We start from the raw sequence: 70,075 nt of genomic DNA on the forward strand, positions 1-70,075 counted from the left end.
CCGGCCTTTCCGGGCGGGTCGGGCTTCCCCCCGCGCAGATGGTACGGTCCAGGTTTAAAAGGCCCGGGCCGGTCGGGCGGGCGCAGTGTGTGGGCGGCGGCGGCGGCGGCGGCGTCGGCGGCGGCGCGGGTGGCGCGGGCGGCGCGGGCGGCGCGGGCGGCGCGGGAGGGGGACTCCGGCGGCCCGGTACCCCCGGACTGGCCTTCGAAGGCCGGCCCCTGGCCGCCTGAGCTACCGCGGGGAGCCTGGGCCGGGGGGGGGCCGCCGCCGCTAGGGCACGCCCCCCTCCCCCGCCGCCCGCGCCCCCCCCTACGGGCCTAGCTCGCGCCCGGGGGCCCCCTCCCCCCGCCTATTGTGGGCCTCGGTACTTGGGGGGGGCCCGGGGTGCCGCCTCCAGCTCCAGGTAGGTGACTCACCCCCGCAGACGGGGATCCCCTGCCCTGGGGGGGGGGGCCGGGCCTCCACCGCACTGTCCCCAGTCACCTGTCTACCTCCTGCGGGGGGGGGTGGGGAGCGAGAGGTGGGTGCGGCCCCAGTTTGCGCCCCACTGCATGAGATGTTCTTTGAGGGCTGAGCAGTTGGGACCCGGGCACCCCGAGAGGGCAGGGAGGGGGAGCAGAGACCCCCAGAGTAGGCCCCAGGGCCTTGGGGGGGGACAAAAAAGCTGGACTGTTGGGGGCCTGGGGCTCTTTATGTGGGGAGGGGCTGAGTTGGGGAGTTGCTCTCTGCTGGGGGGGGCCGGGCCAGGTGGAACTGAGCTCCCCCTCCCCTGGAGAGGGGAGCTGTCAGATGAGAAAAGTGAAGGGAGCCCCCCCCAAGAGCTCAGCCTCCCCAAGAACCCCCCCAACTTTCTCTTCAGCTTGAACTCTGGCCTCCTCTGTCTCCTCCTCCTCCTCTTCATTTTCATCCTCTGCATCTTCTTTTCCTTCTTTCTTCCTCCTCCTCCTTCCTCTTCACCATCTTCTTCATCATCTTCCTTCTCCTCCTCCTCCTCCTTTTCTCCTTCCACCTCTTCTTGGGCCTCCTTGGCACTTCCCTCCCTTGCCCTTTGCCCACCTGGACCACAGAGGGGATGAGCAAACCAGCTCAATGCTTCTTCCTCTCTGGTCACTGCTTCTGGCACTGTTTTCTCCATCATTGGGCCTCATGGAGTGGGTGTGGTCTAGAAGGAGGGGACCCTATGGATTGTGGGGCGCTCACAGCCATGGTTCAAGCTTTGCCCCAGCTCTGTGCCCACCCAGACTCTCCCAAACATAATGACCCAATGAGCAGCCTGCCAGCTCTCCCCATGGTCAGCCCACTCAATGGTCATGATGGCCACCCAGGGTAAGAGAGGAGGGTGCCCACTCCCACTCATTAGGGATAAGGAGCTTGAGATTTTAGGGAGGGGGGGAGCACCCTACCTCCCTGGCTCCTTCCCATTACACACAGCTTGGGGGGTAATTTAAAGTGATTTATGTCTTAGTACCCCCTAAATCAGGGCTGCTGGGCCTCCCTTCCTACAACCCTCCAATCTGGAGGTAGGGGCTCAAGGTATCCATGTTCCTGCTGCCCATCTGTCTTGCTGACTGTCCAGGAGGCTGTGTGTTGGCATGGCTCAGTCATCCTAGCTGCTTGTGTCTCTAGCTAGCACCAGAGTTGGGTAGATCTTGGGAGGTGGGTATCTCTGTGTGTGTGTGTCTGTGGGTATCTCTGTGTGTGTATGTATATCTCTATGTGTCTGTGGGTATCTGTCTCCATGTGTGTGTATGTCTCAGTATGTGTATGTATCTGTATGTCTTTGTATGTGGGTGTCTGTCTCTGTGTGTCTGTATGTCTGTATGTGGGTGTCTGTATGTGTCTGTGTGTCTATGTCTTAGTATGTGTGTCTGTGGGTGTATGTCTCAGTATGTGTGTTTGTGTGTGTGTGTCCGTGTGCGTGTGTGTGAGATTTACTGACCCGCTGCGCTGTGGCTCAAGGAAGGCAGGTCCCCCTCCCCCCTCTGCTTCGTATTTGCCTGTGAAGGCTGCAGGTGGGGAGATGGTCAAGTGGGGCTGCAGCCTCCAGGGAGCAGGGGACCTCGGCTGGCTCGGCGAGCCATCCCAGCAACCTCATTGGGGACATGAAGCCTGGGGTAGAAAAGGGGGCTTACGAGCTGGAGGCTGATGGCTCCATCTTGGCTCCACCCTCCAGGAGCTGAATATGAAGGAGGGCCAGGGGCTTGAGCTCTACTCCAAGCCAGCTCCCCCCCACCCCCACCCCACAGGAGCTGGCCAGCCCCAGAAGCAGCAAAAGAGGAAGGGAGCACAGTAGCTCAGGGGACATGGTGCCCAATGGCTCCATCCTCCCCACCTGATGCATCCCAGGCAGGGCTGGAGCTGGGGAGGCCAGGCTGGCATGGCACTCGTCCCACCTGGGACTGGCTGGGGCCAGCAGGGCTCTGTAGACAGATGGGGACCCCTTGGGTGTGGCCTTCCTCTCCTCGATCTTCCCTCCCCTGGGGCCTGCTGTGGTAATGAGCTACCTCACCAGCCTATTCCCGGGGAGCCCGAGGGTGATTCACAGCTCCTCCGGCCAGTCGCCTGACTGGCTGGCTGGCTGGCTGGCTGGTCAGCACTCCCGCTTTCTCCACAGCCAGCTCTGTGGCCAGAAGCCTGCTCAGCCCACTCCCCCACTCAGTGACTGGGCTGCCTCCATCCTCTCTGAGTATCATTGCCTTTGTTCTCTCCCTCCCTCTAATTTGGCATGTGGCACAGGACCGAGCGTGTGACGGGTAGGGACCTGCGGAGGGAGGCCCCTCCAGTGGCCGGAGGTCCAGCCATGTGACATCCAACAGGGTGACGCCCCCGCCCCCCTCCCCTTCCCTCTCCTCTCTCCCCTAGCCTCAAAGCTCACCTGGGACCCAGCCATGGCCTCCGGGGGCCCCGCAGGGCCGTGGCCGAAGACTTCACCTCCCTTCCTGCCACTGCTGCTGTCGCTGCTGCTCTTGCCCTTTCCCCGGGAGACCCTCTCGGCCGGGAGCCCTTTCCACACCTTCTCTGCACCCGACACCACCTTGACCCACTTGGCTGTGCACCGGGGAACAGGGGAAGTGTTTGTGGGGGCCGTGAACCGGGTCTTCAAGTTGTCTCCCAACCTCACAGAGCTCCGGGCCCACGTCACTGGCCCCATCGAAGACAATGCCCGCTGCTATCCCCCTCCGAGCATGCGAGTTTGCACCCACCACTTGGTCCCCACCGACAATATCAACAAACTGCTGCTCATCGACTATGCCAGTCGGCGCCTGGTGGCCTGTGGCAGCATCTGGCAGGGTATTTGCCAGTTTCTCCGCCTTGATGACCTCTTCAAACTGGGTGAGCCACATCACCGCAAGGAACACTATCTTTCGGGGGCCCAGGAGCCAGACACCATGGCCGGGGTCATTGTGGAGCAGGGATCAGAGCCCAGCAAACTGTTCATCGGCACAGCCATTGATGGCAAGTCAGAATACTTCCCCACCCTCAGCTCCCGAAAGCTCATCCGAGACGAGGACAGCGCCGACATGTTCAGCCTGGTGGGTGGCATTGTGGTGGGGGACAATGGGGTGGTGGTTGAGGCGGACCTCCCTGCCCTCAGTGGGGATGGGTGAGGGGTAACTGCTGGTGATCAGAAGTTGCGGGGAAGCGAAGCTAGAGAATCTTCTGGCTCTCTCCCGGGGGCTAAGAGGCCAAGATCAGGAAAGGGTCCAGGGCCAAGGTGGTCAGGACAGACTGGGCTCTGCTGAGACTGGGTGGGGACTCCTTCCCCAACTCCCTGTACCGTGAATGTGCCCCCATGTATGGAATCATAGACTGGGTTGAACGAGGGACCCAGAGTCAAGGGTGGACCCCCACCCCAGTAGGCGACCAAGTGGTCGGGAACTGGAGTCCGAGATCAGATTGAACCTCGGGCACCAGCTGGCTGACCCTGGGCAAGGCACTTAACCCCTGCCTGCATCACCCTGAAGAAGGAATGGCAAGTCCTTCCAGCCAGTCCCTTTGCCAAGAACCCCTTCCCCCCCAGACAGTTGGTCCACAGGAACTCAGCAACAGCAGCAACGCTACATCGAGCATCCCCCACCAAGTCAGCCAAGGCTTGGCCTGTTTCCTTTCTGCTTGGATGGGCATCAGGCTGAGCAAAGTGCTCAGCCTCGTGGGTGGCTGTCGGACATGCATGGCATCTGCCCAGCATGAGGCCTTCAGATTTACCCTTTGGCCTCTTCTAACCCCTGTCCCCTCGGGGCATCCATTCTTTCAAGGCTGGGGAGTGCTCCCCGTTCAGTATCTCTCCCTGTCCTTGGCTCCCAATTTGGCAAGGTGACCGTCTTGGATCCTGATTCCGAAAGCCCCCTTTCATCCCCCTGGGTCCTCTCTCGGCAGTCTCCCTCTGAAATATTTATTTCCTTAACAGCCCCAACTTTTCCAAAAGGTGAGTTGCCTGTGACCCTGGGAGTCAGAGGCTTGGGTTCTCCTCCCTGTTGGGCCATTTGCTGGGCAAGTCCCCGGGCCTCGGTTTCTTTGTTGAACAGGAGGCCCTTTCACCTCTCGGGTGGCATGAGGCTGGAGCAGGCCCTCCCCCATCTTCCCCCTTCTCCTCATTTCCCTTCTCTCCTTTCTTTCCCTTTACCACCTCAGGTGTACCAGGATGAATTTGTATCCTCCCAGATCAAGATCCCCTCCGACACCCTGTCGCTGTATCCAGCCTTCGACATTTACTATGTGTACGGCTTTGGGAGCGAGTCATTTGTTTATTTCCTGACCCTGCAACTTGATACCCAGCAGACTCTCTTGGACGCGGCTGGCGAGAAGTTTTTTACCTCCAAGATCGTGCGTATGTGTGCCGGGGATTCAGAGTTCTACTCCTACGTGGAGTTTCCCATCGGCTGTTCCAGAGAGGGCGTGGAGTTCCGTCTGGTCCAGAGTGCCCACCTGGCTAAGCCCGGCCCCCAACTAGCTCAGACCCTGGGACTGTCGGAGGATGAGGACGTGCTCTTTACCATCTTCTCTCAGGGCCAGAAGAACCGGGCCAGCCCACCCCGCCAGACACTCCTCTGCCTCTTCACGCTCAGAGATATCAATAGTCACATCCGCCGGCGCATCCAGTCCTGCTACCGTGGAGAAGGCAAGCTCTCTCTGCCCTGGCTGCTGAATAAGGAACTTCCCTGCATCAATACAGTGAGTACCAGGCCTGTTTCCCTCAACCCCCCCACCCCTGTTGCAGCCCAGAATGCACAGGAGGCAGTCATGGGCTGGCAGTGGAGAGTGGCGCCTCACTTCATCCTGGCCAGGGTCCACAGGAAGGCCAACTTCCTGGCTCCTTCCCCCCCCCAGCCCATGCAGATAAATGGGAACTTCTGCGGCCTAGTCCTGAACCAGCCCTTGGGCGGACTGCAGGTGATAGAAGGGCTGCCCCTGCTCGAGGACCGCTCAGACGGGATGGCCAGTGTGGCTGCTTACACCTACCGCCAGCATTCAGTCGTCTTCATTGGTACCCGCAACGGCAACCTCAAGAAGGTGGGGCTTGAGGGCTCCCTTCTGCTTTAGGCCCACTGGTTGGGGGGGGGTGGGGAACAGGGAGAACTATCTGAGATTGGGCTTGAAATGCCCTAGCTTTAGTGGCCAAAGAGACGAGCCCCAACGTGAGATCAGAGAGTGGGGTCCCAGGAGCACCAGGAATGGGCCAGCCCCAAAGATAGGGAAGGCTTGGGAGAAAAATGAACAGAGAGGCTAAGCAGTAGGGGAAGGCCTCTCGAACCCCAGTGAAGAGTGGAGTTTTTATCTTGTAGCCAATGGGGAGCCAGGGAAGGATCCGGAGTGAGGGAGGAGTGTGGTGGCAGTAGCTGGGAGCCAGAGGGTGACTGTGAAGTTGCTGGGAGGAAAGAGAGAGTCAGGGAGTAAGGAGACCAAGGGGAGACTCCATACAGGCCCGGAGCTGGTAGCGACACTCTGTGTGTGCCCTTGATCTGTTCTTTGCCCCCCCCCCCCAACTTGGCTTCCAGCAGGTTCAGGTGGGAAGCTGACTGGGGAAGCCTCTTAGGAGAGGGTTTGGGGGGGGGTGGTTCACCCTCTCCTTGCCCAAGGCTCCTTCCCTCTATTCCCTCTCCCAACCTGCTTCTGGCTCCTGGGGATGGATGGGAGGTAGCCAAAAGACGGGCTAGTTGACTGCTCTGGTCCCTGACTTAGCCTTCCCCCCCCCCCCCCATCACTTTTGGGCCTTCTTGGCCTTACTTGGCTCTCTGTTCCTTCCTCTCTGTACCAGTTCCACATCCCCTTTTCAAAGTGGGGACTTCTAGGACTTGGAAGGTTTCATTGCATGGGGCGGGGGGGTGAATGGAGGAATCCTGGGAGATTCAGCTCCAGGCTTATGGGAAGAAGCAGGAGACCTCAGTCAGCCCTTCCCTGAGCCCCCTAAACCCCTCCCCTTCCACCAAGCTGGGCCCTTTTGCCTCCCCACCCCCACCCTGGGCCAGTGGGACACCTTTGTCTTTTTCTTCTCCTCCTAAGGATTCTGGGATGTCTTTGAGTATTTCTTGTCCCAGGGCCATTGCCGGGGAGGGGTGGGGAGGGAGCGGCGGAAAGTCTCCCCAGCACTGGCTCTGTGGCTTAGTCAATGGGCTTGGGCAGCACCCGGGCCTGGCATGGCCTGCCTGCCTCACCTTTGCTGACTGTCCTAGCCCCCAGAGGCTTCTTTCTTCTACCCCCCTACCATGTGGAGTGTGATGGGGAGGGGAGAGGGGGTCAGCAAGGGCAACAAGCTGAGCAGAGCCCATGGGGGCAGAGAGCCACAGGCCCTTCAGCCAAGGCCCGTCCCTTGCTTGCCTGGCCTAGGTTCGTGTGGATGGCATCCACGATGCCCATCTCTACGAGACAGTTCCTGTGGCAGAGGGCAGGCCCATTCTCCGAGATCTCCTCTTCAGCCCGGACCATCAGTACATCTACCTCCTGAGTGACAAGCAGGTGCCCAGTGGGGAAGGGGCCGGTGGCCAGGGCCTGGCACAACCTGGGGCCGGCACGACTGACACCCCCCTCTCTGCTCCCTAGGTGAGCCAGGTCCCCGTGGAGACGTGTGAGCAGTATCGTCACTGTGGGGCATGCCTGGGCTCTGGGGATCCCCACTGTGGCTGGTGTGTTCTTCACAACAAGTAAGCTGGCAAAGGATGGCCAGGCGGGGTTGTTGGGACAGGGCCTGCTTCCCCCCCATTCCTCTGGAGCGTCTGGGCTCCTCCTTGGGCTCTGGGGGCCAGAAAGGTGGTGAGAACAGAGGAAGCCAGGCAGGGGCAGGGGGTCCTCTCTCCCCTGGCCCTGAAGTGCCCGGCACTGGCTGGCAGGGTTGGCTTTGCTGTCTGCCTCCCTCTGATATTAAGTGAATGGCCCATCCTCTTCCAAGGAAGTCGCCCGGGGTCCTTCTTGGAAGTAGGGCAGACACAGCTGGGGTCTGCTCCTGGGGAGCTTTGCAGGGGACTCCCTCAGGGATGGCGGCCGGGGGCTGTTCTTGCCCTCTTGCCTGGGGCCCAGGTATTCCCAAAGATATCCCATTTCTGTCTTTCCACATCCAATGGTGGTGTATGCCCTCTTGGGATCTAAAGACAAAGTGGATTCCTCTCCCCCCTCTCCCCGCTCCCCCCCAGGCTGAGCAGGGCTGGCTGGGAGATCAGCCCCCTAAGAAAGTAGAGGAAGAACCAGGGGGGTGACGTAGCCGGGGTGACAAGGGACCCTACCCATCCATCCATGCCCGTGCTGATGGGCACCTTTCTGGAGGGAGGCCTGGGCCTGAGTGGGGAGTGAAGTCTCAGATAAGCAGCATGAGCAGGAAATAAGGAACCCCCTCACCTGGTGCCCCCTCACCCCATCACTTGGGGGACCTCTGTTGAGCAACTTAGAAATTTCAGCTCATCTGAACCTGGGATGAACTCATTTGGGCAGTTGAGGAAACTGAGGTCAATAGATCCAGGGTCCTGCTGCCAGTAGATTGACCTTCTGGCCTCCTGCCTCCCCCCCCCACCACATTTGGCTCATTTTTCATCATGCTTCCTCCACGCCACCTCCGAGATCAGGTTGCCTGTAGCCTGGGGCACGTGACAGGAGAGGGAGGCCAGCCCTGAAAAGTTGGCAATGTTTCAGGGAGCCTGTGCTTTGCCCCCTCTCCCCCCCTCCCTGGTGGCTTGCCTTTTTATCTCTCCCTCCAGACCCTAGGACAGGCCTGGCTTCTCCTCCTATCCCCAGGCCTCCACTCCACCTAAGGAGCGGAAACTCCCATCCCCTGATGACGCTTGTGTGCTCCTCTGGCCTCTGGGGGAGTGGTGGTTGCTGGGGCCACTCTCGCTCCACCTCTTCCCTCCCCAGGCTGCCCAGGGCAGAGTCTGGTTCGTTTTCTTTGGTGGTCTGCCCCCCACCCCACCCCCAGCCAGTATACGGCCCAGGCTGGGGCACACCACCGAGAGGTCTCAGAGGGCCCCGGCCGGGCCTGGGTGTCTGAGGCCGTGTTCACCCCCAACCCCCGCACACCCTCAGATGCTGTCGGGAAGGGGAGTGCCCTAGGGCCTGGGAGCCACACCGGTTCACCGTGGTGCTCAGCGAGTGTGTCCGGGTGTCCATCCAGCCCGGCAATCTGTCTGTCACTGTGCCTGAGGTGCAGGTGAGGGAGAGGATGGTGGTGGGAGGGCCTAGGGGCTGGCCCCTAGGGCTTCCCTGAGTCTCCCATCTCTCCCCCTCCACCCCACCCCCTCCAGGTGACTCTATGGGTCCAGAATGTTCCTGATCTGACAGGGGGAGTGAGCTGTTCCTTTGAGGCCATGGCTGAGAATGAGGCATCCCTGTTGGCCCCGGGGCAGCTACAATGCCTCTCCCCCTCTTTGCGGGACATCCCCGCCATCACCCGTGGGCGTGGTAAGTGGGCACAGGCGGGGGCCGTGGCCAGAGCCTCATGGGTGGCTTGCCCAGCTTACCGGCTGCCCCGCCCCTGCCCACAGGCGCCACCTCCACTGTTCAGCTCTATCTCCACTCCAAGGAGACTGGCTTGAGGTTCGCCCAGGCCGATTTTGTCTTCTACAACTGCAGCACCTTCCAGTCGTGAGTCCTTCTGCCCCCACACCTCCCCTCCCCCCCACTGGAGGTTGAGCTGCATGGTGCCCCCAACTTGGCCAGCCCAGGGCCTTAGCAAAGAGAGAAAGGGACTGATCCAAGGTCTCTGCCTCTCACATACACAGAGACACATATATGATCTTAGATCTAGGGCTGGAAGAGGCCTCAGAAGCCACTATGTAGAAGACTCTGAGGGTCAGGGTTGGGGGAGAGATAGGATGGCTGTAGGATGGGTTGGGGACTCACATGGTTGCAGGGGAAGTTGAGGCAAGTTCACCTCTCAAGTTAGTTCTCCTTAGGGGCTTTTGCTTTGGAACCAGGAGGGACCTGCCATCTGACTGGCTTCCTGGGCCAGCCCATGTCCGTCCCAGGGTCCTGAAATGGGAGTCTTGGGTTTTGGTTTTTTTCTGATGACTTGTAGAGATAGTTGGCACCATTTGTTAAGAGTCATTGACTTGGGGCTTCCAGGTGGTACAGTGGATAGAGTCCTGGTCCTGGAGTCGGGAAGATCTGACTTCAAATCTGGCCTCAGACACTTCATAATTACCTGGCTGTGTGACCTTGGGCAAGTCATTTAACCCCATTGGCTTGCAAAAAAAAAAAGTTGTTGACTTGCCTTCCCCCTTCCCATCTTCACCGAGGTAATCCTGCTTGGGGGCCTAGCCTCAGCTCCCTCCAGGTGTCTGAAGAACTGGCAGAACTCCCGAGGTGAAGGGGACAGCCCTTCTCCGGCTTCTTTGGGCCTCACTTGGCCCATCTGTAAAGTGAAGGGACTCGACTGGTCAGTTCTGCCAAGCGCTTTTGCATTGGGCCTGCAGGTGGGAAGACCCAAGGTGGACTCCAGCTCGTCCTCAGTTTCCTCCCCTCTTATGGGGATGCTCATAGCCTCTGCCTTCCCCCTGAGCTTTTGGGAGGATCTGCTAGGGATGTCATAGTTTAGGTTTCTTTCTGGCTCGGTTTGGAATTGGAAGGTCATTGAGATCCTGCAACTCCTGGGTGGCAAGTCCCAGGCATACATAGTAGGCCCACATAAGCAGGACTCCCTCCCTGGGCCCCTAAGCCTTGCCTCCTGCCCTCCAGGACTGTTCTTTTAGGGCAGTGCTTTCAGGTGACTCCTGACACCCCCCCCCCCGGCTCCTTGAACCTCACCACTGCTGTCTGATGTAAGGGTTGGGGCAGCTTGGGATCCAGTGCTGCCTCATGGCCCCTCTTGGTGCCTCCCCCCCCAACCTCCTCATTTCCTTGCTCAGGTGCTTGTCATGTGTCAGTAGCCCCTACCCCTGTCACTGGTGCAAGTATCGCCACATGTGTACAGACAACGCGAAGGAGTGCTCTTTTCAGGAGGGCCGGGTCAACACTACCGAGGTGAGAGGTGCAATGCCAGCCACCCCTCTCCCTGCCCTGTGCCTGGCTGTGCCTCAAGGCCAGTCAGGCTAGAGCTTCTCCCACAAGTAGCTCTGTGTCTGGATTCTCTCAGAGCTTCTGGCTGCCCTTGGGGGGGGGGTTTGCTCTGAGCATCCTCTGCCACCCCGTGAGACAAGCCCAGCTGTGGTCTGGGCCTGGCCTTGTGATCTGACGTCATTCCCGTGGGCATGTGACTTCAAACCCCAGTGGGGTGGGTCTTCTAGGCCCTGAGAGGTGGACTGTCCTTCGTCATCTCATCCTGGCTCAGTAATCCTGTCCTCTAGGATAGATATGACCCTAGCCTGGGGGGGAGCAAACTGGGCCCCTGCCCAAGTGTGGGTCCATGTGCTCACCCATGTGTCTCTGCGCACACGCGGCAGAGGAAGCAGCTGGGAGGGAGCACCCAGAGGGAGTAGGGGGTATTTGGTCAGAGCCACCGCCCAAATCTTGTCTTTTTTTTCTCTCTGGGATGGGAGTGATTTCAGGCTGGTATGGAAACCAGCTGAGCTCCTTAGGATGAGGCCCTGGGGACCCTCAACTTCCTCCATTGCTTTGGCCCACTGCCCTCCCAGGGATCCATGAGGCCAGCTGGGCCTCTACCCTAGGGCTCCGCCCCCTTCCACTGCTACACATTAGCCTCCATGGGGTGGCTGCTGCTTCTGGGTGGTGGGGAAGGAGGGACTAAGCTACTGTTGTATGTATGTGTCCTCCTCCTCCTCCTCTTCCTTAGGGCTGTCCAGAGATTCTACCCAGCGGGGAGATCTTGATCCCAGTAGGTGTGGTCCAGCCTCTCACACTCCGGGCCAAGAACCTGCCTCAACCCCAGTCAGGCCAGAAGAACTATGAGTGTGTGTTTCGCATCCAGGGAAGGCAGCAGAGGGTGCCTGCCATCCGCTTCAACAGCAGCAGTGTCCAGTGCCAGAACACCTCAGTGAGTGGGGCAGAGGAGGCCTGGGTGGAAATGCATTCCCTGCCGTGGGCCAGGAGCAGCATAGATCCAGGGGGAAGGGGGTCACTAGATGGCCTGCTTCGATGTATATGTGACACAAAGAGGGAGAGGGAGATGGCATGGCGAGTGTGTGTCTGTGTCTGTGTAAGTGTGTAGTTAAGTCAAACAGCCAGGAGGAATGGGAGGTGGGACAGGATTGCTCAGGAAGAAGACTCATGCTAGGCTTCTGTTGCCATGGAAATCCTGAGAGCTTCTCTCTGGGTAGACAAACCTCGAGAGGCCCAGCCATGCCACTTAACCTCTTAACCCTGTGGAGCTGTGGAGGAGGGGAGTGCTCAGGGGTTGGGGCTCCCTCCCCCTCTCTTTCCCAGTGAGCTAGGATCCCCGTCCCTTTGATAACCCTGTCCCGTCTCCATGGTAACTCTTCTCAGTATGCCTATGAAGGCGACACTCAGGGAGCCGTGGCGTTAGATTTTTCGGTGGTCTGGGACGGTGACTTCTATATTGACAAGCCAGACAACTTCAAAGGTGAGAACAGTTCTTTGTCTTTCTTTGAGATCTTGCTCTGAGCCCCTGGAAAGGCCTCCTTCTTTCAGCTGGACTCACAGCCTCCTCTCGGCCCCAAACTTGTCCGGGATCCTCTGGCAGGACCACTCAGAGCCTCACTGGCTGTTTCCCTGCAGGCTTGCTCTACAAGTGTTGGGCACAGAGGGAGAGCTGTGGTTTGTGTCTGAAGGCTGATCCCCGCTTCGATTGTGGCTGGTGCATCTCGGAGAAGAAGTGCCAATTGCGGGCACACTGTCCCGCACCAAAGGGCAACTGGATGCACCCGAGCAAGAGAAACCCACGCTGCAGCCATCCCCGTGTCACCAAGGTCAGCCTGCATCCTCGGCCTCCCTTCTCTCTCGGGCTGGCGGAGCTCACACACACCTTGCTTTGCCTCTGTGTCCCACAGATCTACCCTTTGAAGGGCCCCAAGGAAGGGGGGACGCAGGTGACCGTGCTGGGAGAGAATCTAGGCCTGACGTACCATGAAGTTGGTGTCCGAGTAGCTGGTGTTCGCTGCAACTCCATCCCTGCTGCATATATCAGTGCCGAGCGGTAAGCGCTTCCCCAGGGTCAGCCCCCAGCCCAGCACCCTCTCTGTTCCTGATCTGGACACAGATACAGGCACCTTCCCTTCTGCTTTGCTCCCCCCCCCCCACAAAGGCAGCCCAGTCCCTGGTGTCTTCAGTGTGTGCACCCACCCACCCATCCACTCACTTGCAGTCACTGACTGCCCTGTCTTGTTTGTCAGGATAGTGTGTGAGATGGAGGAGTCTCTGGTGCCCAGCCCGCTGCCAGGCCCTGTGGAGCTGTGTGTGGGTGACTGCTCTGCTGACTACCGGACCCAGTCAGAGCAGCTGTACACCTTTGTGGTATGCCCCTGCTTTGGTCTCCCCAGAATGAAACCTTTCCTGGCCCCTGCCTTCTCCCCTTTAAGGCAGCTACTTCTTGGGCCTCTAGGCAAGTTTACATCTAGCCTCAGAAACTTAAATTCACTTCACCACTGCTTGCCTCAGTTTCTTTTTTCCCCAAATGGGGAAGATAAAAGGACTTAACTTCCCAAATTGCTCGGCAGGCTCGTATGAGATAAACGTATTTTTTAAAATAGTGATTTATTCATTTTTCCAACTACATACAAGATAGATTTTGGCATTCATTTTTTTTTTTTCAGATTTTCAGTTCCCTGTTTTTCTTTCTCCCCTTGCTAGGGAGTAATCTGATATAGATAATACATGTATAAGTGTGTTAGACCTCCTTCTATGTGAGTCTTATTATAAAAGGGGAAAAAAAATAGGAAAAAGAAGAAAACCCCCTAAAGTGTAAAACAGAGGGTCACAATGGAAGCTAGCCTGCTTTGGTCTGCATTCTGATTCCAGTTCTTTCCATCCCAAACCCTTTAGAATTGTCTTTGTTGCACTGCTGAAATGAACGAGGTCAACCTGGGTGCTCATTGTTACAGTGTTCTTCTAGCTCAGCTCACCTCACTTGATGTCTGTTCAGGCCAGTCTTTCTTGGATTTTCTGATGTTCCGAGTCTTTCACGATTACCCACAGAACCTGTGTTTTATCACATTCATGGTTTTTTTCGGCCATTCCCCAATGCATGGGCATCCCTTCAATTTCCAATTCTTTACCACCACGTAAAGAGCCACGAGAAATGCTTTTGTACACATGGGTCTTTTCCCCTTTTTTAAAAAATGATCCATATGGAGTAGTTTGCCATTTCTTTCTCTAGATCATTTTACAGATAAAGAAACTGAGTCAAACAGGGTGAGGTAGCAGATAGAGCACTGGCCTTAGGGTCAGGAGGATAGGAGTTTGAATCTAGCCTCTGACACTTACTACCTGTGTGACCTTGGGTAAATCACTTAACCCTGACTGCCTGGCATCCAGGGCCATCTCCAGTCTACCTGATTCCTTTCTGGCCACTGGACCCAGAAAAGAACTAACCATATTGCCTGGCACACTATCAGTACCTCACAAATCCTTCCTTCCATCCATCCTTCCCTCCCTCCCTTCTTTTCTCTCTTCCTCAAAGAGTGGGGGTGCTGAATGCTTTGGGGGGGTGAGCTTGGCTGGAAGGGAGAGACCTTTTTCCTTCTCAGGACCTCTCCTTCCACTTCAGACCCCAACTTTTGACCAAGTGAGCCCCAGCCAGGGACCAGCTTCTGGGGGCACCCATCTCACCATCTCCGGCAGCCATTTGGATGCAGGCAGCAGCGTGGCTGTGGCTGTGAGGAACAGAGAATGCCAGTTTGTGAGGTGGGCATGGGGGAGGGAGCCGGGCCAGACCGTGAGCCAAGTACCGGGCCCTGAAGAAAAGGAGACACACTTCTTCCCTCTGGGAGTTTACACCCTTTACTGGGCAACAACATGCACACAGAGCAATAAATGCAACAGGGCAGGCCATTAGGGTCAAAGAGGGCTTCCTGTATCTGAGCCAAACAGGGAGAAATTGGAAAATTCTAAAGAGGTGGGTGGAAGGACAGAGAGGTGTGTCAGACCTGAGGGTCAGCTTGGGTGATGGTGGCCTGGAATGGTGGCCACGGGAGTGGGAGCAAGAGCAGCCTGGGAAGGCAGATGGCAAACATGAGGTTATAGTTGATTCTAGGAGACAGTTACTGTAAGGGGAAAGGGGAAAGGGGAAGTGGGGGGTGGGGGGTTGAGTCATTGAAATCAATCAAGGCCTATCCTGGGGCCATGGTTCTGAGAACAGAGAAGGGCAAGGCAGCTCCAAATGTGTCAGTTAAACACTTGACCATAAGGATGAACGTGAGAGGGCAGCAATAAGGAACCTGGGAATAGGCCAGAGTGAATGCATGGAGTTTGGAAGCTGGTGGGATATCACATAGGCAGGGGAGACACAGACATGTGGGACTCTTCAGCACAGGGAAGAGGGATTGTTGGGGAGAGTCTGACTTTCCCTGAGCCTACCCCATTCCCTCTCTCCCTAGGAGAAGCGCCAAGGAGATTCTGTGCATCTCCCCCAGCTCCAGCCTGGGCCCTGGTCAAACCTCCATCACCGTCCGCATTGACCGGGCCAACATCTCCAACCCGGCTGTGCTCTACACCTACACCCAGGATCCTACCATCACCCTCCTAGAGCCAGCCTGGAGCATCTTTAAGTGAGCAGCCATTTTCTTCCCAACTCATGACCTGTGGGAACCTTCCTGTGTCCTCCACCTAAAAGCCCCAGGGAAGACTTGGCCTGGGAAGGCCAGGTGGTGGCCTCAGCTCTCTTCCTTCCCTTCCTATCCGCTACAGCGGTAGTACCACCATCACTGTAACTGGAACCCACCTGCTGACAGTCCAGGAGCCCCGAGTTCGAGCCAAGTACCGTGGCATTGAGACAATTAATGTGAGTTGGATGGGCCCGCCTCTGCCTTCTCCTGATCTCCATCCCCTCCCCTTCCCCATTCACCTTTTCCTCCCCCATCCCCCACAGACCTGCCGAGTGCTCAACGACACTGTGATGCTCTGCAAGGCGCCTGGCATCTACTATGGACATCCTCACCCGCCCTCAGAAGGAGAGCATCCAGATGAGTTTGGCTTCCTGCTGGATCATGTACAGGCCACTCGGACCCTGGGACGCTCAGCCTTCACCTACTATCCCAACCCCAGCTTTGAGTCCCTGGGCCCCACTGGCATCTTGGACATCAAGCCAGGCTCCCATATCATTCTCAAGGTGGTGGGATCATGGCAAGAGCTAGGGAGCCAGGGCGCTGGGCTGCCATGGGCCCAACCAGGGCACCCAAGCGTGACTCTGGCCTGTCTCTGTCTCCCCTTGCTGTCCATAGGGCAAGAACCTCATCCCCGTGGCGTCGGGCAGCTCCCGGCTCAACTACACCGTGCTGATTGGGGGCCAGCCATGTGCACTCACCGTTTCTGACACTCAGCTTCTCTGCGATTCGCCAACCCAGACTGGCAAGCAGCCTGTCATGGTGGGGGCAGGGGGCAGGGGGGCAGGGGAGGGGGGTGGGGGGAAGGAAGAAGCCAAATCTTGATCAAGCATGAAGGAAGGGCCCTGGAATCCAGCCAGGCCCCATATGCCCTGCTTTTCTCGGGCAGATCCTGGTCGGGGGCCTGGAGTTCTGGCCAGGGACTCTGCACATCTATGCAGATCGGGCGCTGACCCTCCCAGCCATGGCTGGCCTGGGAGCAGGTGGTGGGCTTCTGCTTCTTGCCATCGGGGCCGTCCTCATCGCCTACAAGCGCAAGACTCGGGATGCTGACCGTACCCTCAAGCGACTACAGTTACAGATGGACAACCTGGAGTCACGGGTGGCCTTGGAGTGCAAGGAAGGTAACCACCCTAGGCCCCTGTGGGAAAGGCTGGTACTGTGGGGAAGGAGGGAGTGATATCACTGGACCCAGCCTCAGCCATTGTCTTGTCTCCTCTTCTCCTCCTCATTGGTTGGATCTCTTTGGACCCTTTCCCATTTCTGTCTTCTTTTACCCTAGCCTTTGCTGAGCTTCAGACAGATATCAATGAACTGACCAATAATATGGATGGAGTCAAGATCCCCTTTCTTGATTATAAAACCTACGCCATGCGAGTCTTATTCCCTGGAATTGAAGAGCACCCTGTGCTCAAAGAGTTGGATGTGAGTCAGCCCTGGGGCAAATCACTGAGATCCTATCTGCCCCCCCCCCCAATCCTACCCTTTGGTTCCCTTCTGTGCCCTCCATTCCAGTCCAGCCCTTTGGTCCCCTTCTCTCGCCCTCTACTCCAGTCCTGCCCTTTGGTTCCCTTCTCTCCCCTTCCTCCATCCTTTTTTTGTTTCCTTTTGTCTCTCCCACTACAATTCTGCCCACCCCCCACTCCCATTCTGTTTCCCTGCCATTTTTCTCAGACCCCTCCCAACATGGAGAAAGCACTCCACCTATTTGGGCAGCTGCTGCACAGCCGTGCCTTTGTGCTGACCTTCATCCACACCCTGGAGGCCCAGAGGAGCTTCTCCATGCGTGACCGAGGCAACGTGGCCTCCCTCACCATGGTAGCGCTGCAGGGTCGAATGGACTATGCCACTGGCCTGCTCAAGCAACTGCTTGCTGACCTCATTGAGAAGAACCTGGAGAGCAAGAATCACCCCAAACTGCTGCTGCGGAGGTAAGCGCCCCCTCCACCTGCCCCCCACCTCCCTCACCTTTCCACCTGTGTGTCTTCAGCTCAGCGCATGAATGGCTGGGTGGTTCCCTTCGCCCCTATCTGGAGGTCTCTTGCAGACGCTTCGTTTGTGGGTGGGATTCCCGGCTGCCCTGGTCTCGGACCCTGTCCACAAGTGAGTGCTCCTTTCTCTTTGCCTCCTGGTGTTCTTCTAGGACAGAGTCGGTGGCAGAAAAGATGCTGACCAACTGGTTCACCTTCCTGCTGCACCGCTTCCTGAAGGTGAGTGTCACTCTGAGGGCCTGGGGCTCTGGGGGAAGGGAGCTGCTCGGACTTTTGTCCATGGCATTCACTGAGCCTTCTCCTGGCCCAGGAGTGTGCGGGGGAGCCTCTCTTCATGCTCTTCTGTGCCATCAAGCAGCAAATGGAGAAGGGTCCCATCGATGCCATCACAGGGGAAGCCCGCTACTCCCTGAGTGAGGACAAGCTCATCCGCCAGCAGATTGACTACAAGATGCTGGTGAGGGGGGAAACCTGGGTGGCATAGTGGACAGAGCACCGGTCCTGGAGTCAGGAGGATCTGAGTTCAAATTCCATCTCAGACACTTCATAATTACCTAGCTATGTGACCTTGGGCAAGTCATTTAGCCCCATTGCCTTCAATAAATCAAATTTTTTAAAAAAAGATGCTGGAGAGGGCCAGAGCCATTGGGGGGTGGGGATGGGGGGGGAGGCATGGAGAGGAAAGGGGCAATCATGGGCAGCTTCCAGAAGGCTGAGCCCCCTCCTGCCACCTTCCTCCTTCCTCCCCAGACACTGCATTGTGTATGTCCTGAGAGTGAGGGCAACGTCGAGGTCCCCGTGAAAGTCCTGAACTGTGACACCATCACTCAGGCCAAGGACAAGCTGCTGGACACCGTGTACAAGGGCATCCCCTACTCCCAGCGCCCCAAGGCAGATGACATGGACTTAGGTAGCTACTGTCCTTGACCCAGCCCTCTGCCCCTCCACCCCCTGCCCCTCCCAGGGCTGTGCTGAGAATCCAGTAGCATAGTATTTGGAGAGTGCTTGGTACAGTGGCCATCACAAAAAAGAGAATCCAGATCACTCCCCTTGTGGCCTCAGTTTCCTCATCTGTCATCCAGCTGATCTCGCAGATTTGGGAGGCTGGGGAGGGGCTCTGGTATGCCCCGAGGTCGTAGGCTGAGCTCTCCTCAGTCTCCTCCATTCCTCTGTGTCCCTCATCCCCCTAGAGTGGCGTCAGGGGCGGGTGACCCGAATCATTCTGCAGGATGAGGATGTTACTACCAAGATTGAGTGTGACTGGAAGAGACTCAACTCCTTGGCACATTACCAGGTGTGGACTGTTTCTTGCTGCCCGGCTTTGTGCCCCTTTGCTTTCCTACATCCATCCTGACTCCTTCCTTTATGAACCCAGGCTCCTCTTTCCCTCTGCTAGCGTTCAAGGGTCAAAGGATATGGCTTCAGACCCTCCTTCCCCTGACTGCTTGTATGTGACCTTGGGCAAGTCACTTCCCTTCCCTGGTCTCAGTTCTCTCATGTAAAAGGAGGGGGTGGCACTGGCCTTCCTCCAAGGGGCCCCTCTAGCTCTGGGTCTCTGATCCTCCTTGTGCTCCTTTCCCAGGTGACAGATGGCTCCTCGGTGGCGCTGGTGCCCAAGCAAGTGTCTGCCTACAACATTGCCAACTCCTTCACCTTCACTCGTTCTCTCAGCCGTTATGGTGAGCAGGGCCTTCTCTGTCAAATGTCCCTCTCCCCAGGCAGCTGTCAAGTGACAGAGCTGGCCTTTGGCCTCTGAGGCCTCGATTGGGGGAAGATGGGAAGGAGAGGAAGAGTGGGGGACAGATGGAGGGAGAAGGAGACGGTCAGGGAAGGGAGGGAGAGAGACAGAGAGAGGAAGAGATGGATTGTACACGGCAGACAAATGGAGCAGGAAGAGATCTGTGGGACCTGAGCCTTCCGAGTTCACCATTCAAACCTAGTGTTGGAGAAAGTGCCTGACTCGATTTCCCTTCCTTTCTAAGATAAAGGCCTGGCCACTGGAGGGGACTGAGGCCTGGTTGACCCCTCGAGGGGACTGTGGCCTGACCACAGGTATTTTCAGATTTGATTTGGCTTTTTTGAGAGAGAACAAAAGTAGATGGCATGTTCCCCAAGCTTTAAGAGCTAAAAAGAGACCAGATTTGGAGCAGAAGGTGATGTCAAGCCCAAAGATGTCTCTATGGGCACAGGCATGTTTTCCTAGGAAGACGGGGTGACCCTAAGGCCCACTCTGAAGGCCTCACTGCTGCCCCACTCCCCTACAGAAAGCCTACTCCGCACCTCCAGTAGTCCAGACAGTCTCCGCTCTAGGGCACCCATGATCACCCCTGACCAGGAGACAGGAACAAAGCTGTGGCATCTGGTCAAAAACCATGACCATGCTGACCACAGGGAGGGCGACCGGGGCAGCAAGATGGTATCTGAGATCTACCTAACTCGGCTGCTGGCAACTAAGGTGAGGCCCCACTGCCTGGAGGTAGGGTGGGCACCAGACAGGTGCTATGAGGTCCACCTGGGGCTGCCCTCATTCCACTGGCTGGGATTTGATCCACTTCAGATTCCTTCCCTTTGTCCTGCCGATGGTCCTCATTGATGACTTATGTTTCCTCAGTTGCCATAGTATGTCTTTGTACTGATGTTCTTCTTTGGGCCTAAGATTGAAGCTGTCCCCCCTCCGGTCAAATTTTCAAAGCTGTAGCCCCCCAAACAATCCCTTCCAAGGGTCACCAGCCTCCCCAGAGGCATCCAAAAGAGGTCATCCCTGTGTATCCGAGGGGATCAAGGGCAGGCGGAATAGTACTGGAAATGAGCTGTTGTTTCTTCTCAGCATGGCTTGGATTTTCTCATCCAAGGCCCCGGGCCTCGAAGAGGAGCTGCTTCCAGCCCATCTTTGGCTCCATAGTGGATGTCTGTGGGCATGTCACTTGAGCATATTGCTGTCTGGAGCCTCCCTTTTCAAGAATACTGTGCAAAAATAGTGCTAGTGGTAGGGTAGCGAGGGCCCAATCTCTGACTTCTGTTTGACCCCAGACAAGCCCCTGCCTCTGTCTGGGCCTTTGGATGAGGTCAACTTAAGGTCTTTGCTGGGGCCCCTGCTCCCTGGGGGCCTTCCCTTGTGGGCATATGTCATGTGCTGTTCTCCCTAGGGTACCCTGCAGAAGTTTGTAGATGACCTCTTTGAGACAGTGTTCAGCACTGCCCACCGGGGCTCTGCCCTGCCTCTCGCCATCAAGTACATGTTCGACTTCCTGGATGAGCAGGCTGACCGGCAGCAGATCGCTGACCCCGATGTGCGACACACTTGGAAAAGCAATTGGTACCTGCCTGTCCTGCAGCCCCTGGCTTCCAATCCTCCCTGGGGGTGGTTGGGAGAGGGGACAGATGTGAGCCAAGTCCCACATGGTACTCTTTGCCTGCTCGCTGCTCCTGCTCTTCCAGGAGATGGCAGAGCTCCTGGGGTTCAGGATGCTCAGGGTCCTTGGGGCAGCCTGATGGCTTATATCCTTGGTGGGTTCCCAACACTGGGTTTGCATCTAGATTGAAATTGAATGGACATGGCAGTTCTTAGCAGCATTCCATGACTTAGCCCTGAAGGTTTTTCAGAGGAGATGAGAGTGGGGAATTGGTACAGGCAAAGGCTTGGAGGCAGGAAATAAGCCTAGTCTGCATAAGGGCTAGAGAGAAGGTTGCCTTGGCCAGAGCTGAAGGAAGGGCTTTAAGGTCCATTTTGAAATCAACCTCATAGTGTTGATTCGAATTCTCCTGCCCTCCTCCTACACTTGAAACAACTGAAACCCTTAATCCCTCTCCCCAAAAGCCCAGCATCTGCGCTAAGGCTTGAAGAGGTGAGTCGGGAGGTGGTCAACCTGGAGAGCCAACTGGGAGCCACATGGCTGCTGGGGGCAGGGAAGGGGGAGAATTGGGGAGGCACTGCCCTCACTGGAATCCTTGGAAACTCCCCATCAGCCTCCCGCTTCGCTTCTGGGTGAACGTCCTCAAGAACCCACAGTTTGTGTTCGACATTCACAAGAACAGTATCACAGATGCCTGCCTCTCGGTGGTGGCACAGACGTTCATGGACTCGTGCTCCACCTCAGAGCACCGGCTGGGCAAGGATTCGCCCTCCAACAAGCTCCTCTATGCCAAGGATATCCCCAACTACAAGACCTGGGTGGAGAGGTGGGCACTGGTGTAGACTACACATTGGGGCAGTGGGGACCCAGGGAAGGAGGTGCTCATGTTGCTTTAGCTTCCTCTCCCCCCCCACCCCCCCAGCCTCTAGGGGAAGGAAGAATGGCATAGGGAGGGAAACAATTCCAGTTTATTGAGCACCTCTTGTTTGCACTCCTGGCCTTGCTTGGGGAATCTCTTGTCTGGTGGAGATCAAATGGAAACCTAACATTGCAAAGCAACATCTCCCATCATTCATTGAGGGGCAGAGACTGTAGAGAGAGGAGCGAGGCCTGTTGTGAGCCTCGAAATCCAGGCAAGATTGGAACAGAGAGAACTGTGTGAACAACACTATGTGGAGGCTGATGTAGGCCCACTAGGAGGGTTTGGAGGAGGGTGTTCTGCTTTGTAACAGAGGGGCCCTTGAGAGCAGACAGAAGGATGGTAGGGGCTTACACATGGGAAGGGATTTGGAGGACTGCCCCAGGAAAGTCCCCCTTTCCCTCCCTTCATGACCTCCACCCTGACAGGTACTATAGAGATATCTCAAAGATGGCAGCAATCAGCGACCAAGATATGGATGCCTACCTCGTGGAACAGTCCCGTCTCCACGCCAATGACTTCAACACCCTCAGTGCCCTCAGTGAACTCTATTTCTACATCAACAAATATAGGGAAGAGGTGGGATACTCTTCACTGCCCTTGCCCACCTCCCCGCACCATCTCCCATTGTTTACTTCTTGAGCTCTGTCTTCTCATAGTTGAGAACTCAATGAGTTTTTTAAATTTTTGCCAGGCAATGGAGTTAAATGACTTGTCCAAGGTCACACAGCTAGGTGATTATTAAGTGTCTGAGACCAGATTTGAGCTTAGGTCCTCCTGATTCCAGGGCCGGTGCTCTGTCTACTGAGCTATCTAACTGCTCCCCACATTTTCATTGTGACCTGCTCATCTTGGATCTCCTGAGCCTAAGCTGCATTATAGGGTGATGATTGGCGTATGTGTTTCTGAGCTAGGCCTTGGTAGAGGGATGGCAGAAGCTGGAGGGACTTGGTTGTATACCAGGCTTGGTGCCTGGGTCAGGACAGGGAGACCCAAGCTACCGAGTCTTCTTCACCCCCACCCCCACCCCAAGCCATCTCCCTCACACTGCCGATGTGGGCAGGCAGGCGTTCGTGTGGGAGGCTCCTCAGCCCTGATGGCTTGAAGGCCAGAGGAGGAGGATATGGGAAGAAGGTGTGTTCATTAGGAAGATTTTGAGTCCTGGCTCAGGAGGCATATAGTGATGGTGAGTGGGAGGGGCTCGCAGGAACAAGGGCACCTAGGAGAAGACCAGGGAGGTGGTAGAGTTCAGAAGGCCTGGAATGGAGGAGAAGGAAAGGTAAATGGCAAAACCCTCCAGGCCATCCCTCACCCAACCCACTCTGGCCCACAGATCCTCACCGCCCTGGACCGAGATGTCGGCTGCCGGAAGCAGAAGCTTCGCCTCAAGTTGGAGCAGGTCATCAGCCTGGTGTCCAGTAACAGCTGAGGACCGAGGAGCTGGGAGGAGCACCCAGCAGCCCAGCAGCCCAGCCTCTCCTCTCTGTTTCCTCCCCTCCAAGCCCATCCTCCTTATCCCCTCCCCACCCCCCCAACTCATCCCCCCTTCTCTGCCTCCCCCCAGGGGTGAGGGGAGCCTTTATCTCCACCTACCACCAGGAGAAAAATACAGATTGATGGGCTTCCCCACACCCCCCCATAGAGGTAGAAAAGGGAGCCAAGCTGGGTCTCCCCCAAGAGAAACCAAGAGGGGAGGGGCTCATGGAGGGGAGGGTCTTTATTTAGTGCCTTTCTTTTGTGAGGGGGGGTGGGGGCCAATACTATTAAGTCAGGCCCCCCCCCATGGCCAACAGCATCAATACCCCCAGGATGGACCCCTAATTTTCCCACTTCCCTCTAAGCTCTGCTCTCTGCCCTGCCCCCTCTGTGTGTGCTGATGGTAGGTGTTGAATCTTTCCTCGATCTGTATTTATAACTCCCCCCCTCCCCCAAGCCCTGACTTGGCCTATTTATTTCATTTTTACCCCTGTAAATATTCTTCCTGCTCGAGGATGGCTAGTTCTGTGCCAGGGGCCATGGCCCCCAGTCCTCCCCTTTCCCTAGGCCTGTCACCTGGGGATCCCCTATTTGTAAGGTGGGCATGGGGCCTCTTAACAGTCTGGAAGGCGGTAACAAGGGCCCTGACTTCAAGCTTTCCACTGCCGTCTGGGCTTCAGTGGAAGGAGCCCTGGAATGGGAGGGCCTCAGTTTCCTCATCTGTAAAATCAAGGAATTGAGATTGCCAGATGCTGGTTCTGGGCCTTCCTCCACATCCCAATCCATGCCAGGCAGCCCTCCTCCTCTCTGCACCCTGCAAAGCAATAACAAAGGTTTACCTGGTGCCACCTCCCCATCCCTAGAAGTGGGTCCTGGGTTGGTGCCACCCGGGCTTGAGTAGAAGCAGAGGGGAAAGAGAGGAGGCCTGGCCGCCTGGGCCAGGAAAAAGGCTTGTCATCTTCTAGAGGCCGTGCCTTATTCTGGAATCGATTCTGTACACTGCCCCAAAGTATAGACATTTTCTGTACAAAGCCAAGCCACTGGCCTGCCCTGTAAATATGTGGCGTCTGATTGTCCTTCGTGTCTCTTCCTCCCCCTCCCCCCCGGCCGCATGAGCTTTTTGATTTCTTCCTTTTGTAATTATTTTCTTTTGCTAATTAAAATGCCTGGAAAAGAAGTGGCTTGTAGCCCTGCTTTGCCCCTTTCATCCATGCCCCCTGGGCACCTCTGGGGGCAGCTTTGGGGCTTTATAGAGACCCTCAGCCAGATGTTCTGGGGGCTCTCAGGAGGACTAGATTAGTAACTGAGGGAGCCAGAGAAAGCAGCACCAGGCTGTCTGGACCAGGGCCGAGGCTATTCACACAGTAGGGTGCTGCTAGAAGCAAAGGAAGAGAAAAAACAGTTCATTGAGGCTGGGGAGGAACTGGCTTGGAGAATTCTGCAAAGCCATTGACAGCCTCTTTCCAGTCCTTCATCCTTTGCAGTGGAAGGGACCATGATGCTGAAAGACCCCTGACTCCATCATCCCTGCCTGCATACATAAATATTTATTTTTAGTAATCGAGTCCTGCCGGGATGAAGGCTTGTTTTCTTGCTACTAGGGCCCTCCTCTTTTGTTTTTTTGTTTTGTTTTGAGGTTTTTGCAAGGCAAACGGGGTTAAGTGGCTCGCCCAAGGCTACACAGCTAGGCAATTATTAAGTGTCTGAGACCGGATTTGAACCCAGGTACTCCTGACTCCAGGGCCGGTGCTTTATCCACTACTACCCCACCTAGCCGCCCCGGGCCCTCCTCTTAGCAGGAGAGGTTCCTGTGGAGGCCAGACCCCTTTCAGTCCTACCTGGGGAAGCTTCCAGATGGAAGCATCTTGGCCAACCTAGACCATCTGTCTGTCACCCCCAGAATTTCAAGGAGCAGCCAATGGGGTCCAGTGCTTTCTGTAATAAGATAATAGGCAGCAATGAGCCTAGCAGGATGTAGCAAAAGGGAGAAAGTTAATATTATGACCCACTATGTGCCAGGCTCCAAGAATTTACAAAAAGGTGAAGGCCCCACTCTCCAAGGATGACACTCCGTGAAAACTAATGTACAAAACGAGGTTTAGACGATATCAATTGGAGCTATCAGCACAGGGAAGGACCCAGAATTAGAGGATGGGGAAATGTTTCCTATGGTATTTTAGCTGGGACTTGAAGGAACCCAGGAGGCAAATATGAAGGAAAGCCAGGAAAAATTCCTGGAGTCTGGAGGTTGAATGTCTTTCTTAAATGAATTTTTTCCTTTTTTTTTTTTTTAGATTTTTTTGTAAGACAATGGAGTTAAGTGACTTGTCCAAGGCTACACAGCTAGGTAATTAATTATTAAGTGTCTGAGGACATTTGAACTCAGGTTCTCCTGACTCCAGGGCCAATTCCCTATCCACTGCGCCACCTAGCTGCCCCCTTAAATTAATTTTTTCAAAGTTATTAATTTTTTAAAATTTTATTTTAGTTTTAGTTTTAAATTCTCTACCCTCTTCCCCCACCTATTGAGAAGGCAGGAAAAGCAACCTGATACAAATATGGAACATCATTCAAAAAACAAATTACTATAGTAGCCATGTCCAAAAAAAAAGTATGCTTCAGTTTGTCCTCACACCATCATGTCTCATCTGGAGACAGGTGACATGTTTCATCATGTGTCTTTTCAAATTGTGCTTGATCATGTCAATCAGAATTACCTAGTCTATTTTTTTGTTTAATTGTTGCATTTGACATTTTATGATTCCATTTGGGGTTTTCTTGGCAAAGATACTGGAGTATCAAATTCGATTGCCATTTCCTTCTCTAGGTCATTTTATAAACCAGGAAACTGAGTCAAACAGTGACTTGCCCAGGGCCACGCAGCTAGTAAGGGTCTGAAACCAAATTTGAACTCAGGTAGATGAGTCTGTCTTACTCCAGGCCCTTCATTCTATCCACTATGGCCCCACCTAGCCATCCTACTTAGTCTTTACAATATTGTTATTTTGTATAAATCATTCTGGTTCTGACCACTTCATTTTGTGTCAGGTCATAAAAGTCTTCCCAGGATTTTCTGAAACCATCCCCCCTGCCCCCCCCATTTCTTATAGCACAGGAGCATTCCATCATTGCCTATATGTGCCATAATTTGTTCAACTATTCTCCAAATGACAGGCTTCACTTTTCAATTCTTTGGCACCATGAAAAGCGATAATATAAATTGGGATTTTTTTTTTTGTACAAACAGGTGTGTTTCCTTTTTCTTTGGCATAGACTGGGGTGATATTATTGGATTAAAGCGTAGGCACAATTTAATAGATTTTTTTTTAAAGCATAGCTCCCAATTGCTTTCCAGAACAGTCAGATTAGACACAGCTCTACCAACAGTACACTAAAGAATCTGTTGTCCCAAAGCCTTTCTGGAAGTTGTCATTTTCCTTTTTTTTGCCAAGATAGCCAATCTGGTGGGAGCAGGTGATACCTCATAGTTGCTTTAATGTGCATTTTTCCAATCAATAATGATTTCATAGCATTCAATGAAGTTAAGTGACTGGTCCAAGGTCACACAGCTAATTATTAAGTATCTGAGACCAGATTTGAATTCAGCTCCTCCTGATTCCAGGGCCAGTGCTCTATCCATGGTGCCACCTAACTTCCCCTGAGCATTCTTTTTTTAAATTTTTCTAAATTTTTATTTAAGGCAATGGAGTCAAGTGACTTGCCCAACGTCACACAGCTAGGTAATTGTTAAGTGTCTGAGGCTGGATTTGAACTTGGGGCCTCCTGACTCCAGGGCTGGTGCTCTATCCATGGTGCCACCTAGCTGCCCCTGAGCATTATTTTTTAAAAAATGTTGATGTCTTCTGTTTCATATACCGTCACAGTTCTCCCCAATACCTCTCATGTCAGTATCAATCCCAGGTTGGTTCTCTTTATTTACTTATTCAGATATTTTCTTATTTGTTCTTAACATTAAAAAAAACTTTTGCTCTGAATTCTCTCCCTTCCATCCTTTCCCCATGCATTGTGAAGGCAAGAAATGGGATATCACTTAGATAGGGAAAATATTTCTATATTAGCCATGTTGCCAAAAAATGCTGTTTCAGTCTGCACTCACACTCCATTCTCTGGAAGTGGATCATAAGTCCTTCAGAATTGCCTTGGATCATCATACTGATCAGAATAACCAAGTCATTCAATTAATAATTTTAATATATTAATGTTAACTGTAAATTGTTCTGGTTCTGCTCACTTCCCTTGCATCAGTTCATGTCTTTCCAGGTTTTTCTGAAACTATCCCCTTCATTCGTTATAGCACAATAGTATTCTATCACAATCATATTTTACATCTTGTTCAGCCATTCCCCAATGGATGGACACACCCTCAGTTTCCAATTTACAAAAAAAAACTGTTAGGAAAAATTTTTTTGTATATACGTCTTTATTTTTCTTCGATCCCTTTGAGATACAGTTCCAGTAGTGATATAATTTGAACTTCTCATTTCACACTCAATTCAAGATAACTTTAAAACCCTTACTCTATTTTTCCCAATTACATGTAAAGATCGTTTTCAACATTCATTTTTGTGAAATATTGAGTTCCAAACGTTTCTCCCTCCCCTCCCCTAAGACAGCAAGCAATTTGATGTAGTTCATACATGCACAGTCATATTAAACACATTTCCATATAATGAAAGAAGAATCAGAACAAAAGGGAAAAATCATGAGAAAGAAAAAACAAGAAGAAAAGTTTTAACAAGTGAAAAATAGTCTGCTTTGATCTGCATTCAGACTCCATAGTTCTTTCTCTGGATGTGGATGGCATTTTCTATCACAAGTCTCTTAGAATTGTCTGATCACTCTATTGCTGAGAAGAGCTGTTTCTATGTAACTGCTCACCTCACTCCTGGTTCTGCTCACTTCACTCAGCATCGATTCACGTAGGTCTTTCTAGGTAATTTTTCCAAGATAATTTTCCCCATTTTTACTTTCCCTTCCCCTCTCGCTTAGTGTGTTCCTCAACCATTCTATTCTTCATTTGAACCCATCAAAACATATCAGTCATTCCCAGACCCTCCATCTAATTAGACTTCGTGATCCCTAATGATGCCTTATAAAGGGCCACGTGTTTCATATAAAAATGTGAACAATTTAATCTTATTTGGTCCCATACGATTGCTCCCTTATGTTTACCTTTTTATGCTCCTCTTGATTCCTGTGTTTGTATGTCAGATTTTCTCTTTAATTCTGGTCTTTTTGTCAGGAATGCTTGGAAGTCCCCTTTTGTTAAAGATTTAATTTTCCCAAACAGGAGAATACTCTGTTTTGCTGACTAGATTGTAGATTTCTTGGTTGTAATCCTAGATCTCTTGCATTCTGCAATATCTTATTCTAAGTTTGCCGATTCTTTAGGGTGGTGGTTTGTAAATCTTTTGTGATTCTAACCATGTATTTTAATGATGACTGACTGCTTGCCATATTTTTTTGTTGACCTGGGAGTTCTGGATCTTGACTAGTATATAATATAGTATTCCTTGGAGTTTCTCATTTTAGTGTTTCTATGAGGATGTGACTGGCGAATTTTTTTTTTAATTTCTACTTTGCTCCATGGTTTCTAAGATACCTGAGTAGCTATCTGTTGTGATCTTTATGATATCCAGGCTCTTTTTTGGGGTCCACAGTTGTTCATCATAATTTTCTTAGTCTAAAAATAAAATCAGTTTATCCATGAAGTTTTATCTTCTAAGATCTTAACCTAGAAAACCATAGGTGGAAGACATCATTAAAGCTATTCACCAAGAGCTTAATGGGGAAATAGTATTTATAGAAATTTCACAGAGGATTGTAAAATTTTGGCGACAAACCAATCTGGTCCCACTTTAGTGCATAAAAGTGTCACTGATTACTTGATTCTCTAATCCATCCATAAGGTCTGCTCTATATCAAAACCGAGAAAGAGCCATTTAGCAGCAGGATTACTGTCTCCTACTTGGGAGGTGTTGCCATGACAAACATGCCTCAACTTCCTTGCAGTGTCATCTGGGTTCAGTGGCCAGATATGAATCAGCAGGACTGGAGATGGTTCTGGATGGGAGGAAGTCAGGGTTAAATGACTTGCCCAAGGTCCCACAGCTAGTGTCAAGTGTCTGAGGTTGGATTTGAACTCCCATCCTCCTGACTCCCAGGTCAGTGCTCTATCTACTGTGCCACCTAGTCATATATCATAGACATAAAACATTGGGATTTCTCCCCTTTCCAAAATGTCATAAATATAAGAATTTATTCAGTCTCTTATAAGAGATAACCAGATCAGTTTCATGTCTTCTCAGGATGGTCTTTACACCTATGAAAGCCAAACTTGCAGATGCATTTAGAAGAGGAGCAGATTGTTTCACACAGTCAGAGCCTGCCTTCAGATTTTTAGTTGGAGAGACACAGACCTTAGGGGAGGCAGAGGCTAACATTCAGACTTACAAACCTCAGAGACTGAAAAACCAGTTTTTGATCAGAAATATAGAATTAAATAAAATAAATCTTAGACATTCCCCCATTTTGATCTAAGGTGACACTTGCAATGTCAATTAAATAAAGATTTAGGGAGACAATGGGCATATTGGAGTGAAAATGACATAGTTTTGGGAACTAGGTTTGCCAGGTGATATGGGCGTGTAACGCAAGGTCTATAATAGTACATAAAAGTGGGTGATACAATTATAATGTCAAAGGAGGCAGTCCCCTTTGATTATATAGACAGTATGATAAACATCAAACAGCAAAGGAAAATTCAGGTCCATATCTTCTGCAGTCTTTTGATACAGTTCTATGGTTTCAGATGTTCATGAGGTTGTTTTCAATCCAGGTTACTTGTAGAGATCTAGTAAAAGAATTTCTTAACACAATTTTTTTTTTCAAATTAAAATTAATGTTTAAAATGAAATTCTGGGAACTCTTAGATCACGATGATTTACAATTTGATTTGCCCAATTGCCATGTTGATATACACAGAAAATTTGGTTACAAATAGAAATTAGTAGGTATTTTTTTTATTTCTCCATTTGGAGGATGCTAGTCTACTTGAGAAAATAAACTTCCATAAAGATTCAACTACAAAAGTGAATTCATTAGAGTGCCAAATTAGCCTGAGCTCGTAACGTATAACTTTGATAATCATGTTAGAAGCAAGTATCTAGTAAGTGGTTTACAAATAAAGCAATTTTAACCTTTTGCTGTTTAAAAATAAATTAAAAATCCTTAACCGAAAATTAATTTCTCTTTCAAATAATTTTAAAATAGACCAGAGCATCCTTCTTTTGTTATACTTAGTTGATTAACATTCTTTTCCTTAAAAACAGAACTTGAGACCATTTAATCAAGAATCATTTCTTGATGTCACAAAATTTTCTTATTGTTTCTTAAACATCCCCTTAGCATTGTAAAAAAAAATTAAAAGATTTTACTTCTTATAGAAGCATATAGCTGACAACAGATGCCAAGACAATATACTAGCCTACCTAGCTATTAGAATTTCAGCCAAATGACTGAAAATTTCTACACCTGATCTTAATATTATTGACCTGACATGGTTACAGCAATGTACCATAAAGACCTGGAACACAAGAAAGGCAAAGTTCCCTTATTTATTTACATATCCATTTTCAGGTAAGGCTATGTGAGTGACAAATGCCTTGAGCTAGATTTTATAACTGCCTGGTAAGACATTTTTCAACTGTCATGTTTGGGGAACCAAGCCTAAGAACTAGTTAAAAATTGTCTTCATGGCCTTTCATACCAAGCCTGTCACCTGCAGAATCCATATTCAAAACCCCTTAGGGGTACTGACATCAATAGAACTTTTTCCCAACAGCATTTCTTTTGATGATCATATTTGGTGTCACAGAATAATATCAATCAAACTCTTGGGTCAACAAAAGAATATGGCAAATTAAATGTTAAATAGAAAATTTCCCATAATCTAAACTTTAGGTAAGTTCGGTTTACAAAGATCAAATATTACTTATATAAGAGATTATCACAGAAAAATAAGAAATTATCCATGTTGCATATATACATTTACTTCAAAGCAAATAAGAAAAGATTTGGGATGGGTAAATACAATTATTCAAACTTGCATATAAAAATAGATTCTCTAGAAACAATTTTGTGTATTAATATGTTTAGTCATTATTCATTTTCAAATAGACAGCAAATCAGTGCTTCCAGAATGCTTTAAAATAATTGGAACAACTTTAGATGACTTTTAAATAGTTTGCATACACACACACACACACACACACACACACACATATATATATATATATATATATATATATATATATATTTTTTTTTTTTTTTACAAGGCAAATGGGATTAAGTGGCTTGCCCAAGGCCACACAGCTAAGGTAATTATTAAGTGTCTGAGACCGGATTTGAATACAGGTACTCCTGACTCCAAGGCCGGTGTTTTATCTACTGCGCCACCTAGCCACCCCAGGTTTGCATATATTTTAACAGGTTGTTCTTGTACCAATTGTAACAAACATAAGATTCATTAGATTCCAAATGAGATAGCCTATGAATTATTACTCTTCGTTAAATATAATGTTTCCACATTGAAATCTTATTTCTTAGAACAAAGTAAAGCAATAAAGAGGTTTCTTAAGTAAAGTAAAAATTAACCTTATAACTTAATGGGTTTTATATTTTGTTTCATAAATTTATTCACTTCTACCCAAGTATATTCATATCATTCTCAAAAAAGAAAACGAGAGTCTTCAGGAATTTTATTTTACGACATTTACATGTCATAAGTTCAAAACACTAATGGAACTCACTTATGCCATGTAATGGCATCAAATTTCGATCAAACAGTAAGGTCTTTCTATTTGCAATTATTGCAGTAATTTTAAATGCTTGTAACATGCCTAATAGATTCAGTATTGCAGTAGGAAACTTTCAATTTGAAAACATTTTATTATGAGAGCTATAAATAATACCATCAGTAGTAGATCCTAGTACATAAATGCTTTTACAAAAGCTTTCTCTTTTGAGAGTGTTTTTCTTTCTTAAAAACAAGAAATATTCCTGATGTTATAAGGACAATCACAAAACTTTATGAAATTTATTAGTTAGGAATTTGTAAAGTGATAGGCATCTTTTAGTTATTCAACATTAAAGCAAAAAGAAATCTTTAAGACTGGAATTTATCAAATGTAAATTAGTATAAAATTATTTTTAAATATCATAAATCAATTTCAAAAGTTCTGAAGTCACAAATAAATCACAATTGTCATGAAGTTTCTTAGTACTATCTTCCTTGAACCAAATGGTGTTTACAAAAGGAAGGTTTTGTTTATTTAAGACCGGAAGAACATACCTAATTAAATTATTCATGACAACCCTTTACCAAGGCCTTAAGGTTTATTTGAATATAAATTTTTTTGCGTTTACTTTTATCACTAGAAATAATGCCATGTTAAATTTTCAAATTAACTCATATGTGAGATACATCCTTTAGATGAATTTCTCATGGAAAGATATTTCCCTTTACTCCTTACAAATTCTGTAGCACAGGGAATTCTTGCTTAAGATTTCTGATGAGATGGTTCTAAAAATCTCTTTTTTTATGATTATAAGATTTTCTTTGTACCTTGCTTAACGATCTGATGAAATCCATGATTCTTGTTCTCATCAGGACTAAAATTTAGATTGAGTCAAACCAAAATTATTATATTTGGGTTTTTTTTTTATAAGCACAAGGTGAACTGCAGAGTTTTCCAGTTTTGAAAATTCCCTGCTGTTACCAAACTGCTTGCAAACTTTATTATCATCATCATCATCATCATCATTATCATTATTTTTAACTGATGACACTGACCTCACAAAGCCCCCTTTGTTCTGCACTTTTGTGCTGGAGTTAAACAAGTGCATAGTTTGTTTGTTTTTTTAGGTTTTTGCAAGGCAGATGGGGTTAAGTGGCTTGCCCAGGGCCACACAGCTGGGTAATCATTAAGTGTCTGAGGTCGAATTTGAACTCGGCTCGTCCTGACTCCAGGGCCGGTGCTCTATCCACTGCGCCACCTAGCTCCCACACTATTAGTTTTAAAAGCTCAAAGCAATAATAAAATGCACTCACTATTTCTGGGTTCGTTGTTTCCCAGACAATTGCCTGTTAAGAGATTTGCCCAGGCAGTAGTAGTAGTCAATTGTTAGGATTTGAATTTAATCTCAATGATCACACCTGAGCACAATTTCCTTTAGCTGCGATCTGGATTCTGTAATTCCAGAAGGAGTCTATAACTTCGTTTGGGATTTATCGGTGTCGTATGACCTTTTTCGAAACTTGCTCGTTCGGGGCACCTTGGTGGAGCAGTGGATAAAGCAATCACCCCCACGTGTTTGCAGTTTCCGTGTTTCCTTTCCAGGTCTTTCCAGCTGCATTTGCCATTCTGCTGTGCTTCATGTCGTGCTCTCTACCATGTTCCGAGTCCCTGTGAGATCTTGTTCTTCACCATCTCTCGTGCTTTGTTCCGAGTTGGGCATCCCTTGAGAGCTAGCAGCGCCCACCACAGCCTCTTCCCTGGGTTTTGACCCTTTCAATCATCCACAAGCGCAGCCGCACCCGTTTTCAAGGGGCTGGACCCATTTTCTGGCCCCTAGCAGATTGCCACAGCGGACCTCGCACTTCAAAACGGACCATTTAAAAAAAAAAAAACCCATTTTCTTCCAAGGTCCCCTTCCCTTTGGGTATTGTCTCCCATTCATACAGTCCCAACCTCAGCCGTCAACCAGCACAGCCGATCAGCCAATCGGGAGAAGAAGACCGGGAAAGGACGCGGCCAGCAGCCAATCCCGAGCCAGAGAACGAAGAGAGGGCGGAGGCGAGGTCGGGAAGAGAGCCGTCCCGGGGCGCCTGCCCCCCCCCCCCCCCCCCCCGGCGGGGAGCGCGGCCCAGGACCCAGGACGGAGCCGGAGGCAGCCCGGCGGAGCCCAGGCCCTGCCAGGCGGCGGGGCGGGGAGGAGGAGGGTGGAAGTTGGCAGGCTGACTTTGTCCTGGGCCGCACAGTCACCCAGGGAGGGGTGAGAGGGGGTGCGCCTGAGTCTAGGGGAAAAGCTGCTGCGCCTCCAATCCTAGTTGTGATTTTTTTCAATGGATATTTTACTTTGTCTTCCAATTGCACGTTAGGAAAGGTTTTCGACATTCACCCACATCGTGTGCACGTTTTGAAGTCACACAGCTTCCTTCCCCCCTCCCTTCCCAACTGCCGCCCCTCAGCAGGCAAGCCATCAGGTGTATAGTGTGCACACACTCTTGTGTTGAACGTGTTAAAGATGAGTCATTTTCTAGATGCAACATTGGGATTAAGGGAAGAGGCAGCAAAGGAATGGATGAGAAATGTTGACAAAGTGAATGTAGTGATCAGATTCTGAAGGGTTTGGGGTTTTCCTTTTGTTTTGTTTTTGCTTTCTCTAAATGGATACAGCATTGCCCATAGCCAGTCTCCTGGGATATTAATTTTGTGTGTGGGGGGGGTTTTTTGGGGGTTTTTTTTAGGTTTTTGCAAGGCAAACGGGGTTAAGTGGCTTGCCCAAGGCCACACAGCTAGGTCATTATGAAGTGTCTGAGACTGGATTTGAACCCACGGACTCCTGCCTCCAAAGCCGGTGCTTTATCCACTGCGCCACCTAGCCGCCCCAGGATATTAATTTTTTAAAAAATGAAACAAAATATATATTAGACAAAAACACAGAAGAAATCCACTTTGCTTTCACACTAGAGGATCCCAAGACACAATGAACCAAACTATTTGTATTTTTTATTGAACTTTTTTATTTTTCCAATTACATGCCATTGCAGTTTCTCAACATTCATCTAGTTTATGAGTTACAGAGTTTTCTACCACCCTCTCTTCCTTCCTCCTTCCCCATGGTGGTGAACAGTCTCCTAAAAGTTGTACATATGCATTTCTGCTCAACATACATATTAAGAAAGAAAACATGAAACAGGAATGGAAAATAAAGCCCTTGTTAAAAAATGAATATAACATGCCATTAGATTCCATTAAGCAAATAATGAAACACAAAGACAAAAAAACCAGTGGAGGGGCGGCTAGGTGGCCGGCCCTGGAGTCAGGAGTCCCTGGGTTCAAGTCCGGTTTCAGACACTTCATAATGACCTAGCTGTGTGGCTTTGGGCAAGCCACTTAAGCCCATTTGCCTTGCAAAAAAAAAAAAATCTAAAAAAACAAAGAACCAGGGGAACCCACTTGGCTCTCATACTAGGGGTTCCCAGAGACACAGCATACAAATAATAAACACCAGACCCCACTACAACCAACCCAAGTGGGGGTGCCAGAAAAACCAGGGGGAGAGACATTTAGAGACCTTAAACCACAGAAAATTCTCACCAAAAAGCAAAAATTTCAATAACTAGAGGTAAATTCTACAGAATATTTTGACTTTAACCAAAACAAAAGCTTCAAAACTAAAGCAATTGAGTGGAAAAGGGACAGATTCCAAGTCCAACAAAAACTTTTGCTGGGCTCAAAATCTGTCCTAGCTTTTGTCCTTTTCTGCAGACTTACTAGGAATCAATCTGCACCTTTGCAAGCCATCTATCTATCCATCCTAATTCAACTAGGAAACAAAAGTTCAGTTTGAAATGGAGCAGGGAGTTGAAAAGTGACAAACCTCTTTCCTTCTAATGAGAGGGAGAAAGAGTCTGTCCCTCTTAAAATCTCCATCCATTCATCTGAGTCATGGCACAATTACTGTTAACCTTAGTTTTCTTAGACTAAAACTGAAATAACAAAAATTGAGTTTATCCATGAAATTTTGTTCTTTAAGATCTTATTCAGAAACCCATAGGTGGAAGACATCATTAAAGATATCCACAAAGAATTTAATGAAGAAACAAGATTTATAGGAATCTGACAAAGGATTATAAAATGGTGGAGGCCAGTCAATCACGTTACACATTAGTCCATAAAGGTGTCATTGATTAGTGATGATTCTTTAACGCATCCAGGTCAGAACTGACAATGATCCAGTGAGCAATGAGACCACTGCCTCCTCTCCTGACTTGATATTTCATGTCCTTATCAGATAGCACATAGACATACAAAACACTGGGATTTCTCCCTTTCCAAAATCTCAGTACAAAAATTGATTCAGTCTCTTAGAGATAACCAGACCAGTCTCCTGCTTGCTTTAGGACAGTCTTTGTTTACACAACAGTGAAAATCAGAGGACCACCACACTGTTTCAGACAGACAGAGCCTAGCCTGCCTTCACATTTATAGCTGGAGAGACCCAGACCTTGAGGAGTGCAGAGGTGAACTTACAATTTAGACTTACAAACCGCAATTAGAGGCTGAGAAATCAATTTGTGATCAGAAATATAAAAAGAATTAAACATCATAAGAGACACAGTTTTTGGATGGTCCAGTGATTTTTAAATTACCTCTCCTTTTTACCACCTGGTCAGTTCTTTTTTTCTATGAGAGAAGTCAGTTTCCTATATTTTTTTAGTTTTTGACATTTTTTAAAAATTATTGCTTGCTATCTCATAGTCTTGAGCTTTCATGAAGCCAATTCTAATTTTCAGAGTTTTTTCTTTACTAAGGTTTTGTATTTGTTTTTCAAAGCTGCTAATTCTCTTTTCATATCTTTCCTCCCCAGCTTTCACTTCAAAATTTTCCTCATTTTTTTTTCCTTTATCACTCTCCTTTACTTTTTAAAAATCATATTTTAACTCTTTTTTTAAAATTGCTTCTTTAACTCTTCTAGGAATTCTTAGTGGACTCATGTCCACACTAAATTTTTCTTTGAAGTTTTGCTTGAAAATGATTTCAAGTTATTCACTTCTTCTGTCAAGTTCTTTTGCTGTTTGCTCAATCTTTTATCTTACTTTTGACTTTGGTCTTGATTTTAGTGCTGGGCTCTGCCAACTTCTATGGGGTGGGGTGGGTGTATGGCCTGGACCTCTGCCCTCTTCCATCCTCCTTTGGCTTTCACTGCTCTGGCTGGAGACCTCTGAGCTTTTAGAGCTCTCAAAGTGGGGAGATGTGGTTTGAGTTCTGCAAGATACTAACCCAGCTTTTGGTCTGTTCACTTGGTCCTGGTTGAGAGTTTCAGCAGACAGCTGCTAAATTCAGTCACTATCAGCCTGCTGGGGAGGCTCTGCAGGTTTAGAATGTGTAAACTGCTGCTGCTCTTTGGTTTAGGGTTCCCACCTTGGTTATACCACTGCCAGCCTATACATTGGACTAAACGCTAGAATAGAGAGATGCGGGATGATAGCTAATGGGAAAATGGAATAGATCAAGTGAGGGTTTTTTGAAGAAGGAGATGTGGCTATATTGTAGTTGTGGCCAGTGGAGAAGCAAAGATTGAAAATGAGTGAGAGAGTGGATATGATCGAGAGAACAATCTGTGGGAGAAGATAGGAAAGACTGGGGATTACTTGGACATGTTGAACTTTTCCTTCGCAAGGAGAAGGGAAATCTCTTCATAGAAGACAGGCAGCCAAAGGAATAAATGGGGGAAAGACATCTAAATGATGTGGGCTGAGAAAAAGTGCAATGGGAGGTGAGGCTCTCAGCTGAGGTGGCATAGATTCTGGGTTCCAAAAGATCAAGGAGCTTAGTCTACTGGAGGAGAAAACAGGCAAACAAGCTCTAGACAGGATCTATTGGAGATAATCAACAGAGGGAAGGTACTAGCATTAAGGGTTGCCAAAGACTTCTTGTAAAAGGTTTGACTTGAAGAAAGCCAGGAAACAGAGGTAAGAGGAGAGAGAGCATTCTAGACAGAGGGGAAAACCAGAGAAAGTCTGTAGTCAGATGGGGCCGTGAGGTAGTGCAGTGGATAGAGCACCAGCCCTGGAGTCAGGAGAACCTGAGTTCAAATGCAGCCTCAGACACTTAATAATTACCTAGCTGTGTGGCCTTGGGCAAATCACTTAACCCCAATGCCTTAAATAAACCAAATTTAAAAAAAAAAAGTCTGTAGTCAGGAGACAGATTGTCTTGTTCAAAAACCAACCAAGAGACCAGGGTCATTCATGGGATGGTACAGGATCATGAAGGGATACTATGATACTATACTACCATCCTATATGAAAGTTTAAGAAGATTGGAAAGGGGGAGGGCAGGCATGGCCAGCAAGTTCTGAATGCCAGACAGAGAATTATTGTTTTGATCCTGGAGGTAAAAGGCAATCATTGGAGTATATTAAGTAGGATGTTGACAGTGGAGTTTATTGAATGAGGTGGATGGAGTTTCGGAAAGGCAGGTTGAAAAAGAAAAAAGATTGCTTTGCTGCAGCAAGAGTCCAGTTGAGACTGGCTAATATAAACTGGTAATGGCGCCATTCAGAACAGTTTCATGAATTTCTCCAGTTTCATTCAGCAGCAGACAAATACAAATGGAGATAGCAGATATCCAAAGTGGTACGGGGCTTGACAGTGCAAGACTGGTACTATAGTAAGAGGACAGAAGCCTCAAGGGAGGAGACCAGTGCAGCATGGAACTGGTTCCCCAAAGGGTCAAGTTGGGGAAGGGAGGAGAATTCAGCCAGTGCAGGAGTGATGGCTCAGGAAAGAGCTGAGTAGAGGGACTGGAGGTCATGGGGAGGATGAAACAGGGTTTGGGGGTGCAATGCAAAGGAAGATGAGTAATTACAACAGACTGTGAGCAGATAAGGTAATAAATATCAGAGTTGATGAACAAGGAAGTAGAGCATTTGTGAGAGATGGCAAGGTCAAGGATATAACCATCTCTGTATATAGCTGAGATTCTGTGGAAAAGTATTGCACAGGAAATGGACAAGTTGAGGAAATGAGAAGTTAGGCTGCTCAAGATATGGTTGATATCATTAGAGTATGGACCATACTCATAGTATCCGCCAGTTTATTATGACTTCTGGGTAGAAAAGAGTCAGGTACTCAACTCCTAAAGGCAAGAGTGCAGAGCAGACAATTTCTAAGAAAGCGAACCTTGGGACAGTATGACAAAATGTCTTGGATGAGGCCTAGGAGCACTTCAACTCGCTTGGCACTGTATATTCTTTCTGACAAGTTACAGGGTTGTAATATCTGTCCATGAGTCAAAGGCAAAATGACTTGGATCCCAGCTGCAATGCTTACAAGAATATTCATAATGGCCTCATGGTGAAGCTGTGTTTAACTCTCTCAAATCCTTTTCACCTTGAAGAACCGCTGATTTGGGAAGATGGAAGTTGACTCCACTTGGGGGGGGTAGTGATAATCATTCGAGATACCTTACCTTCCAGCACTGTCATCATCATTCAAGCTTCTACGTTATAGTGGTTTTCCACTGATCTCCCTGGAAGCTGCTTTGTGAATGTGAGGGATGGCTTTTTCACAGAAAAACCACGAACGCAGCAGCGGGCCAAAGATCACATTCCAAAGAGATGATCATTTGGCAGCCCTTACTCTGAACTGGTCAGATCAGTGGGATTGGCAACACCACCATGATAACCCAGAAAGAGTTGAACGGATTTGAAAATCATGCTATAGAAACATCACGAGGTACTAGGATTCAAATAAGGGAGACTAAAAAAAAACCCAAAACAAGTCAGAGCTATCCAATACAGGGACAGGTTTCTTTTCTGTCCCCAGGATTGATTGAGTGAAGGGGTATGACGCAAAATGAAAAACCACAGACAGGTACTGACAATACAAGATGCTGACACTGTGCAGAGCCATTTTCATAAGAAATTGCAAGAAGTGTTTCAAGTCTCACTTTTAGATGACTGAATTAGATGAATGGCTGCCTGTCTCCCTTGCACAGATCAAAATGGCCTCGAGCACCTATGCTGCAATAGAAGGGATGGTTGCTCCCAGACTGGAGAGCAGTTCAGTTGCATTTTGGGTGGATTTGGGGGTTAGGAGGAATGTTCTATCCTGCAGTCTTCTGGGATTAAGACATGGCAGGAGGTCCAAAGCTCCTGCTGGTGGAATGATCATTGGATTTAGTCAGAGGACTGAGTTCAAAGTTCCCATATTTGAGACTTTGGGATTCTGAGTGTCTCCTCACACCCCTCCCCCATCCTCAGTTATCAGTCCACTCTATTCTATAAGCCCTTAACCCATAAACCTCAGAAAGATGTTTAGAGGCTTTTCCAGTGTCTATAGAGCACAGCCCCAGTCAGCCACAAAGTTCAGAAATCCGTTGTTATGGTTCAGTCATTTTTTGGTCCTATCTCTTTGTGACCCCATTTTGGGATTTTCTTGGCAAACACACTGGAATAGTTCACCATTTTCTTCTCCAGCTTATTTTACAAACGAGGAACCGACGCAAACAGGGTGAGGTGACTTGCCATGAGTCACTCAGCTAATAAGTGTCTGAGGTCAAATTTGAACTCAGGAAGATATGACCCCACAGGTCCAGTGCTCTATCCACTGTGCCACCTAGCTGCTTTTTATTTAATTGATCCTTAATTGAACATTTCTCCATGTTGACCCTGCTTCTGTGCTTCACACCTACATCTCTAGCCTTAGCTTCACAAATTTAGGGCTAGAAGACACCTTGGATGCTGTCTAGTTCACTCCTTTGGTGGATTTATTTGTTTATTTATCTTCCTATTACATGCAAAGATAGTTTTTTGACAATTCATCCTTTTGCAAGCTTTTGAACTCCACATTATTCCATCGTTCTCCTTTCCTAGCAAACAATCTAATATAGGTTGTATATGTAAAATTTCATTTAACATGTTTCTGTGTTCAACTGTGAAAGAACACCTAGAACCTAAGGGGGGAAAAACATGAGAAAGAAAGAAAAAGTGAAAAGTGAACAGTCTGCTTAGTTCTGCATTCAGAATCCATAATGTTTCCTCTGGATATGGATGGCACTTTTCTTAACTGGACGCTCAGAATTGTCCTTGATCGCTGAACTGCTGAGGAGAGCAGCTTCTCTCATAGTTGATCATCTCACATTGTTGTTGTTAATGTGGATGATCTCCTGGTTCTGTTCACTTCACTCAGCATCAGTAATAGGTCTTTCTTTCCATGCTTTTCTGAAGTTGGGCCACTCAATAGAGAACCACCTTACTCCAAAATATTTATATACCATAACTTGTTTAGCCATTCTCCAATGGATGGGTATTCCCTCAATTTCCAATTCTTTGCCACTTCCAAAAGAGCTGCTATAAATATTTTTGTACATGTCGGTCCTTTCCCCTTTTTTAATGAACTCTTTGGGATGTAGATGAGGTAGTGGTTTATTCCACTACCAAATTGCTCTCCAGAATGGTCAGACCAGTTCACAATTCCACCAACAGTGCATTAATGTCCCAGTTTTTATATATCCTCTCCAATAGTGATCATTTTTTGTTGTTGTCATTTTAGCCAATCTGATAGATGTCAAGAAGCACACCTTGGAGTTGTTTTAATTTGTATTTTTTTAATCAATAATGATTTGAAGCATTCTTTCATATGCTATAGTTTTAATTTCTTCCACCTGAAAACTGCCTTTTCATTTATCAATTGGAGAATGACTTTTCTTCTTATAAATTTGACTCAGTTCTCTATATGTTTTATTAATGAGTCCTTAATCAGAAACACTAGTTGTGAACATTGTTTTCCATCTTTTTGCATGCCTTCTAATCTTGGTTGCACTGGTTTTATTTGTGCAGAAACTTTAAATTAATGTAGTCAAATTATCCATTTTGCAATTTGTTGTTTTCTAGCTCTTCTTTGGTCATAAACTTCTCCCCATTCCATAGGTCTGATAGACTATTCCTTGTTCTCCAACTGACTTGTGGTTTCACCCTTTATGTCTAAATCTTGTCCCCATTTTGACCTTATAGGGTGTAAGATGTGGGTCTATGCCTAGTTTTTGTCATACTATTTTCCAGTTTTCTCAGCAGTTTTTGTCTAATAGTGAGTTCTTATCCCTGAAGCTAAGCTTTGAATTTATTAAATGGTATGTTCCTGTAGTCATTTACAACAGCTTCTTTTGTACCTAGTCTATTCCATGGATTCACTTCTCTATTTCTTAGCCAGTGCCAGGAAGTTTTGATGATTGTTGCTTTGTAATACAGTTTTAGATCTGGAAGAGCTAGAGCACCTTGTTTTGCATTTGTTTTCATTAATTCCCTTGATATTTTTGACCTTTTGTTCCTCTAGATGAACAATGTTACAGTTTTTTCTCTAAAATAATTTTTTGGTAGTTTGGTATGGCGTTGAGTAAGTAATTAATTAAGGTAGAATTGTCATTTTTATTATATTAGCTCGGCCTAACCATGAGCATTGACATTTTTCCAATTGCTTTTATTTGTGTGAAATATTTTGTAATTGTATTCATATAAGTTTCTAGGTTTGTCTTGGGAAGTAGATTCTCAAGTATTTTATGCTGTCTGCAGTTAATTTAAATGGAATCTCCATCTCTTGCTGTTGGCCCTTGTTGGTCATATATAGAAATACTGATGATTTCTGTGGGTTTATTTACTAGCCTGCAACTTTGCAGTTGAGGAAAAAGGCCAAAGGAAAGGAAATGACTTGTTTAATATCATACACAGGTAGTCTATAGCAAAATTTGTCCCCATCTCAGGTCATTTACCTTCAAAATAGGTGCTCTTTTCCTGTGCCCTGTGTGTTCTGTCACAACCAGGCTCATACCCTTCCTTCTGATGCCTGTGTGCTCCCCCCCACCCCAATCTATTTTCTTCTCTGCCTTTCCTCTACAATACCCACCTCACTGGTTCACCTAGTTTCTCAACACTCTTAAAAATATTTTCCTTCCCCCCTCCCAATTACATATTAAAATGATTTTTAACATTTGAAGTATTGGGTTTTTTTTTAAGTTTTGAGTTCCAAAACCTATTCCTTCCTCTCTCCCCTTCCTGAGACAGTAAGCAATCGGGTTTAGGTTAGCAATGTGCAACCCACCCCCATCCTTTTCAGTTGACTTTGTCTCTGATAGCCTTTTTCATCATTCCTTAAATAGAGACTCTCCACCCCTATCTCCACCATTCATGTCAGAGGTGCCCCAGTTTTTCCTCTGCCTTTCCTATGACCTGCTCTCTAGGGGATGCTCAGGATCTCTTCAGCCGCCTATGTGTTGCATGATCCATATTGTGGATTATGGGGAAAAAGTGGAATTCAAATATTGTGGTTTGGGGATCTAGTCCAGACTTTATTATTTAAAATTTTCATTCTCAATTGTCTTCTTCCCCTACTCAGAGAGAACTCAAGAAAAACAGAACCGTTACAAATATATATATAGTCATGCAAAACAAAATCTCATATTAGTCAATGAAAGTAAGAGTGAGAGGAGAGAAGAAGGAAGGCAGTAAAGGAAGGTTAGGAAGAGAAAGAAAAAGAAAGGAAGGGAAGGAAGGAAAGAGAGAAAGAAAAAGAAAAGCTTCTTTGATATGCCTTCTGAGTCGGTTTCTCTGAAACCATCCTCTTCATCACTTTTGACAACATAATAGTATTTCATCATGATCCTATGCTAACTTGTTCAGCCATCCCCAATTAATGGGCAGTTTCCAATTCTTTGCTGCTGTAAATATCTTTTTCTACACATGGGTCCTTTTTCTCTTTCTTTGATCTCTTTGGGGTAGAGAGCTATTGCTGAGTCAGAGAGTATGCCCAGATCCTTTTGCTACTTCATTTCCTCCTGGTTGAGTCTTGGAGGGAGGGGAGCAGGGAGTTGCAGCAAGTCAAGGGAGCTCAGCAGGGATTGGGAACCCCAAACACTCTTAAGAAGTGCAACCCTCAGCAGGTGATAGACTGGAAGGATGGCAGGCTTTATCTGACCTCAGGGGACCACAGGGTCAGAAACAGGAGGCCTGGCAGTCAGGGCCCCGCCAGTTCAAACCCTCATAGAGGAGTCCAGAGTCCAACCTTTGCCTAGCTGCCAGGACCAGCTCACTTCTGAAGGAAGTTCTTTTGGGGTTTGCCCTGCAAATGTTGGAAATCCGGTAGGGGAAGCTGAGCAGTGGGCCCTCTCCACTGCGGGGGAAGAGGAAAGCTGTATAGATATATAACACCTGGGTCCTGGCCTTAGCTCCATGCCCTTCAGTTGGGCTAGATGGAGGATGTAAGTCGTAGGGAGCTCACAGTAGGGCCAAAGTAGGGGAGACCAAGCGTAATGAGGATGGCAAATTGGACTGGATGGACCCAGTGGATGGAAACAACAGCCTCAGTCCTATTCCTTTCAAGGCTTCAAGGGTTAGGCCAAACCAAATCTAATGGTCCCCTCCCTTCCTCAGGAGGAACTTGGGGCAGATCTCTCCCCCATTCCACAGCATCATGCCTATTTGAGTACCCCTCTTTCCCCTTATTAGATTGCAAACTGAGCACAGGCCCTCAGATTTTTGATCACTGTGACCCCAGCTCTCTATTCAAGTCTTTCTTTGCCTGTCAGTATCACCTCCATCAGGGCTGTAAAAGGTTTTATTTTATATTATCTGGAGTCTCAGACACACTGGGTCTGTGTGGTACTGGGCCAGTCACTGAACTATCCGAGTTTCCTCACATGGAAAATGGGGGTCATAATATACCCCCAGGTTGTAGTGAGGACCCAGATGCTTCCTTATAAAGCACTTGGCAAATCTTCAGGGTAAAGGCTGCTATTCTGATTCTCCTCAGGTCCTAGCATGTGGCCCACTCAAGAAATGAGCTTTGCATGAAGAGATGAGTTCATTGCAAGCTCTGGAAGCTCTTGGGCCTGGTCTCTTCCACAGACTAGCTTCAGTTGGCTGGGAGGGAGGGGCCCCTTTGGTCAGGGAGAATATTTTAGGTGACAGTCAAGGAGGGCTGGGAGAGAGGTTAAGGTGACATTCAAGAAATGACCAGTCCTTAATGCAAAGAACAAAAAACTCCAAAAGCCTGGAGTAGAGGTGCATAATAAAGATTTAATTGAATTAACTGGAAGCAAAAGTTTGAAAAGCTAGGCTCTCCCAAGTAGGAGAGGGCTTGGGGGGGGCTTTTACACCCTCACTTCCCCCCTCACTAGGAGTGAACTGTTCTCCCTGGTTGCCTCATAGATTTATTTGAATCAGGAAGACACTGAGGACCACCCACAAAGTGAGGCCTCCCCATGGCAAAGAGTAACCCTGAGCTTTGCCACAGCCCCATCGCCCAAGTGCTGACCCCTTTAATACAGAAACATGACTGAGCCCAACAAGCCCAAAGGCCACTCTCACAGAGGGCAGCTGCTCTAGTAAACACCAGACTTGAGGAAGGATGGCTTCCCTTCCTCTAAGGCTTTCTGATCCTCTGTAAGGCTATGCTACACAGGTGAGTTTTGTTCATGTTGGGAACAGGAGAAAATACTGCCATGATTCTGTACTCAAAGGGAAGCAGCACTGGGGGCAAGGGGCCAAAGATGTCTGGAATGCAGAGTGTAACGGTGACCTATCCCAGGGAAAAAACTGAGGAGGGGAAGGTGTCATGGTAGCCAGTCCCTGTTCTACATCCTATTCTGCACCACAAAAACCAACCCCTTTGTTTAATAACACTCTCCTCAACCTTCCTTCCTTCCTTCCTTCCCACCTACTAGGCACCTACTAGGGGGTGGATGGAAGTAGCAAGGGTGGCCAGAAAACCAACCCCCTACTACTTCACCCATCCCTAAAGTTGTTTTGTTTTTTTTCAGGGAGGGGGAAGGGAGAGAGCTAGTCGAGGAAGCCAACTTCCACAGGCTCAGTCACAGTACAGTTGAGCATACGGGTAGCCAGCCGTTCAATATCATCCAAGCTCAGCAGGCGTAGACTCCGATCGTAGTCCTGTGGGGAGTAGGAGGGCAGGGAGAAAAGACATGACCTTGATCTTAGGTCGTAGTTACAAGAAATGCAGTGTCAAAAGATGGGGGAAGGAAGTTGGGGTGGCCAAAGAGATCAAAGAGAGAGGGAAAGGACCCATAGAGCCAAAAACATTTCTAGTAGTGGTATAGCTGAACAAGGTATGGTCAATAATTCTGATGGAACACTGTTGTACACTAAGAAATGACTAAGGGGATGCTTCCCTCCCCCCCCCCCCCAAAAAAAAAGAATCTATAAGATGATGTATATGATGAGAACACTGAACACAGTAACAGCAGCGCTGTAACAATGATTGACTGAAAAACCGAGTTCCTCTGATCAACACAGAGGCCTTACAAAGCAGCCTGCTTCCTAAGTCCTGACCAAGGGAGGGACAGAAGGCAGGCATTCAATGAAGCCTATGTTGGTGGAGATGGTTGAGATAGGCTTTGGTAATTTTACAAGAGACTTAATTCTTCCAGGGGTTCTGTTTGTCTTTTTTTCCCTCATTTGAGAGGAGGGAGGTGGGAGAGAGAAAATAAGAAATGCTGGTGTACTGACAAGAGTCAGAAGTCTCATATTCAAAACTCCTCTGGAGAGGAGGTGAGCTCTAAGGTCCCTTCCAGCCCACATTTGTGATCTCATGATGCTAAGGGCTGGATGTCCAGTTGGCCAAATACTTCCGACGTGGCTGGTGAGCATCGGTTTGAGGTATAAAGAGAGAGATCACCCTCACAGTCCTGGGACTCACCTTTTGTAGCTGTTCTAGGACTCTGCGGGTATCAGTTGTGCTGAAGTGCCGGGCCAAGATCTGAGAGACCAGCAACCAGGTGGGGAGTGGCTGAGACTGGGCCTGTGGCTTTGAGGGCAAGTGTCGAGAGGCTCCCTCGTCAGGAAGCTTGATCACTAGGTTGATCTTGGAGTTTGGCCCAATGCTATAGTCTGAAAGGCGAAGCTCATCTGGGAAGATGAAGAAAACGAGGTGATGGTTTGGCTGCTGTGTCTCCTTACTGAAAGACCCAACTTCAACCTTCTTGTCCTAGGCACTGGGCTACCTTGATACCTCCTCACTGTTGCATCATATCTCCTGACTTCTCAGGGCCAGCTTGGTGTCTAGATCCATTCGATGAATCCAACCAACTCCCCAGAGCTCCTTCACCAGATTGGGGGGAGGTCAATATTCAAGATTCTAGTGTTTGGGATCAGCAGTAAGAAGTCAGTGACAAGTGAATCTCTTCCAATTTGTTTCCATTTCACGGTTTTATCCAGCGTCTGATCCTTGATCAAAAAACTGTTCCCAGGTTTGTGTGAGGGAACTTTACAAGCTTCCAAGGAGCTAGAGTTCTATCTGTTCTAGGTCTTAGAATGGGGTTTTAACTTGAATTCTATGAACATGCTTTTAAAAAGATTTCGGGGTGGCTGGGTGGCGCAGTGGATAGAGCACCGGCCTTGGAGTCAGGAGTTACCTGGGTTCAAATCCGGCCTCAGACACTTAATAATGACCTAGCTGTGGCCTTGGGCAAGCCACTTAACCCCGTTTGCCTTGCAAAAAAAAAACACAACTAAAAAAAAGATAAAAAGCTAACAAAATTTTGACAATTCTTATTGCTTTTATAATCCTCCCATGTCCTTCATTTTATGCATTTGAACAATTTTGCGTGTCCAGCCTGCACCGGAGGATGCCTCTTGAACTCAGATCCCTCTGCCCATCCCTGGCCCCGGGGCCCTATGTCCGGTCCGACATACTGGCTGCAGCGGAGGCCTCCCCTTTCCCCTCCCGACACACCCCTGCCCCCAGGGAGGTGAGGGTCCGCCGGCCCCCCCGCGGCCTCCCCATTCGGCCCCCGCTCCCTCCGGTACCTGCCAAGGCCTTGCCCTTGAACAGCAGGCGCTGCTGGCCCACGGGCACGTTGAGCTTCTCCGATACCAGGTGCTTCAGGGTGACCACGCGCTCGTCCTCAGGCACCTGGGGGCGGGGCGGGACCACGCGGGGGGCGGGGCTTCAGGCGACGCCCCGCCCTAGCCCGCTCGATCCGACCAATCCCCCCAGCCCGTGGGAGCTCGCCACCCGGGATAGCCCTCCCTCCACCTCCAGGGCGGGGTCGGGGGGGGGGGTCGGGAAGGTTTCGGGGAGACGGGGGGGGGGGGGGGGGGTACCTGGAGGCTGCATTCCCGGCCCTGGAGCGCCTTCACGGTCAGCTGCATTGCGGCGGCCACGGCGCCTCTAAGAGCTGCCAGCGAACGCGGCCTGCACCTCCCGCGGCCGCCACCGCAACTTCTGGCCCGGCCGGAACCCAGAGCCAAGCGGGGGCGGGGCGGGCCCTGGCCGGGCCGGGCCGGATGTGAGGCTCCAGGAAGGGGCGGGCCTCGCGGCGAGCCGGCCGGCCGCGCAGCGCCCTCTGCAGGCCTGGAGGGCGCGGGCCTAGAGCGAGGCGGGAGGCCCAGGGCCGGGGCGCAGGGCCGAGGTCGAGGGCGGAGGGCCGCGGGCTGAAACCTGGGGAAGAGGCCGCAGAGCCGGCCTGCAGAGTTCCCAGGGGCTTGTGCTTGACGGGCTGAGAGCTAAGCCTTGGGGACAGGCTGACTTGCGAGCCCTCCATGGTTCCCCCGTCTTGCTCCAAATCACGGGCCCAAGGTGAAGAGGTTGAGGCGGGCCCCCGGGCAGCTGTCCTTCCTAAGGCTCCTGAGAAGGTGGCCTGCGCAGCTGGCACCAAAGGGGACACCCAAGAGCAAGTTAGATCTGCTGCACAACTGAGGGTGCCAGAATGACACCCACTGGACACGTTGGCCTCAAGGTGCTAGGGAAACATCCCGGTGCAGCTCCCCAGCAAGGCGAAAGCTTTGATTTGGACATAGGACTGGAAATCTCATTCCGATGGACATAGGTAGTCCATGCACAATGACGGACATGGAGGACAGCCATTTCTTCCCCCCCCCCCCCCCCGCCATGCCCAAAATCATACTTAACACAAAAGAAACTATAAAACCTTCAAAACCTACAGTTAACATCAAATGCCAGAAAATGAGAGGTTACACATGAAATTTTCTTCTCTAGGATTAGCATGAAACATATATGGCCATCTACCCAAGATGACCACCCTGAACACAGAGAACCCAGAACATTTCTAGAAGACCAAAGAATTGCAGAGTGAAACCAGTACACTTGTATCTAAGTCAGAACCTGAAAACTCTCTAGAGGCCACTCTAGAACTTGGCACAAAATCTCATCAAAAAGCATCATCCTTTACCTAGCTGTGTGGCCTTGGGCAAGCCACTTAACCCCATTTGCCTTGCAAAAAAAACCAAAGCTAAAAAAAAAGCATCATCCTGATAAAATTCTGTCTTGTCTAAAGGAGGACAGACCCATTTTTTCCTGGATTAAAACACAGAGAGCAGGATAACTTTTTCTTTCTAAGTCTAAAGAAAGTCAAATTCCATTCCTCACATTAGGCAAAAAAGTAACCTCTCAGCAGCAATACAGTTAGCACAAAATTCTACTTTCACATAACTTAATCACAATAAATTGTACTCTGCAACAAATATAATAGGGAGCAATTTGTGATACTGTTCTGTCTTTTTTTTTTTTTTGCAAGGCCATAAGATTAAATAACTTGTCCAATGTCATACAGCCAGGTAATGATTAAGCATCTAAGATAGAATTTGAACTCAGCTCCTACTGACTCCACACCCAGTGCTCTATCCCCTGGATCACCTAGTTGCCCCTGTAAGACAGTTAAATACACATTTCATAGTTTGCCTTCATTCTGCACTGAAAGACTCCAACTTCATATCTTTTTGATGGTTTATTTTTTGCAAGACTTTTGCCCAAGGTCACCCAGCTAGGTAATGACAGAGTGTTTGAGGCCACATATGAGCTCAGGTACTCTTAACTCCAGAGCCAGTGCTCTATCTACTGCTCCAGCTAGCTGACACTTCAATTTCATGTCTTTTGGCAAGCTGGTGCAGCATATGGTCTCCACCTCTTGGGACTGATCATAATCTCCAATGCAGAAATTCTCCTGGCTGCCAGTCTTCTCAGTCTGAGAGACCTAGGATTTCCTGACCTGTCAGATTCAAAAGGCAGCCCCCAGTCACTAGTCCCTCACAGCTGTGGCATACCTATCCCTGAAATTTCTAAAAGTTTCCAAACATAACTTTTAGTGTTGCTTTCTAAAATACCTTGGATGACCTTATTCCTAAGCATGTTCCCCATGATGTTAGCCTCCAATCCAAACCCCTACTACATAGAAGTATATACAGAATATATGCAAAATGAACAGAAGGTACTCTTGGGAGATATGGCATAACTATCCAACAGAAGCTGCAACAGCTCCCTATAAAAGGAAGAGTCCAAAAATATTTAGCTTAAGACTTTAGAAAACCCCAAAATTCTTTTTTTTAAACTTCCAGATCTACTGATTTTTTTCATGAAATGACAATTTTTGACATATTTTTTATTTTTATTCATCATATCCCCTCCTAACTCCCTTCTCTCTCTTTTTTTGATTTAATTTATTAATTTCTCTTGAATTTTACAATTTTTCCCCTAATCTTGCTTCCCTCCCCTGACCCCCCACAGCAGGCAGTCTGTTCATCTTTACATTACTTCCATGTTATACACTGATCTTATTTGAATGTGATGAGACACAAGTCAGATCTTTAAGAAAGAAACATATACGGGGCGGCTAGGTGACATAGTGGATAAAGCACTGGCCTTACAGTCAGGAGTACCTGGGTTCAAACCCCATTTGCCTTGCAAAAAAAAAACAAAACTAAAAACTAAAAAAAAGAAACATATAGTATGAGATATAACCAAATTACATAATAAGACAACTTTTTTTAAAAATTAAATGTAATAGTTCTTGATCTTTGTTCAAACTCCACAGTCCTTTCTCAAAATACAGACGGCATTCTCTGTCACAGATACCCCAAGATTGTCCCTGATTGTTGCACTGATGCAATGAGCAAGTCCATCAGGATTGATCATCACCCCCATGTTGCTGTTACATTGTACAGTATTTTTCTGGTTCTGCTCATCTCTCTCACCATCAGTTCATGCAAATCCCTCCAGGCTTCCCTGAATTCCCATCCCTCCTTGTTTCTAACAGAACAATAGAGTTCCATGACATACATATACCACAGTTTGCTAAGCCATTCCCCAATGGAAGGACATTCACTTTATCTCCAATGCTTTACCAACACAAACAGGGTTGCTATGAAGACTTTTGTACAAGTGATGGAAAACCCAGAAATTCTAAAAGACAGAGGTGAGACATGATGGAGAATCACCAGTGTGGGGATGAAAGAGAATGTGGTGTCAGTACAAAACACAGCTCTCATTTTGAAGTGCTGCATTCCAGAACTTCAATATATAGCTACAGGAATAATTTTTTTTTACTGACATTTTATTTTTCCAAAGACATGCAACAGGAGTTTTTCAACATTCATCCATTTCCAAATTGATAAGTTCCATATATTTCTACCACTCTCCCTTCCCTCCCCATATTGGTAAATAGTGTGGTAAAAGTTGTAAATGAACACTCATGTTTAATATATTTGCATATTGGTCATGTTGTGAAAGAAGAATTAGAAATAAGGGAAAAGAAAAAACCATGAAAAAGAAAGGGAGGGGGCGGCTAGGTGGCATAGTGGATAAAGCACTGGCCCTGGAGTCAGGAGTACCTGGGTTCAAATCCGGTCTCAGACACTTCATAATTACCTAGCTGTGTGGCCTTGGGCAAGCCACTTAACCCCATTTGCCTTGCCAAAAACCTAAAAAAAAAAAAAAAAAGAAAAAAGAAAGGGAAAACATAAAAGAGGTTTTTAAAAAGTGAACATACTATGCCAAAGTAGTTTTATCCTCTGGACATGGATAGGATTGTCCATAGCAGTTCTCTCAGGACTGGCCTTGATGTCTAAACTGCTGAGAGGAGTTGTTGCCATCTTAATTGATCATCTCACACTTGTTAATTTGGACGATGTTCTCCTGGTTCTACTCCCTTTGCTCAGCATTGCTTTCTGGAGTTTTTTCTATGCTTCTCAAGACTCCAGTCATTCATAGTTGCTTACAGAACAATAGTGTTCCATCACATTCATATACCATAACTTGTTCAGCCATTCCCAAATGGATAGACACCCCCTCAATTTCTTATTCTTTGCCCCTACAAAAAAAAGGTACTAGGGGAAGCTACATGGCACAATGGATACAACATCGACCCTGGAATGAGGAAGACCTGACTTCCAATCTGACCTGAGATACTTGATACTTACTAGCTACGTGACCTTGGACAAGTCACTTAGCCCCATTGGTCCACAAAAAGATGCAATACATATTTAACACATGAGACTTTCCCCTTTTTATATGATATTTTTGGGATATAAACACACTATGATCAATTTAATTGCTCTTTGGACATAGCTCCACATTGCTCTCTAGAATGGCTACATCGTTTCACAACTCAACCAATAGTACATTAATGTCCCAATTTTTCCACATCCTCTCCAACATAAATCATTTTCCTTTTTTGTCATCTTAGCCAATCTGGTAGGTGCCCCAAAGTTGTTTTAATTTGCATTTCTCTAAATAATAATGATCTGGAGGATTTTAAAATATGACTATATATAGCTTTGATTTCTTTATGTTATTCTTTATCCCAGCAGTTTTTGTAGAATAGTGAATTCTCCTCCCAGAAGCTAATGCCCTTGGGTTTGTCAAATAGTAGATTCCTATGATCATTTACTACTGTTTTTTTTTATTATTTTTTGCAAGGCAATGGGGTTAAGTGGCTTGCCCAAGGCCACACAGCTAGGTCATTATGAAGTGTCTGAGGCCGGATTTGAACTCAGGTACTCCTGACTCCAGGGCTGGGGCTCTATCCACTGTGCCACCTAGCCGCCCCTCTACTGTTTCTTTTATATCCAATCTCATCCGCTAGGCCACGACTCTATTTCTCGACCAGTGCCAGAAGTTTGGACGACTGCTGCTTCACAATAAAGTTTTAGATCTAGTACAACTAGCCACCTTCCTTTGCATTTTTTATCAGTTTCCTTGATATTCTTTTGTTGCTCCGGATGAATTTTTGTGTTTTTTTTTTGCTTTTTGCAAGGCAATGGGGTTAAGTGCCCAAGGCCACACAGCTAAGTAAGCATTCAGATGAATTTTGTTACTATTTTTTCTAGCTCTGTCTTTTGGTAGTTTGATTGGTATGGCACTGAATAAATAATTTAATTTGGGTAGAATGATCAATTTTATTATATTATCTCAGCCTGACTTGAGCAACTGACATTTTTTTACTTGTTTAGATCTGACTTTATCTGAGGGAAAACTATTCTGTAATTGTGTTCATATAATTTCTAGGTTTGTCTTGGGAGGTAAATTCCCAAGTATTTTATGTTGTCTACAGTTACTTTAAGTGGAATTTCTCTATCTCTTGGCCTTTGTTGATATGTAGAAATACTGATGATTTTATGGGGGTTTATTTTATATACTGCTACTTTGATGAAGTTATTTGTTTCAAGTAGTTTTTGAGTTGATTTTCTAGGGTTCTCTAAGTATTACCAGCATATCATCTGTAAAGAGTAAAGTGACTGGCAGCTAGGTGGCACAGAGCACTGGCCCTTGAGTCAGGAGGACCTGAGTTCAAATCTGACCTCAGACACTTAATATTTACTTAGCTCTGTGAGTAAGTCACTTAGCCCTAATGTCTTATTAAAAATAAAAGGATGGAGTTAGATAAAGCTAACGTTTCTAGTACTATATTGAATACTAGTGGTGATAATGGGCATCCTTGTTTCACCCCTGATCTTATTGGAAATGTTGCTAGTTTGTACTCATTGCATATAATAATGTTTGTTGATGGTTTTATATAGATACTAATTATTTTTAGGAAAACTCAATTTATTCCTATACTCTCTAATGTTTTAAATAGGAATGGCTATTGTATTTTGTCAGATGCTTTTGCAGTATGTACTGAGATAATCATATGTTTCCTGTTAGTTTTGTTATGGATATGTTCAATTATGTTGATTGTTTTCCTAAAATTGTACCATCCCTAGAGCTCTTGATCTTGACCTAATACAACTGAGTTTGCACAATTAGGTAATTGAATATTATCCCACACACCCCCTGTGATAATTAGGGTTCATCAACATATCATGCATCATATGATTGGGGGGGGAAAATCATATTAGGGACATGTCATGGGATGGATGGACCTCTTAGATTGTGACTCAAACTCTGAGAGCCTATGAAAATCCAAGAGGGAGGGGAGTTTCTGAAGACTATAAATTTCCTGATGTTCTAATGCTACCCCGTGCCTCACATTAGGTGAGGTACCCATATCCTGCAGGATTTGTGAATAAAATCTACAATTTTCTCTCAAAAAAAATTGTACTATTCTTGTCTACCTGGTATAAAATTTTACTTAAGATTTTTTGTATCAATGTTCATTAGGGAGATTGATTTATAATTTTCTTTGTCTGTTTTGGTTCTTCATTTTTCCAAATAGTTTATATGGATGGAATTAATTATCCCTTAAATGTTTGTTAGATTTCACTTGTAAATTCATCTGGGCCTGGGGAATTTTTTTCTTAGGGAAATTGATGGTTTCTCTGATTTTGTTTTTCTGAAATGGGGTTATTTAAGTATTTTATTTCCTCTTCTGTTAAATTGGGTAGCTTATAGTTTTGAAAATATTCATTCCATTTCATTTATATTGTCAAATTTATTGGCATACAGTTAGGTAAAATAGCTCCAAATTATCAATTTAATTTCCTCTTCATTTGGGGGTGAGTTTACCCTTTTCATTTTTGATCCTGGTAATCTGGTTTTTTTTTTTTAAGATTAACTAATTGTTTATCTATTTTTTCCCCAGAAAACTAAGCATAAATTTTATTTATTGGTTCAAGGGTTTTCTTACGTTCACTTTTTATTAATTTTTCCTTTGATTTTCAGAATTTTGAATTTGGTATTTAATCGGGGATTTTTAATTTATCCCTTTTCTAGCTTTTTAGTTGCATGTCCAATTCACTGATCACCACTTTCTCTATTTTATTCATATAAGCATTTAGCAATAAAAAATTTCCCCTAAAACCGTATTGGCTGCATGCCATAAATTTTGGTATGATGTCTCATTGTGGTCATTGTCTTGAATGAAATTGTTGATTATATATATGATTTGTTGTTTGATTTACTCATTCTTTAACATTAGGATATTTAGTTTCCAGTTAATTTTTGGCTTATCTTTCTATGACCCTTTATTACATGTAATTTTTATTGTAAGTGTAAGTTTACTAAATTTTATTTCCTTTTTTGCAAAAGAAACTTTATTTTGAAAATAAAAAGCAAAAACCACTTGTAACATGTAGTCCCAGAGTCAAACTGCACATATCTTCTCCTCAGTGGCCTTCAGAGTACTTAAGGGATTTGGGAGATTGACTCTTCTTTACTGCCATTAGCTTAAACACCCCACTGGTTGTATTTTCCCCTTTGTTAGGGACCAGTGACCAATTCTAAGCACCCTAATTCCCTTTAGCCCTTTGCATCAATGAGCATTTGCAAAGTAATCTTTACTTCAAAGCTATAGCAAAAACTTTGGTCTCTGGGAGGGAAGAGGCTCAAAATTTAACTCAACTCCTACATATCATTCCTTCTACCAAATTCATGTCTGTATGAGGCATCTCTCCCAGATGAGTAAGCTTCTATTATCTGAGATCTGAAAAGGCTTCCTAAAAGGTCAATCCTGAGAGAGATTCTGGAGAGATGGCAGAGTAGGTCAGAAAATTCCAAGCTCTCCAGAGTTCCTCCACAAACAAGACAAAAAAGCACCTCAAGATGAACATCTAGTGGCAGAAGTAAGACTTGAGGCAGAACAGTGATCTTCCTGAAACAACTGGAGAAGATCTGAAAAAAGATCCCTGAACCCAGGTTCATCTGGAGTGAAGTGTAAATACCTCCAAGCTAGCTCCTTGAAATAGCAAGAGGCATCTGCCTCAGCCACAGCAATTCTCACTTCTAGAACAGAGTAGGGAGCCCAGCATCTGATAAGGTTCTCCAGGCCCAATTAGGCTGCTGAGATACCATCCTGAGCAAGAAGGAACCAGCCCACACCTGATGAGTGCAGAAGCAATGGGATGCTGCTGATGGTGGACCATAACAGAAATGAATTCTCAGTCTCAGTTCCAGGCTGGAAGGGGTGAACTGAAGGTTATAACCACTGCTGGATTCTCAGGAGTAAGATTGTTTCCAGCACAGTGTGCAGAGGGACCCTAGCTGTGGCTAGGAGGGATAAAGGAGTATAGAAGTTGAACCTAAGCCAAAGCTTCTGAGACCAGAGGGACCATCCGCTCACCCTCTAGGACTAGAGGTGAATATAATAATAAGCTGCTAAAAAAAAAAAAAAAAAACCTTAAAAAATGAGTAGGCAAGGGAGAAAGAACCCAACCATAGACTGTTACTATAGGAATAGAGAAGACCATGATTCATCTTCAGAGGAAAATGCTGAAGCAGAAAAAAAAAAGCATCTCCAACCTGCAAAGGAATAAGGTCAAATGGCTACCTGTTCCAAAAGAATTCATAGAAACTCAAAAAAGACTTTAAAAACCAAATAAGAGAGAATGAGGAAGAACTAAAAAAGAAAGTAAGAACAATCCAAGAAAAACAAGAAGATTATGAAAAGAAAATCAACCAAATGGAAGAGGAGATTCAGAATCTTAAGGAAGAAAACGACTGACAATTTGAATTGGGTAAGGGGGGGTTCCAGTGAAGTGATGAGACCAAGAAATAATAAAACAAAATGTAAAGGATGAAAAAATAGAGGAGAATATGAAGCACGTCATGAGAAAAACACCTGATCTGGAGAACAACTCACGAAGAGAAAACATAAGAATAATTGGACTATCTGAAAGCTAGGATCAAAAAAAAGAATCTTCATACAATAATACAAGAAATAATTAAGCAAAGTGTCCTGAAGTGGTAGAACAAGAGGGTAAAGTAGAAATAGAAAAAATTCACCACTCACCATATGAAAGGGATCTCTAGGAGGAAAACTGTCAGGAATATCATAGCTAAATTACCAACCCCCAGATTAAGGAGAAAATATTAAGAACAATAAGGTAAAAATATTACAAATATAGCAGTGCCACAGTTAGTATTACACAAGACCTAGCGGCAGCTATTTTAAAAGACTGCAGGTTTTGGAGCACTAGAGTACTGAAGAGGAAAAGAACTGGAGTCATGGCTGATAATATCATACCTGGCAATGTTAAGCATAATAAACAACAACAAAAATAGATATTCAATGAATTGCCAGACTTTCAGGATTTTGTTGCAAAAAGATATGAACTTCATAGAAAATTTGACATATGAGAATCAAGAGAAATATGATGATGTTTGTCTTTCAATTTCAAAGGGGATTGTGAGATCAGGGAGGTGATGCCATGATAAGCACATAAATTGGATTTGAGTGAGGGGGTGCTGTGCTGTCACCAGCCTCACTTTCTCCTGCAGAGCCATCTAAGGCCAGTGGCCAGAGAGGAATCCGGAGATGGCCCAGGATGAGAGGCAGTCAGGATGAAGTGACTCACCCAAGGTCACAAGCTATTAAGTGACAAGTGTCTGAGGTTTGAACTTTCTAACGTCCTGACTCCAAGGTCAGTGCTCTCTCCACTGCGCCACCTAGCTGCCCAAGAGAAACATAAGGTAAATATCAATGACTAATTATAAAGGACTGAAATAAGGACAAATCATTTACTCTTTATACATGAAAATGGAAATTATATGTCCAGAATTGTTATGAGTGATTAGTAGTTCTAAGGAAATATGGGTAGAGCTGCGGAGGGATGGAATTCTTCAAAATAAAATGTATATTGTGTATCTGTGTGTGTATATATATATATATATATATATATATATATATATATATCCACAGACATACAGGTCTATATATCATGTATATATAAATATATAAATATATATATATATATGTGTGTGTGTGTGTGTGTGTGTGTGTGTGTAAATATGTCTATAGGTCTAAGTATGTATGTCTATAGGAAGGCATATATCCCTGCTTAACTATAACCATCTTAGGGGGAAAGAGTGGTAGGGAAAGATATAATGTAAAGAGTATACCACAAAGAAGAGAAGAAAATCTACAAGGAAGCAAAGAAAAAATGGACAATTTTGAACATAAAGTGTAGTATTTATTTTATAGGCTTTATATTGGGAATCCTCTCATATTTTGCTGCATATATGACAATGGGTTTTTTCTCATTTTGTATTTGTTTAAAATTTTAAAATGCATAGAAAATTAAAAAAAATTTTAAATTAAGAACAGCAACAAAAAGTTAGTCCTCACTCTTTGGACAATAGATATTGGCATGATTACTGTACCTGCCCTAGACTTGAGTTCCCTGATTTTTCTGGCTCACTCTCTGAATTTCAAAACACACAAACTTAGAGATTCTTCTCCCTTGACTTAGAACAGAAAAGAACAATTGCAATGGCCAAGGACTGAAGCTCTTTCTGTGGGTCATACACCCTCAGAGTAGAATGAGACCTTCAAACCTTTCCCCTTCCCACAGAGTCTCACCAGAAGCTATGAGCCAATTGGAGAGCCTTCTTCTAAACATAGGGCACCTTTTCTGATTCCCTGAATTCTAGCATCTTCTTTCAGTTGGTGATCTCCAGTTTCTCCTGTTGAGCTTGTTTGTATTTGTTTGCATGCTCACATTAGACTGTGAGGCTGCTTGAGGACAGGGCTTGTCTTTTGCCTCTTTTTTTCTGGCCCCAGGGCTTCAAAGTGTCTGCTCCATAGCTTCATCAATGTTTACTCATTGATGACAGTTATCTGACCAGAACCTGTCACCATATCTACACATGCTCCACAGTCTTTTCAAGGCACTTACTTTTTGTATCATCACAAATTCTCTCAGAAGGCTCCCAGCCATCAGCCAGAATTTTTTAAGATCATTACTTACTTAAAATCCTTTTGAGTTATTGGGGCTATTACAGCTTTTTTGATAGCAATTTCCATCATCATCCTATTCAAAGTGCTGTAATAATTCCTAAAAGGAAATGATGTTGGAGATTTACTATGTGGGAAATCAATTTGAAGAGGCAAATAGTGTGTAAGAAAACTAGAAAAGGTAGCCTGGAGCTATCTTGAGAAGGACCTTATGTACCAGATGAAGGAGTTTGGACTTGCTTCTGTAGCGGGGGAACTGTGGACACAGAGCTGTATTGTGGGGACATGTTCTCCATTACTTTTCAGTCATGTCCTTTGGGGCAGGAGAAGGTGTAGTCTTTTTTTTTTTTTAACAGTTTAAGGGACAATGGGGTTAAGTGACTTGCCCGAGGTCACACAGCTGGGCAATCATTGTCTTGAGGTTGAATTTGAACTCAGTTTCTCCTGACTCCAGGGCCATACTCTATGCACTCCGCCACCTAGCTGCCCTAAGGTGTAATCTGCTCATGCCTGTGAGTGCTGCCTTAGTCACTGTGTCTATATTGATCTAAGCTTTTCATTTCCTTTTTCCTTCTCACTTGACTACACCTTTTCCAGCTTGTAACTATCCTCTTTGCCATTTGCTCTCCACCATCTCTTTTTGCTTAACTTTATCTTTAGAAACTCCTCTCTCCTCTAAGAAATTCACTATTGATTGACTTTTCTATAGGACCTAACTTGTGAACTTCTGTAGTAGTGTGTAGACTTTGTAGTAATCTGTGAACATTTGGCAGTACCTGTGAATTAAAGTTTAAGACTTTTTTACCTTCTTGAGTCAGAGCTGGTGAGTGCTTCACTCCAATGAACCACAGCTGTATCTCCCCACTTCAGTATCTCCGAAAACATTTTTGGCGTCCCTAGGTGGGCATGATAGTTTCTCTCGAGTTACTGAATTGTGACTGGCATTTATTGAGCAGAGCCAGTGATTCAAAAACTGGCAAGCATTAATCAACTAGCACCTATTATGGACTTACCATGCGTTGGGCACTGTTTTAAGCACTAGGGAAACAGAAAAAGTCCAAAGCGGGGATCCTGCCCTCAAGAAGCTTACAGACTAATGGGGGAAACAGAACACAAACAACTAGCACAGTACCTGGCATATGGTAGGTGCTTAATAAATGTTTATCAAATTGAGAAACCAGATTTCTACAGTGGAAAGAAATGGAGGGTAATCTTGGGAGGGAAGGCACTAACATGACAGGAAGATCCTCTTGCATAACTTGAGATTTGAACTGAGTTTTGGAGGAAGGCAAGGAAGCCAGAGGATGGAGGCAAGGAACCAGAGGAAGGAGTAGGAACAAGGCTGGTGACAGCCAGTAAAAGAGAGATGAAATGTGGTGTTCAACAGTCAATTAGAAGGCTAGTGTTGCTGGATTGTAGAGTTACCTTGAGGGGAGTTAAGTATGAGAGGTAAAGTTAAGTATGAGAAAGCTAAAAAGGCCAAGTTGTTAAGAGATTTAGTTCTAAAAATTGTTTTTAATGATATCTTCTTAAAAATTATTTTTAATCTCCTTCAGAATCCTTTCCACCTCTTAGAAAGTCACTCTGTATAATAAATTATTTAATATTTAATTTATTATTGAATAAATAATATTTTAGAAAAGACTAGGAAAAAATCATCTTAGTTGATCAGTACATTGAAACATTTTGAAAATGTGCAATGTGCACCAATTTTGGACCTCCCACATTTACAAAGGGATGGGGAGAGAATGTCTTCCCATGTATTTCTTTCAAGTCATGCTTGCTCTTTATCATTTTGCAATACTAACTGTTGATTTCTCTACATGTGTGGCCTTTTCCATTTACATTGTTAATTTTTGTGTATAGTGTTTTCTTGGCTCTGCTAACTTCACTCTGCATCACATCATTTTTTATAGCACAGTGATATAACGTGACATTCATGTACCCATTTGTTTAGCCATTCCCCAATCGATGAACATCTGCTTTCTTTTCAGCTCTTTGTTACCACAATAAGTCTGCCTATAAGTATTTTGGCGTCTATGGGGTCTTTGTTCTTGTCAGTGTCATGCTTGGAGTACAAGCCCAGGAATGGGGTCTCTGGGTCAAAGGGCATAAGGATTATAATCACTTAATTTGCATAATTCTAAATTGATTTCCAGAATGGTTGTATTGACTTACAGCAAATGACCAATAATACATTAGTGTATAATATGATCGTTAATATTAAAGTCACATACTTATTTAGAATGTGTTGTGGAATATGGGATAAAATGTTGAGCTAAGCCTAATTTCTGCCAGACTGCTCTCTTTTTCCAGAAGTCTTTCTCAAATAGGGAGTTCTTTACTAAGGCATTTTTGTTTTCTTGTTTATGAGTTTTATTGTTCATGATTCTCCTGGGAAGGAAGCAAAACAGAGGATTTAAAAAAGTTTTCTTTAATTTGGCAGGAAATAGGGAGTCATTGGTGCTTACTGGCAATGTTGGGTAGGGTCAGAAGGGGAACGGCCACAAAGTTACATAATCAGACAGGACCGATAAAATTACTTTGCCAGATGAAGGATGGACTGGTGTAGGGAGAAACTCGAATCAGGGGGACCTCTAATTACAGAATCATTGAATTGACAATTCCAGGGAGGAGTGAAGAAAGAAAAGAGAATGGGACCTAAGACAGAGAGAACCTTGAGGTAAAATCATGGTTGGGGAAGAACATGGAGATAGGTAGGAGGAGAAAAAGGATGGATGTCTTTAGAAATCTGGGAGAAGAGGGTGCTCAATTAAATACTGTAGAGTGATCAAGGATGAGGACAGAGAAAAAGTCACTGGAAACTTTGGAGAGAGCAGCTTCAGTTGAATGATGAGGTTGGAAGCCAAGACTGCAGGAAGATGAAGAGGGAGGAGAGGAAGTAGAATCAATGAGTGTAGCTAACTTTCCTTGGGAATCTGCGTCAGAAGAGTGCTCCCTTTTTATTTTGTATGTGCTTATATGCAGACATGCTGTTTCCCCCAGGATAAGGTAAGCTCCATGAGGATGGGCAACTGGCACACAATAGGCTTAAGAAATGCAGGTTAAATGAATGATTGGACACTTCCCCAGGACTATAATGTTAAGTTCAACCCCTACCCCCATCAACTAGCTGTTCAAGCTCTGACTCTTTTGTGCTTTGGGACCTTCTGGAGGGAGACAACTGATCAGACAATGATTCACAGCTATGTTCCCTAAGGCAGGTGCTTTCTAAGGCTCCCAGGCACTTGGCATGCCTGGAGCTTTTGCTTGGGTTTAAATGAGGAATAAACAGGGAGCAAAGCATGAGGTTGCAGAGATTCGAGGACAGCAGGCCAGGCTGGTGTCAAAGATTGAAGGAAAAAAGGAAAGGGGGCGGCAGCTAGGTGGTGCAGTGGATAGAGCACTGGCCCTGGAGTCAGGAGGACCTGAGTTCAAATCTGACCTCAGACACTTAATAATTACCTAGCTGTGTGGCCTTTGGCAAGCCACTTAACCCCATTTGCCTTGCAAAATCCTAAAAACAAAAGACAAAAATACAAAAAAAGGAAAGGGGACAGCAGAGGATGAGATGGATGTCATGAGAACAGCAAACATGAGCTTGGACAGACAGAGAGAGAATGGAGGATGGAAGGGCCTAGTATGAGCTTCTGACTGGATGACTAAACAACATTTGCATATTGCACTTTTAGGGTGTCAAAAGTGTTATTATTAGCCCTGTCCTACTGATGAGGAAACTGAGGCCTAGAGAGATTTTAAGTTACTTTGCCCAGGTTCAAATTGCTAGTGTCTGAGATAAGACCCAAACCTAACACTGTTCACTGAATCACCTGAGAAGACAAGCAAGTTGGAGACTGTACTGCCGAAGCAGGTCTCCCCAGCTGCGGTTACTAATGTTTCCCCTCAGCACTCCCTTGCTGTGAGTATTATTGTGGGTTATGTCTAAAATTGGTTGAGTCAATCAGGTTCAAAGGGGTTTGCTTATTTCAAATACAATGAGCTCTCATAAGCCAGAAAAATCCAATGAAAACAACTTTAATTGGAGTTTAAAAACAAATAATACAAGAACAAATGGATGCAAAACACAACTCCCCTTCCAGTCAGAAACTGAAGGAAGAACAACCAGCCAGTCTTCCAGATGGGCTGGGATGGGCTGGACTGGACTGAGTGGTGGAAATAGGAGGGCCAACTGTGGCCACCACAGTTGTAATCTCATTCCAGGAACCTGCCCACGTTCCCACTACACCACAGGGATGGAGAGGGGGGCTTGGATCCCAGTTTTGTGCAGAGGCAGCCCCATCCCCTCCCACCACTCCACAGAATGCCATCTGCTACCACCAAACCTTACATCAATGAACCACTCTGGCACAAAAGGTTCAAGGAATTATTGGGAGTGGCATCAGCTGATTGTTCAGCTCATGTCCACCATCTCTGTCCCAGAGGTAGGACACAAAGCCACACAGACACACAAGTGCACGCACAGACACAGACACTCATGGATAGTCCAACCCTGCCCTGCTGGATAATTGTCATTTTATACCTCTTCTTAACCCCCCCCAATTACTTACCCCACCTCCTTACAATTACTGAAGAAAAGAGAAGGACAGGGCAGGTGGGGTTTATGGTGCCCTTACCCTAAAAAATGACCAGGTGACCCTACTGTTCCATCCATAAGGAATGCGAGGAAAACACAGAAGTAATGAAGACAATGCCAACTGCCTCGACTCACTCTGAAAATAAATCAAAGCCTTCCTTCCTTAGGGCAGCAAAGTCATGGGGTATTGGGCTTCCTTTATCACAGGGAGGGGGCCCCATACACTGCCTTTAGAGGAGATGGCTGGGCCTGGGATATGTCAAATAAAGTAGAACCAAATCAGTGAACTGTGAGAAGTGGTGGAACATGAACCAGCCTGGGACTCTGGGTGACCCCAAAAGGCCAGGTTTGTGTGCTGGAAACTTCAGTTGTGAGCCAATGTGTGTCACCTCACCCTTGCCCCCCATGCCTGGGCTTCCCTCCCCTCCCCTCATCCTCTCCCAAATGCAAAATAGGAAAAAATTGTCATCGCCCGGAACTTTCTTCTTTCTCTTTATTCCAATGTATTTGCCTGATGGAGCTCTTCTTCCTACCCGCCTGCCCCCTTTTCCTTGGCACCGAAGGCCATGGTTGGCAGGAGTATAAAAACACTGGTTAAAAAAATTAAGCCCAGACTTTGGGGGCATAGTGCATAGAGACTGAAGGCCTTTGGTATCTGAAAACTCCTGATAAGGGCTGGAAGAGGGAGGGAGGAGCTTTAGGTGACAGAGTAGAGGCTGTTGTAGGCTAAGTGACCGATGACGAGGGCCAGCATCTCAGAGGTGCTGCTGAGGGCCACAATAAAGGGAGCCTGGGAGGCCTGATCAGCCTGCAGGTGACGGAAGGACAACTGAAGCACAGCGAGGGCTAGCAGGCTGTTCTGTACACCCACCTCAAAGCTGACTGTCCGCTGGTGGGGTATGGAAAGCTTGAGGCAAGCAGCAAGAGCATGGCCCACTAGGAGGCCGGCCAGGGGCACCGTGAGCCCTGCGAGCACAATCGGAAGCCTGACGTCAGCCAGGATGAAGGCCCCCATTCGGCAGGCCAGAAAGAGCCCCCCTAGGATTAGGATGATGCTAAAAGGCTTGATGACCTTGAGCAGGATCCTGGAGACCCTGGGCATTTTATACTTGATTATCATGCCAGCGGAGATGGGGATGGCAATGAAGAGCAAGGTCAGGAGGATCTTTGAGAAAGGAATGTACAGGGTCTCGTGGACACTGAGGAGGCGGCCATAGATAGCTGAGGACAATGGCATGAAGCCGGTGGCTGCCACTGTGGAGATCAGTGTCATGGAGATGGCCAGAGTCACATCTCCTCCAAGGAGCAGACTAAAAAGGTAGCTTCCTCCCCCACCTGGTGTGGAACAGGTGATGATGAGTCCCAGGGCCAAGGCCTTGGGCAGAGTGAAGACCTTGGCCATCAAAAAACCGTAGAGGGGCATAAGTAGGAACTGACCCACGATACCCAGCAGCACAGGGTGGGGGCTCTTCACCAACCCTTTCAAGCCCTCTAGCTCCACCTTACAGCCAAATGCACACTTGTTGACAAAGACGAATGGAAGTAACATGTAGAGCACTGGGCTCTCAGAGAAGCGACCTAATCCACCCTGGTGGGCAGCAGCATCATCTTCCACGGGAGATACTTTAATGAGAAAATCTTGCCGCTCCTCGATCAACATAGGGGGGACCTTCTGGAAGTCGAGGAGTTGAATGTGCAGTGGCGCCAGTCCTGCCAGGCCAGATTGGATGTTCACCACAAAGTGGCTATTATCCCAGCTTGGAGCAGTGACATTCTCAATACTTAGTACTTCTGTGTCCAGAGAGGTGACACTCAGCATAGGCCCAAATGCTGTCCTGTTGTTCTGGCCTGGGTAACAACTGGAGATCACAATGATCCCTTTGGTTTTCTCAGGGAACTCAAATTCCATGACCGAGTCTTCCCCAATGCTTAGATAGCTGCTGCTTGGGGATGGGGTCTTGGAGTCTGGGTCTCCTTGAGCCCCCCAGAGTAGGCTGGCAAGTAAGATGGCACACCAGAGCATGTGTACAGGAGATGAGCAGATGTGATCCCATCCAATGCCAGTGCTTTCCCTGCTTCTGTCATTCCTGCTGCCTAATGCCATTTCCGCTCAAGGACATGGGTGGGGAGAGAAGGGAGGGTCAACTCAGTCCCGTGGGGCTCAGCAGTGTCTCCTCACCAATACCATTGGTTGGTTCCTGGATGGCTCTGTGGCAGTGGATAATTTCCTGCCTAGGGAGAGAAGAGATGGATAAATGTGAGAATGGCAGGGAGCCTGGGTTGTAGTACCATGGAAGAGGACCAGGCTGGGGAAGCTTCTTTCATTGTAGATATCAGCTTCCAGACCTTTGAGAACAGTGCCACTGAACCCTCGGAACTGAGTGGGTAGCAGCTATCCCACTCCCAATCCAGAGGAGTTACATCTGGGACTCAGACCATTCTCTTAGGCCATTTCCCCACCTTGTCGGCTTCTTTATTCTATCCCCCTCCCCAACCTCAAGGAGGGCATCATCATTTTCAGCCACAGGATCCTATTGCTAGAGTTTGAGAAGACAGTTCTGACTTCAGAATGCTCTGGTGTCATTCTGATGGCCGTGCCCCCGGGCCCAGGGCAGAGAGAAGGAAGTGTCCTCCCCTCCCCCCTTTGCCTAGGGAAGACCAGTAGTCATCATCACCATCCTTTTTCTTCTGGACCTAGGGTACTGTGCTAAACTGTACTTAATAGCTGTGTGACATGATAACAATGAAGGGGGATGGAAAGATCAGTCTAACCAGGGGCTAGAACGCATGTTGGAGAAATGGTGGCAGACAAAACTGGAAAGTTGGACATGGATTACAGAAGGTCTGGAATGCCAAACTGAAGCCTAGCCCAAACTCTAACTCGACCACAGGGAGCCACTGAGGTTTCTAGTCTATGCTTATTGCCTATGTAAATGACTAAAGTGATCTGTGACAGTTTCTTCATGTGTAAAGAAGGTGGTTGGACCAGACGACTTTTATGGTTCCTTCCAACGTTAAATCTGTGCATTTTGGACCTTGGTCATGATGCATGCTAAAATTCATACTGGTCAAATTCATACATGACATACCCACTCTGGCCATGTACTTCTCTGCTGGGATTAGAAAGTGGTGGTTCGGGGCGGCTAGGTGGCGTAGTGGATAAAGCACCGACTTTGGAGTCAGGAGTACCTGGGTTCAAATCTGGTCTCAGACACTTAATAATTACCTAGCTGTGTGGCCTTGGGCAAATCACTTAACCCCATTTGCCTTGTAAAAAAAAAAGAAAGTGGTGGCTCCCTTGAAGATCTAAAAGCCTTAAATTTGGGCTGGGGCAAAAAGATAAGCCCAGGTCCTTAGGTTGTTGTCACATTACTCACCCCAATTGCCAGCCCAAGAAAAGGAAGAGTTTCTTATTCCTTTGCCTCAGCAGTTCTGTTAAATGATGAGAACCTGAAAATGGCAAGCAGCTATTCATATGACATGACTCTGGGGACTTGGGGAAGTAGGGCTTCGAAAAGCTTTCCTATCAAGTCAGGTATGTTGGTGACAGCACCCTTTTGACACTTGGATTTATTCATCGGGTTCTTGAGCTCACAGGGTTCAAACTATCTCAAACTATTTCTGATACCTGGGTTTCTGCCTTCCAGATAGCCAGTTTTTCCTTCCTAGGATCAAAGACATTAGATCAAATAAGAACCTAAAGAGATCATCTATATGCAGAAGAGATGAGAAAACAAACCTCTCTTTTCATGGGTATGGAAGGGCTATGCATTATCATGATGTTGGTATGGGCACATTTGAAGAAGCAAGTGAAGTAAAAATTAACAGCTTTAATACCAATTTCTAAAGAGCTATCCATTTATGGATGGAGTCAAAATGGCAAATTAGAGGCAGCAAACTCTCCCAAACGTTTCCTTCCAGATAACTTTAAAATGTCAAATCAAGTTTTAGAGCGGCAGAGCCATCAAAAGGTCAAGATGAGATATTTTTCTATCTTAAGACAACTTAGCAAGAAAGGTCTGTGATATACCAAGGTGGGAGTCAGCCTAGACAGTATGAATCTGCAACATACAGGGTGTGCCTTGGAGGCAGCCCCAGCACTAGCAACATGGGAGCTCACAGCCCAGAGCCAGACAGACAATTGGTCAGGATTACAGGGGACCCTTTGCTGGCACTGGGTGCAGCTGATTGGCAATTCTAATGCCCATACAAAGTTCAAAGGAGGAAAGGAGAGCTGGGGATCAGTCAGAAGGGAATAGAAATGCTGGGCACAGTTGTAGGGCAGACAGGAATGCTAGTACCTAGGGCTGTAGGAGAAAAGGGCACTTTCCCCGAGTAAAGACCAGAGTACAGCTCAGAAGAGCAATGACTAGATTTTAGATTCAAACTCCTGTCCTCCTAACTCCAAGGCCAGGGCTTTATCCATTGCGCCACCTAGCTGCCTTAAATTCAGAGAATAAACTAGAAATTGAAAGAAATCTATGAAAGCAATCCCAAAATGAAAATTCCAAGGAATTATATTAGAGTCAAAGTCCAGAGTGACTTTGGAGAAAATACTGCAAGCAGAAACAAATAACTCAAATATCAAGGAGGCACAGTCAGAATCACACAAGATTTAGAGGCTTCCACATTAATGGGATGGAGGACTTGGAAGATGATATTCCAGAAGGCAAAGGAACTGAGATTACCCAGTAAATTTGAGTATGCACCTTTGGGGAAAAATGAAAATTTAATGAAATAGAGGACTTTGAAGCATTTCTGAAAAAAAGATCAGAGTTAAACAGAAAATCTGACATTCAAACAGGACTGAAGAGAAAAACATGAAAGGGAAATCATGAGACTTAATAAAGTTACATTCCTATGGAAGGATAGTGAGTATAATTCCTAAGAACTTTATCATTATTAGGAAAGTTAGAGAGCACAGTTGTGAGAGGATTATGATGAGATGATCAAAAAAAAAGATGGGATGAGAAAAATGGATGTACTGGGAGAAGGGGTAAGGGAGAGGTAGAGTGGGAGAAATCACCTCACATAAAAGAGGTACACAAGGTAGAGCTTTTACAGCGGAGGGGAAAATGGTAGGGGGCAAATCTTGCTCTCATCATAATTGGTTCAAAGAGGGAAGAAGACACACCTACACACACACAGACACACACACCCCTCAGGTTGGGTACAGAAATCTATATTACCCAACAGGTTAATAGGAGTAGAAAGGGATAAAAGAGAAATGGGGGGGGATTATAAATGCAAAGGCAGATTGTGGGAGATTAGAAACAAAATAGACTTTTGAGGGGGGGAGAAGATAAAAAGAGAGAGAATGGTAGATGGAGAGAGGGACATAGTAATTCCCAACTGTGAATGTGGATGAGGAGCTCACCCATAAAGCAGACAGAAAGAAGAATGGATTAGAAACCAGAATCCAACAATGTTATTACAAGAAACACACTTGAAACAAAAAGACACGTTTAGAATTAACATACAGAGATGAAATAGACTCTACTATGCTTCAGCTTATATAATGAAAGGCAGGGGTAGTAATCATATCAGACAAAGCAAAAGCAAAATTAGACCAAATTTAAAAGATAATGAAGGAAATTACATTTTGATAAAAGGTACCATAGCCAATGAAGACATTTTTACAGAAAGTTTCTGTGATAAAGGCCTGTTCTCAAATATATAGGGAACTGGATCAAATTTATAAAAATAAGAACCTTTGCCCAATTAAAAAAATTGTCAAGGAATAAGAACAGTTTTCAGAAGAATACATCAAAGCTAGCTAGAATCACATGAAAAAAATCACTACTAATTTGGTGAAAGGTAAATTAAATCAACTCTGAGGTACCATCTCATACTTAACAGAAATTTCAAATGCTGGAAGGGATAAGGGAAAATGGGTACAGTAAAATGAACTGTTGTGGAGTTGTGAACTGGTTCATTCATTCCAGAGAATAAATTTGGATTTTGCCAAAAGGGCTATAAAACTGTACACTGAGCAATATCACTAGGTCTGTACACTAAGGTCAAAGAAAAAGGGAAAAGAATTTATAAGTAAAAAAATACTTAGTGTAACTTTTTGAAGTGACAAAGAGTTAAGAATTTGGGGGATGCCCATCAATTGGGCAAACAAGTTGTAGTATATAACTGGGATGGAGAACAATCTGTTATTGTATAAGAAATGACAAAGAGGGGGTGGTTTTAGAAAAATATGTGAACTGATATAAATCAAGTCAGCAGAAGCAGGAGATCTTTAACAATATTGCAATAATGACCGACTATGAAAGACTAAGGGAATCTAGACAAATGCAATGATTTAAGACCATTTCCGAGGACTCATGATGAAAAATATCCACTTCCAGAAAAAGAATGAATGAACTTTGAAGTATTGTTTTATTTTTTCCTAATGTTTTTGCATGATTTCACTGATATATATTGATATAATTGATATACATTGGTATATTTAATATATTGCTTGCGTTTTCAGTGGGGGGGATGAAAGGGAAGGAGAGAATTTGAAACTCAAACTTTTTATAAAATGTTTAAAAAAAATTAAAAATTTTAAATAAAAAGAACCAAAAAAAAGCTATCCATTGCAATCCCTGCCTTCACCTCCAATTTACAGGGGAGAAAATGATGAGCAGAATATAAAAAGGATTTATCCTTTTTTTTGCCAGTAAACTTACTTTATATGTTTTTAAATATTCCATTTTTTCCAGTTACATGCAAAAACAATTTTCAATGTTCATTTTTAATACTTTGAGTTCCAAATTCTCCCTGCCAAGCAATCTCATATAGGTTATGCATGTGTGGTCCTGCAAAACATTTCTAAAATAGTCACACTGTCAAAGAAAAAAACCCTTC

At 46.6% G+C, this 70,075-nt stretch overlaps 3 protein-coding genes across 6 annotated transcripts in view; 1 reads left to right on the top strand and 2 right to left on the bottom strand.

The window, feature by feature from the left end:
- The first annotated feature begins 220 nt into the window (after window positions 1-220).
- On the top strand, window positions 221-26,545 carry PLXNA3 (plexin A3). The gene is made up of 33 exons (XM_074208707.1): window positions 221-403; window positions 2,863-3,533; window positions 4,633-5,172; window positions 5,329-5,511; window positions 6,826-6,954; window positions 7,039-7,139; window positions 8,509-8,632; window positions 8,727-8,883; window positions 8,967-9,066; window positions 10,329-10,443; window positions 11,213-11,413; window positions 11,863-11,959; window positions 12,115-12,305; window positions 12,387-12,532; window positions 12,729-12,849; window positions 14,102-14,238; window positions 14,931-15,101; window positions 15,241-15,334; window positions 15,422-15,661; window positions 15,774-15,917; window positions 16,045-16,279; window positions 16,438-16,580; window positions 16,830-17,086; window positions 17,299-17,365; window positions 17,457-17,603; window positions 17,897-18,056; window positions 18,337-18,440; window positions 18,729-18,825; window positions 19,411-19,601; window positions 20,293-20,462; window positions 21,113-21,325; window positions 21,847-21,997; window positions 22,752-26,545. The coding sequence occupies exons 2-33, from the start codon at window positions 2,889-2,891 to the stop codon at window positions 22,845-22,847; spliced, it is 5,667 nt and encodes a 1,888-aa protein (XP_074064808.1). The 5' UTR covers window positions 221-403; window positions 2,863-2,888; the 3' UTR covers window positions 22,848-26,545.
- Window positions 26,546-42,841: 16,296 nt separating this feature from the next.
- On the bottom strand, window positions 42,842-47,971 carry UBL4A (ubiquitin like 4A). Its single transcript, XM_074201264.1, has 4 exons — window positions 47,822-47,971; window positions 47,525-47,630; window positions 46,416-46,624; window positions 42,842-45,649 (listed from the first exon to the last, which is right to left on the bottom strand). The coding sequence occupies exons 1-4, from the start codon at window positions 47,867-47,869 to the stop codon at window positions 45,539-45,541; spliced, it is 474 nt and encodes a 157-aa protein (XP_074057365.1). The 5' UTR covers window positions 47,870-47,971; the 3' UTR covers window positions 42,842-45,538.
- A 14,588-nt stretch (window positions 47,972-62,559) lies between these two features.
- SLC10A3 (solute carrier family 10 member 3) overlaps window positions 62,560-70,075 on the bottom strand; it is a 12,241-nt gene continuing 4,725 nt past the window's right edge. For 3 of the 4 annotated variants that reach the window (XM_074200897.1, XM_074200893.1, XM_074200894.1), the window contains exon 2: window positions 62,560-65,449. In XM_074200897.1, the coding sequence (XP_074056998.1) occupies window positions 63,915-65,321 (1,407 nt within the window). In that variant the 5' untranslated portion in view covers window positions 65,322-65,449 and the 3' untranslated portion in view covers window positions 62,560-63,914. Of the gene's footprint in view, window positions 65,450-66,594; window positions 66,684-70,075 lie in introns of those variants that run through there. The other variant, XM_074200896.1, reaches the window with a different exon arrangement.

The sequence above is a fragment of the Macrotis lagotis genome, chromosome X (assembly GCF_037893015.1).
Source record: "Macrotis lagotis isolate mMagLag1 chromosome X, bilby.v1.9.chrom.fasta, whole genome shotgun sequence".
NCBI lineage: Eukaryota > Metazoa > Chordata > Mammalia > Peramelemorphia > Peramelidae > Macrotis > Macrotis lagotis.

What these genes read in the sequence shown, in the direction of transcription:
- PLXNA3 (XM_074208707.1), top strand. Translation starts at nt 2,889, where the DNA reads ATGGCCTCCGGGGGCCCCGCAGGGCCGTGGCCGAAGACTTCACCTCCC. An exon ending in CGCCATCACCCGTGGGCGTG is followed by an intron (nt 8,884 to 8,966) that starts GTAAGTGGGCAC and finishes CCCTGCCCACAG; the next exon opens with GCGCCACCTCCACTGTTCAG. An exon ending in GGCAGATGACATGGACTTAG is followed by an intron (nt 18,057 to 18,336) that starts GTAGCTACTGTC and finishes TCATCCCCCTAG; the next exon opens with AGTGGCGTCAGGGGCGGGTG.
- UBL4A (XM_074201264.1), bottom strand. Translation starts at nt 47,869, where the DNA reads ATGCAGCTGACCGTGAAGGCGCTCCAGGGCCGGGAATGCAGCCTCCAG. An exon ending in GCCGGGAATGCAGCCTCCAG is followed by an intron (nt 47,631 to 47,821) that starts GTACCCCCCCCC and finishes CCCCGCCCCCAG; the next exon opens with GTGCCTGAGGACGAGCGCGT. An exon ending in TCCTAGAACAGCTACAAAAG is followed by an intron (nt 45,650 to 46,415) that starts GTGAGTCCCAGG and finishes TACTCCCCACAG; the next exon opens with GACTACGATCGGAGTCTACG.